The sequence below is a fragment of the Myodes glareolus genome, chromosome 7 (genome assembly GCF_982192425.1).
Source record: "Myodes glareolus chromosome 7, mMyoGla1.1, whole genome shotgun sequence".
NCBI lineage: Eukaryota > Metazoa > Chordata > Mammalia > Rodentia > Cricetidae > Myodes > Myodes glareolus.
Window position 1 is genome coordinate 109,979,177 of NC_142032.1, and position 71,630 is coordinate 110,050,806.

Here is a 71,630-nt window from a genome sequence, read left to right on the forward strand (position 1 = left end):
CTGTTCCAACACTTCAATTCACTGTGCGAAGTGAATGGAGTTTTGCTTCACTTTCTAAATTATGTCTTTTCAGAGAAAATCACTTTCCTTTGAAAGTGCCTTAAGCTACTTGCAAGCATTAGGAAGAAACTCATATGCGTTTCTCTGAAAGAGAAGCAGTCTGTTCCAACACTTCAATTCACTGTGTGAAGTGAATGGAGTGTTGCCTCACTTTCTAAATGCTGTCCTCTCAGAGAAAATCACTTTCCTTTGAAAGTGCCTTAAGCTACTTACAAGCATTCAACAGAAACTCACATGCGTTTCTCTGAAAGTGAAGCAGTCTGTTCCAACACTTCAATTCACTGTGCGAAGTGAATGGAGTGTTGCTTCACTTTCTAAATGCTGTCCTTTCAGAGAAAATCACTTTCCTTTGAAAGTGCCTTAAGCTACTTACAAGCATTCAACAGAAACTCACATGCATTTCTCTGAAAGAGAAGCAGTCTGTTCCAACACTTCAATTCACTGTGCGAAGTGAATGGAGTTTTGCTTCACTTTCTAAATTATGTCCTTTCAGAGAAAATCACTTTCCTTTGAAAGTGCCTTAAGCAACTTGTTAGCATTCACAAGAAACACTAATGCGTTTCTATGAAAGAGAAGCACTCTGTTCCAACACTTCAGTTCACCTCACGAAGTGAATGGAGTGTTGCTTCACTTTCTAAATGCTGTCCTTTCAGAGAAAATCACTTTCCTTTGAAAGTGCCTTAAGCTTCTTACAAGCATTCACCAGAAACTCACATGCGTTTCTCTGAAAGTGAAGCAGTCGGTTCCAACACTTCAATTCACTGTGCGAAGTGAATGGAGTGTTGCTTCACTTTCTAAATGCTGTCCTTTCAGAGAAAATCACTTTCCTTTGAAAGTGCCTTAAGCTACTTACAAGCATTCAACAGAAATTCACATGCATTTCTCTGAAAGAGAAGCAGTCTGTTCCAACACTTCAATTCACTGTGCGAAGTGAATGGAGTGTTGCTTCACTTTCTAAATTATGTCCTTTCAGAGAAAATCACTTTCCTTTGAAAGTGCCTTAAGCAACTTGCAAGCATTCACAAGAAACACTAATGCGTTTCTATGAAAGAGAAGCACTCTGTTCCAACACTTCAATTCACTGCACGAAGGGAATGGAGTGTTGCTTCACTTTCTAAATGCTGTCCTTTCAGAGAAAATCACTTTCCTTTGAAAGTGCATTAAGCTACTTACAAGCATTCACCAGAAACTCACATGCGTTTCTCTGAAAGAGAAGCAGTCTGTTCCAACACTTCAATTCACTGTGCGAAGTGAATGGAGTGTTGCTTCACTTTCTAAATGCTGTCCTTTCAGAGAAAATCACTTTCCTTTGAAAGTGCCTTAAGCTACTTGCAAGCATTAGGAAGAAACTCACATGCGTTTCTCTGAAAGAGAAGCAGTCTGTTCCAACACTACAATTCACTGTGCGAAGTGAATGGAGTGTTGCTTCACTTTCTAAATGCTGTCCTTTCTGAGAAAATCACTTTCCTCTGAAAGTGCCTTAAGCTACTTGCAAGCATTAGGAAGAAACTCACATGTGTTTCTCTGAAAGAGAAGCAGTCTGTTCCAAGACTTCAATTCACTGTGTGAAGTGAATGGAGTGTTGCCTCACTTTCTAAATGCTGTCCTCTCAGAGAAAATCACTTTCCTTTGAAAGTGCCTTAAGCTACTTACAAGCATTCAACAGAAACTCACATGCGTTTTTCTGAAAGTGAAGCAGTCTGTTCCAACACTTCAATTCACTGTGCGAAGTGAATGGAGTGTTGCTTCACTTTCTAAATGCTGTCCTTTCAGAGAAAATCACTTTCCTTTGAAAGTGCCTTAAGCTACTTACAAGCATTCAACAGAAACTCACATGCATTTCTCTGAAAGAGAAGCAGTCTGTTCCAACACTTCAATTCACTGTGCGAAGTGAATGGAGTGTTGCTTCACTTTCTAAATTATGTCCTTTCAGAGAAAATCACTTTCCTTTGAAAGTGCCTTAAGCAACTTGCAAGCATTCACAAGAAACACTAATGCGTTTCTATGAAAGAGAAGCACTCTGTTCCAACACTTCAATTCACTGCACGAAGGGAATGGAGTGTTGCTTACTTTCTAAATGCTGTCCTTTCAGAGAAAATCACTTTCCTTTGAAAGTGCCTTAAGCTACTTACAAGCATTCACCAGAAACTCACATGCGTTTCTCTGAAAGAGAAGCAGTCTGTTCCAACACTTCAATTCACTGTGTGAAGTGAATGGAGTGTTGCTTCACTTTCGAAATGCTGTCCTTTCAGAGAAAATCACTTTCCTTTGAAAGTGCCTTAAGCTACTTGCAAGCATTAGTAAGAAACTCACATGCGTTTCTCTGAAAGAGAAGCAGTCTGTTCCAACACTTCAATTCACTGTGCGAAGTGAATGGAGTTTTGCTTCACTTTCTAAATTATGTCTTTTCAGAGAAAATCACTTTCCTTTGAAAGTGCCTTAAGCTACTTGCAAGCATTAGGAAGAAACTCACATGCGTTTCTCTGAAAGAGAAGCAGTCTGTTCCAACACTTCAATTCACTGTGTGAAGTGAATGGAGTGTTGCCTCACTTTCTAAATGCTGTCCTCTCAGAGAAAATCACTTTCCTTTGAAAGTGCCTTAAGCTACTTACAAGCATTCAACAGAAACTCACATGCGTTTCTCTGAAAGTGAAGCAGTCTGTTCCAACACTTCAATTCACTGTGCGAAGTGAATGGAGTGTTGCTTCACTTTCTAAATGCTGTCCTTTCTGAGAAAATCACTTTCCTTTGAAAGTGCCTTAAGCTACTTACAAGCATTCAACAGAAACTCACATGCATTTCTCTGAAAGAGAAGCAGTCTGTTCCAACACTTCAATTCACTGTGCGAAGTGAATGGAGTTTTGCTTCACTTTCTAAATTATGTCCTTTCAGAGAAAATCACTTTCCTTTGAAAGTGCCTTAAGCAACTTGTTAGCATTCACAAGAAACACTAATGCGTTTCTATGAAAGAGAAGCACTCTGTTCCAACACTTCAGTTCACCTCACGAAGTGAATGGAGTGTTGCTTCACTTTCTAAATGCTGTCCTTTCAGAGAAAATCACTTTCCTTTGAAAGTGCCTTAAGCTTCTTACAAGCATTCACCAGAAACTCACATGCGTTTCTCTGAAAGAGAAGCAGTCGGTTCCAACACTTCAATTCACTGTGCAAAGTGAAGGGAGTGTTGCTTCTCGTTCTAAATGCTGTCCTTTCAGAGAAAATCACTTTCCTTTGAAAGTGCCTTAAGCTACTTGCAAGCATTAGGAAGAAACTCACATGCGTTTCTCAGAAAGAGAAGCAGTCTGTTCCAACACTTCAATTCACTGTGCGAAGTGAATGGAGTGTTGCCTCACTTTCTAAATGCTGTCCTTTCAGAGAAAATCACTTTCCTTTGAAAGTGCCTTAAGCTACTTGCAAGCATTCGGAAGAAACTCACATGCGTTTCTCTGAAAGAGAAGCAGTCTGTTCCAACACTTCAATTCACTGTGTGAAGTGAATGGAGTGCTGCCTCACTTTCTAAATGCTGTCCTTTCAGAGAAAATCACTTTCCTTTGAAAGTGCCTTAAGCTACTTACAAGCATTCAACAGAAACTCACATGCGTTTCTCTGAAAGTGAAGCAGTCTGTTCCAACACTTCAATTCACTCTGCGAAGTGAATGGAGTGTTGCTTCACTTTCTAAATGCTGTCCTTTCAGAGAAAATCACTTTCCTTTGAAAGTGATTTCAGCTACTTACAAGCATTCAACAGAAACTCACATGCATTTCTCTGAAAGAGAAGCAGTCTGTTCCAACACTTCAATTCACTGTGCGAAGTGAATGGAGTGTTGCTTCACTTTCTAAATGCTGTCCTTTCAGAGAAAATCACTTTCCTTTGACAGTGCCTTAAGCAACTTGCAAGCATTCACAAGAAAAACTAATGCGTTTCTATGAAAGAGAAGCACTCTGTTCCAACACTTCAATTCACTGCACGAAGTGAATGGAGTGTTGCTTCACTTTCTAAATGCTGTCCTTTCAGAGAAAATCACGTTCCTTTGAAAGTGCCTTAAGCTACTTGCAAGCATTAGGAAGAAACTCACATGCGTTTCTCTGAAAGAGAAGCAGTCTGTTCCAACACTTCAATTCACTGTGCGAAGTGAATGGAGTGTTGCCTCACTTTCTAAATGCTGTCCTTTCAGAGAAAATCACTTTCCTTTGATAGTTCCTTAAGCTACTTGCAAGCATTAGGAAGAAACTCACATGCGTTTCTCTGAAAGAGAAGCAGTCTGTTCCATCCCTTCAATTCACTGTGTGAAGTGAATAGAGTGTTGCCTCACTTTCTAAATGCTGTCCTTTCAGAGAAAATCACTTTCCTTTGAAAGTGCCTTAAGCTACTTACAAGCATTTAACAGAAACTCACATGCGTTTCTCTGAAAGAGAAGCAGTCTGTTCCAATACTTCAATTCACTCTGCGAAGTAATGGAGTATTGCTTCCCTTTTTAAATGCTGTCCTTTCAGAGAAAATCACTTTTCTTTGAAAGTGCCTTAAGCTACTTACAAGCATTCAACAGAAACTCACATGCATTTCTCTGAAAGAGAAGCAGTCTGTTCCAACACTGCAATTCACTGTTCGAAGTGAAGGGAGTGTTGCCTCACTTTCTAAATGCTGTCCTTTCAGAGAAAATCACTTTCCTTTGAAAGTGCCTTAAGCTACTTACAAGCATTCAACAGAAACTCACATGCATTTCTCTGAAAGAGAAGCAGTCTGTTCCAACACTTCAATTCACTGTGCGAAGTGAATGGAGTGTTGCTTCACTTTCTAAATGCTGTCCTTTCAGAGAAAATCACTTTCCTTTGAAAGTGCCTTAAGCTACTTGCAAGCATTAGGAAGAAACTCACATGCGTTTCTCTGAAAGAGAAGCAGTCTGTTCCAACACTTCAATTCACTGTGTGAAGTGAATGGAGTGCTGCCTCACTTTCTAAATGCTGTCCTTTCAGAGAAAATCACTTTCCTTTGAAAGTGCCTTAAGCTACTTACAAGCATTCACCAGAAACTCACATGCATTTCTCTGAAAGAGAAGCAGTCTGTTCCAACAGTTCAATTCACTGTGCGAAGTGAATGGAGTGTTGCTTCACTTTCTAAATGCTGTCCTTTCAGAGAAAATCACTTTCCTTTGAAAGTGCCTTAAGCAACTTGCAAGCATTCACAAGAAACACTAATGCGTTTCTATGAAAGAGAAGCACTCTGTTCCAACACTTCAATTCACTGCACGAAGTGAATGGAGTGTTGCTTCACTTTCTAAATGCTGTCCTTTCAGAGAAAATCACTTTCCTTTGAAAGTGCCTTAAGCTTCTTACAAGCATTCACCAGAAACTCACATGCGTTTCTCTGAAAGAGAAGCAGTCTGTTCCAACACTTCAATTCAATGTGCGAAGTGAATGGAGTGTTGCTTCAATTTCTAAATGCTGTCCTTTCAGAGAAAATCACTTTCTTTGAATGTGACTTAAGCTACTTGCAAGCATTAGGAAGAAACTCACATGCGTTTCTCTGAAAGAGAAGCAGTCTGTTCCAACACTTCAATTCACTGTGCGAAGTGAATGGAGTGTTGCTTCACTTTCTAAATGCTGTCCTTTCAGAGAAAATCACTTTCCTTTGAAAGTGCCTTAAGCTACTTGCAAGCATTAGGAAGAAACTCACATGCGTTTCTCTGAAAGAAAAGCAGTCTGTTCCAACACTTCAGTTCACTGTGTGAAGTGAATTGAGTGTTGCCTCACTTTCTAAATGCTGTCCTTTCAGAGAAAATCACTTTCCTTTGAAAGTGCCTTAAGCTACTTACAAGCATTCACCAGAAACTCACATGCATTTCTCTGAAAGAGAAGCAGTCTGTTCCAACACTTCAATTCACTGTGCGAAGTGAATGGAGTGTTGCTTCACTTTCTAAATGCTGTCCTTTCAGAGAAAATCACTTTCCTTTGAAAGTGCCTTAAGCTACTTACAAGCATTAGGAAGAAACTCACATGCGTTTCTCTGAAAGAGAAGCAGTCTGTTCCAACACTTCAATTCACTGTGCGAAGTGAATGGAGTGTTGCTTCACTTTCTAAATGCTGTCCTTTCTGAGAAAATCACTTTCCTTTGAAAGTGCCTTAAGCTACTTGCAAGCATTAGGAAGAAACTCACATGCGTTTCTCTGAAAGAGAAGCAGTCTTTTCCAACACTTCAATTCACTGTGTGAAGTGAATGGAGTGTTGCCTCACTTTCTAAATGCTGTCCACTCAGAGAAAATCACTTTCCTTTGAAAGTGCCTTAAGCTACTTGCAAGCATTAGGAAGAAACTCACATGCGTTTCTCTGAAAGAGAAGCAGTCTGTTCCAACACTTCAATTCACTGTGCGAAGTGAATGGAGTGTTGCTTCACTTTCTAAATGCTGTCCTTTCAGAGAAAATCACTTTCCTTTGAAAGTGCCTTAAGCTACTTACAAGCATTCAACAGAAACTCACATGCATTTCTCTGAAAGAGAAGCAGTCTGTTCCAACACTTCAATTCACTGTGCGAAGTGAATGGAGTGTTGCTTCACTTTCTAAATTATGTCCTTTCAGAGAAAATCACTTTCCTTTGAAAGTGCCTTAAGCAACTTGCAAGCATTCACAAGAAACACTAATGCGTTTCTATGAAAGAGAAGCACTCTGTTCCAACACTTCAATTCACTGTGCGAAGTGAATGGAGTGTTGCCTCACTTTCTAAATGCTGTCCTTTCAGAGAAAATCACCTTCCTTTGAAAGTGCCTTAAGCTACTTGCAAGCATTCGGAAGAAACTCACATGCGTTTCTCTGAAAGAGAAGCAGTCTGTTCCAACACTTCAATTCACTGTGTGAAGTGAATGGAGTGCTGCCTCACTTTCTAAATGCTGTCCTTTCAGAAAAAATCACTTTCCTTTGAAAGTGCCTTAAGCTACTTACAAGCATTCAACAGAAACTCACATGCATTTCTCTGAAAGAAAAGCAGTCTGTTCCAACACTTCAATTCACTGTGCGAAGTGAATGGAGTGTTGCTTCACTTTCTAATTGCTGTCCTTTCTGAGAAAATCACTTTCCTTTGAAAGTGCCTTAAGCTACTTGCAAGCATTAGGAAGAAACTCACATGCGTTTCTCTGAAAGAGAAGCAGTCTGTTCCATCACTTCAATTCACTGTGTGAAGTGAATGGAGTGTTGCCTCACTTTCTAAATGCTGTCCTCTCAGAGAAAATCACTTTCCTTTGAAAGTGCCTTAAGCTACTTACAAGCATTCAACAGAAACTCACATGCGTTTCTCTGAAAGTGAAGCAGTCTGTTCCAACACTTCAATTCACTGTGCGAAGTGAATGGAGTGTTGCTTCACTTTCTAAATGCTGTCCTCTCAGAGAAAATCACTTTCTTTTGAAAGTGCCTTAAGCTACTTACAAGCTTTCAACAGACTCACATGCGTTTCTCTGAAAGTGAAGCAGTCTGTTCCAACACTTCAATTCACTCTGCGAGGTGAATGGAGTTTTGCTTCACTTTCTAAATGATGTCCTTTCAGAGAAAATCACTTTCCTTTGAAAGTGCCTTAAGCTTCTTACAAGCATTCAACAGAAAATCACCTGCGTTTCTCTGAATGAGAAGCAGTCTGTGCCAACACTTCAATTCAATGTGCGAAGTGAATGGAGTGTTGCTTCACTTTCTAAATTCTGTCCTTTCAGAGAAAATCACTTTCCTTTGAAAGTGCCTTAAGCTACTTGCAAGCATTAGGAAGAAACTCACATGCGTTTCTCTGAAAGAGAAGCAGTCTGTTCCAACACTTCAATTCACTGTGCGAAGTGAATGGAGTGTTGCTTCACTTTCTAAATGCTGTCCTTTCAGAGAAAATCACTTTCCTTTGAAAGTGCCTTAAGCTACTTGCAAGCATTAGGAAGAAACTCACATGCGTTTCTCTGAAAGAGAAGCAGTCTGTTCCAACACTTCAATTCACTGTGTGAAGTGAATGGAGTGTTGCCTCACTTTCTAAATGCTGTCCTCTCAGAGAAAATCACTTTCCTTTGAAAGTGCCTTAAGATACTTGCAAGCATTAGGAAGAAACTCACATGCGTTTCTCTGAAAGAGAAGCAGTCTGTTCCAACACTTCAATTCACTGTGCGAAGTGAATGGAGTGTTGCTTCACTTTCTAAATGCTGTCCTTTCAGAGAAAATCACTTTCCTTTGAAAGTGCCTTCAGCTACTTACAAGCATTCAACAGAAACTCACATGCATTTCTCTGAAAGAGAAGCAGTCTGTTCCAACACTTCTATTCACTGTGCGAAGTGAATGGAGTGTTGCTTCACTTTCTAAATTATGTCCTTTCAGAGAAAATCACTTTCCTTTGAAAGTGCCTTAAGCAACTTGCAAGCATTCACAAGAAACACTAATGCGTTTCTATGAAAGAGAAGCACTCTGTTCCAACACTTCAATTCACTGTGCGAAGTGAATGGAGTGTTGCCTCACTTTCTAAATGCTGTCCTTTCAGAGAAAATCACTTTCCTTTGAAAGTGCCTTAAGCTACTTGCAAGCATTCGGAAGAAACTCACATGCGTTTCTCTGAAAGAGAAGCAGTCTGTTCCAACACTTCAATTCACTGTGTGAAGTGAATGGAGTGCTGCCTCACTTTCTAAATGCTGTCCTTTCAGAAAAAATCACTTTCCTTTGAAAGTGCCTTAAGCTACTTACAAGCATTCAACAGAAACTCACATGCATTTCTCTGAAAGAAAAGCAGTCTGTTCCAACACTTCAATTCACTGTGCGAAGTGAATGGAGTGTTGCTTCACTTTCTAAATTATGTCCTTTCAGAGAAAATCACTTTCCTTTGAAAGTGCCTTAAGCAACTTGCAAGCATTCACAAGAAACACTAATGCGTTTCTATGAAAGAGAAGCACTCTGTTCCAACACTTCAATTCACTGCACGAAGTGAATGGAGTGTTGGTTCACTTTCTAAATGCTGTCCTTTCAGAGAAAATCACTTTCCTTTGAAAGTGCCTTAAGCTACTTGCAAGCATTAGGAAGAAACTCACATGCGTTTCTCTGAAAGAGAAGCAGTCTGTTCCAACACTTCAGTTCACTGTGCGAAGTGAATGGAGTGTTGCCTCACTTTCTAAATGCTGTCCTTTCAGAGAAAATCACTTTCCTTTGAAAGTGCCTTAAACTACTTTCAAGCATTCACAAAAAACTCACATGCGCTTCTCTGAAAGAGAAGAAGTCTGTTCCAACACTTCAATACACTGTGCGAAGTGAATGGAGTGTTGCTTCACTTTCTAAATGCTGTCCTTTCAGAGAAAATCACTTTCCTTTGAAAGTGCCTTAAGCTACTTGCAAGCATTAGGAAGAAACTCACATGCGTTTCTCTGAAAGAGAAGCAGTCTGTTCCAACACTTCAATTCACTGTGCGAAGTGAATGGAGTGTTGCCTCACTTTCTAAATTATGTCCCTTCAGAGAAAATCACTTTCCTTTGAAAGTGCCTTAAGCAACTTGCAAGCATTCACAAGAAACACTAATGCGTTTCTCTGAAAGAGAAGCACTCTGTTCCAACACTTCAATTCACTGCACGAAGTGAATGGAGTGTTGCTTCACTTTCTAAATGCTGTCCTTTCAGAGAAAATCACTTTCCTTTGAAAGTGCCTTAAGCAACTTGCAAGCATTCACAAGAAACACTAATGCGTTTCTATGAAAGAGAAGCACTCTGTTCCAACACTTCAATTCACTGCACGAAGTGAATGGAGTGTTGCTTCACTTTCTAAATGCTGTCCTTTCAGAGAAAATCACTTTCCTTTGAAAGTGCCTTAAGCTTCTTACAAGCATTCACCAGAAACTCACATGCGTTTCTCTGAAAGAGAAGCAGTCTGTTCCAACACTTCAATTCAATGTGCGAAGTGAATGGAGTGTTGCTTCAATTTCTAAATGCTGTCCTTTCAGAGAAAATCACTTTCTTTGAATGTGCCTTAAGCTACTTGCAAGCATTAGGAAGAAACTCACATGCGTTTCTCTGAAAGAGAAGCAGTCTGTTCCAACACTTCAATTCACTGTGCGAAGTGAATGGAGTGTTGCTTCACTTTCTAAATGCTGTCCTTTCAGAGAAAATCACTTTCCTTTGAAAGTGCCTTAAGCTACTTGCAAGCATTAGGAAAAAACTCACATGCCTTTCTCTGAAAGAAAAGCAGTCTGTTCCAACACTTCAGTTCACTGTGTGAAGTGAATTGAGTGTTGCCTCACTTTCTAAATGCTGTCCTTTCAGAGAAAATCACTTTCCTTTGAAAGTGCCTTAAGCTACTTACAAGCATTCACCAGAAACTCACATGCATTTCTCTGAAAGAGAAGCAGTCTGTTCCAACACTTCAATTCACTGTGCGAAGTGAATGGAGTGTTGCTTCACTTTCTAAATGCTGTCCTTTCAGAGAAAATCACTTTCCTTTGAAAGTGCCTTAAGCTACTTACAAGCATTAGGAAGAAACTCACATGCGTTTCTCTGAAAGAGAAGCAGTCTGTTCCAACACTTCAATTCACTGTGCGAAGTGAATGGAGTGTTGCTTCACTTTCTAAATGCTGTCCTTTCTGAGAAAATCACTTTCCTTTGAAAGTGCCTTAAGCTACTTGCAAGCATTAGGAAGAAACTCACATGCGTTTCTCTGAAAGAGAAGCAGTCTGTTCCAACACTTCAATTCACTGTGTGAAGTGAATGGAGTGTTGCCTCACTTTCTAAATGCTGTCCTCTCAGAGAAAATCACTTTCCTTTGAAAGTGCCTTAAGCTACTTACAAGCATTCAACAGAAACTCACATGCGTTTCTCTGAAAGAGAAGCAGTCTGTTCCAACACTTCAATTCACTGTGCGAAGTGAATGGAGTGTTGCTTCACTTTCTAAATGCTGTCCTTTCAGAGAAAATCACTTTCCTTTGAAAGTGCCTTAAGATACTTACAAGCATTCAACAGAAACTCACATGCATTTCTCTGAAAGAGAAGCAGTCTGTTCCAACACTTCAATTCACTGTGCGAAGTGAATGGAGTGTTGCTTCACTTTCTAAATTATGTCCTTTCAGAGAAAATCACTTTCCTTTGAAAGTGCCTTAAGCAACTTGCAAGCATTCACAAGAAACACTAATGCGTTTCTATGAAAGAGAAGCACTCTGTTCCAACACTTCAATTCACTGCACGAAGGGAATGGAGTGTTGCTTCACTTTCTAAATGCTGTCCTTTCAGAGAAAATCACTTTCCTTTGAAAGTGCTTTAAGCAACTTGCAAGCATTCACAAGAAACACTAATGCGTTTCTATGAAAGAGAAGCACTCTGTTCCAACACTTCAATTCACTGTGTGAAGTGAATGGAGTGTTGCCTCACTTTCTAAATGCTGTCCTTTCAGAGAAAATTACCTTCCTTTGAAAGTGCCTTAAGCTACTTGCAAGCATTCGGAAGAAACTCACATGCGTTTCTCTGAAAGAGAAGCAGTCTGTTCCAACACTTCAATTCACTGTGTGAAGTGAATGGAGTGCTGCCTCACTTTCTAAATGCTGTCCTTTCAGAAAAAATCACTTTCCTTTGAAAGTGCCTTAAGCTACTTACAAGCATTCAACAGAAACTCACATGCATTTCTCTGAAAGAAAAGCAGTCTGTTCCAACACTTCAATTCACTGTGCGAAGTGAATGGAGTGTTGCTTCACTTTCTAAATGCTGTCCTTTCTGAGAAAATCACTTTCCTTTGAAAGTGCCTTAAGCTACTTGCAAGCATTAGGAAGAAACTCACATGTGTTTCTCTGAAAGAGAAGCAGTCTGTTCCATCACTTCAATTCACTGTGTGAAGTGAATGGAGTGTTGCCTCACTTTCTAAATGCTGTCCTCTCAGAGAAAATCACTTTCCTTTGAAAGTGCCTTAAGCTACTTACAAGCATTCAACAGAAACTCACATGCGTTTCTCTGAAAGTGAAGCAGTCTGTTCCAACACTTCAATTCACTGTGCGAAGTGAATGGAGTGTTGCTTCACTTTCTAAATGCTGTCCTCTCAGAGAAAATCACTTTCCTTTGAAAGTGCCTTAAGCTACTTACAAGCTTTCAACAGACTCACATGCGTTTCTCTGAAAGTGAAGCAGTCTGTTCCAACACTTCAATTCACTCTGCGAGGTGAATGGAGTTTTGCTTCACTTTCTAAATGATGTCCTTTCAGAGAAAATCACTTTCCTTTGAAAGTGCCTTAAGCTACTTACAAGCATTCAACAGAAAATCACCTGCGTTTCTCTGAATGAGAAGCAGTCTGTGCCAACACTTCAATTCAATGTGCGAAGTGAATGGAGTGTTGCTTCACTTTCTAAATGCTGTCCTTTCAGAGAAAATCACTTTCCTTTGAAAGTGCCTTAAGCTACTTGCAAGCATTAGGAAGAAACTCACATGCGTTTCTCTGAAAGAGAAGCAGTCTGTTCCAACACTTCAATTCACTGTGCGAAGTGAATGGAGTGTTGCTTCACTTTCTAAATGCTGTCCTTTCAGAGAAAATCACTTTCCTTTGAAAGTGCCTTAAGCTACTTGCAAGCATTAGGAAGAAACTCACATGCGTTTCTCTGAAAGAGAAGCAGTCTGTTCCAACACTTCAATTCACTGTGTGAAGTGAATGGAGTGTTGCCTCACTTTCTAAATGCTGTCCTCTCAGAGAAAATCACTTTCCTTTGAAAGTGCCTTAAGCTACTTGCAAGCATTAGGAAGAAACTCACATGCTTTTCTCTGAAAGAGAAGCAGTCTGTTCCAACACTTCAATTCACTGTGCGAAGTGAATGGAGTGTTGCTTCACTTTCTAAATGCTGTCCTTTCAGAGAAAATCACTTTCCTTTGAAAGTGCCTTAAGCTACTTACAAGCATTCAACAGAAACTCAAATGCATTTCTCTGAAAGAGAAGCAGTCTGTTCCAACACTTCAATTCACTGTGCGAAGTGAATGGAGTGTTGCTTCACTTTCTAAATTATGTCCTTTCAGAGAAAATCACTTTCCTTTGAAAGTGCCTTAAGCAACTTGCAAGCATTCACAAGAAACACTAATGCGTTTCTATGAAAGAGAAGCACTCTGTTCCAACACTTCAATTCACTGTGCGAAGTGAATGGAGTGTTGCCTCACTTTCTAAATGCTGTCCTTTCAGAGAAAATCACTTTCCTTTGAAAGTGCCTTAAGCTACTTGCAAGCATTCGGAAGAAACTCACATGCGTTTCTCTGAAAGAGAAGCAGTCTGTTCCAACACTTCAATTCACTGTGTGAAGTGAATGGAGTGCTGCCTCACTTTCTAAATGCTGTCCTTTCAGAAAAAATCACTTTCCTTTGAAAGTGCCTTAAGCTACTTACAAGCATTCAACAGAAACTCACATGCATTTCTCTGAAAGAAAAGCAGTCTGTTCCAACACTTCAATTCACTGTGCGAAGTGAATGGAGTGTTGCTTCACTTTCTAAATGCTGTCCTTTCAGAGAAAATCACTTTCCTTTGAAAGTGCCTTAAGCAACTTGCAAGCATTCACAAGAAACACTAATGCGTTTCTATGAAAGAGAAGCACTCTGTTCCAACACTTCAATTCACTGCACGAAGTGAATGGAGTGTTGGTTCACTTTCTAAATGCTGTCCTTTCAGAGAAAATCACTTTCCTTTGAAAGTACCTTAAGCTACTTGCAAGCATTAGGAAGAAACTCACATGCGTTTCTCTGAAAGAGAAGCAGTCTGTTCCAACACTTCAGTTCACTGTGCGAAGTGAATGGAGTGTTGCCTCACTTTCTAAATGCTGTCCTTTCAGAGAAAATCACTTTCCTTTGAAAGTGCCTTAAACTACTTTCAAGCATTCACAAAAAACTCACATGCGCTTCTCTGAAAGAGAAGAAGTCTGTTCCAACACTTCAATTCACTGTGCGAAGTGAATGGAGTGTTGCTTCACTTTCTAAATGCTGTCCTTTCAGAGAAAATCACTTACCTTTGAAAGTGCCTTAAGCTACTTGCAAGCATTAGGAAGAAACTCACATGCGTTTCTCTGAAAGAGAAGCAGTCTGTTCCAACACTTCAATTCACTGTGCGAAGTGAATGGAGTGTTGCTTCACTTTCTAAATGCTGTCCTTTCAGAGAAAATCACTTTCCTTTGAAAGTGCCTTAAGCTACTTGCAAGCATTAGGAAGAAACTCACATGCGTTTCTCTGAAAGAGAAGCAGTCTGTTCCAACACTTCAATTCACTGTGTGAAGTGAATGGAGTGTTGCCTCACTTTCTAAATGCTGTCCTCTCAGAGAAAATCACTTTCCTTTGAAAGTGCCTTAAGATACTTGCAAGCATTAGGAAGAAACTCACATGCGTTTCTCTGAAAGAGAAGCAGTCTGTTCCAACACTTCAATTCACTGTGCGAAGTGAATGGAGTGTTGCTTCACTTTCTAAATGCTGTCCTTTCAGAGAAAATCACTTTCCTTTGAAAGTGCCTTCAGCTACTTACAAGCATTCAACAGAAACTCACATGCATTTCTCTGAAAGAGAAGCAGTCTGTTCCAACACTTCTATTCACTGTGCGAAGTGAATGGAGTGTTGCTTCACTTTCTAAATTATGTCCTTTCAGAGAAAATCACTTTCCTTTGAAAGTGCCTTAAGCAACTTGCAAGCATTCACAAGAAACACTAATGCGTTTCTATGAAAGAGAAGCACTCTGTTCCAACACTTCAATTCACTGTGCGAAGTGAATGGAGTGTTGCCTCACTTTCTAAATGCTGTCCTTTCAGAGAAAATCACTTTCCTTTGAAAGTGCCTTAAGCTACTTGCAAGCATTCGGAAGAAACTCACATGCGTTTCTCTGAAAGAGAAGCAGTCTGTTCCAACACTTCAATTCACTGTGTGAAGTGAATGGAGTGCTGCCTCACTTTCTAAATGCTGTCCTTTCAGAAAAAATCACTTTCCTTTGAAAGTGCCTTAAGCTACTTACAAGCATTCAACAGAAACTCACATGCATTTCTCTGAAAGAAAAGCAGTCTGTTCCAACACTTCAATTCACTGTGCGAAGTGAATGGAGTGTTGCTTCACTTTCTAAATTATGTCCTTTCAGAGAAAATCACTTTCCTTTGAAAGTGCCTTAAGCAACTTGCAAGCATTCACAAGAAACACTAATGCGTTTCTATGAAAGAGAAGCACTCTGTTCCAACACTTCAATTCACTGCACGAAGTGAATGGAGTGTTGGTTCACTTTCTAAATGCTGTCCTTTCAGAGAAAATCACTTTCCTTTGAAAGTGCCTTAAGCTACTTGCAAGCATTAGGAAGAAACTCACATGCGTTTCTCTGAAAGAGAAGCAGTCTGTTCCAACACTTCAGTTCACTGTGCGAAGTGAATGGAGTGTTGCCTCACTTTCTAAATGCTGTCCTTTCAGAGAAAATCACTTTCCTTTGAAAGTGCCTTAAACTACTTTCAAGCATTCACAAAAAACTCACATGCGCTTCTCTGAAAGAGAAGAAGTCTGTTCCAACACTTCAATTCACTGTGCGAAGTGAATGGAGTGTTGCTTCACTTTCTAAATGCTGTCCTTTCAGAGAAAATCACTTTCCTTTGAAAGTGCCTTAAGCTACTTGCAAGCATTAGGAAGAAACTCACATGCGTTTCTCTGAAAGAGAAGCAGTCTGTTCCAACACTTCAATTCACTGTGCGAAGTGAATGGAGTGTTGCCTCACTTTCTAAATTATGTCCCTTCAGAGAAAATCACTTTCCTTTGAAAGTGCCTTAAGCAACTTGCAAGCATTCACAAGAAACACTAATGCGTTTCTCTGAAAGAGAAGCACTCTGTTCCAACACTTCAATTCACTGCACGAAGTGAATGGAGTGTTGCTTCACTTTCTAAATGCTGTCCTTTCAGAGAAAATCACTTTCCTTTGAAAGTGCCTTAAGCAACTTGCAAGCATTCACAAGAAACACTAATGCGTTTCTATGAAAGAGAAGCACTCTGTTCCAACACTTCAATTCACTGCACGAAGTGAATGGAGTGTTGCTTCACTTTCTAAATGCTGTCCTTTCAGAGAAAATCACTTTCCTTTGAAAGTGCCTTAAGCTTCTTACAAGCATTCACCAGAAACTCACATGCGTTTCTCTGAAAGAGAAGCAGTCTGTTCCAACACTTCAATTCAATGTGCGAAGTGAATGGAGTGTTGCTTCAATTTCTAAATGCTGTCCTTTCAGAGAAAATCACTTTCTTTGAATGTGCCTTAAGCTACTTGCAAGCATTAGGAAGAAACTCACATGCGTTTCTCTGAAAGAGAAGCAGTCTGTTCCAACACTTCAATTCACTGTGCGAAGTGAATGGAGTGTTGCTTCACTTTCTAAATGCTGTCCTTTCAGAGAAAATCACTTTCCTTTGAAAGTGCCTTAAGCTACTTGCAAGCATTAGGAAAAAACTCACATGCCTTTCTCTGAAAGAAAAGCAGTCTGTTCCAACACTTCAGTTCACTGTGTGAAGTGAATTGAGTGTTGCCTCACTTTCTAAATGCTGTCCTTTCAGAGAAAATCACTTTCCTTTGAAAGTGCCTTAAGCTACTTACAAGCATTCACCAGAAACTCACATGCATTTCTCTGAAAGAGAAGCAGTCTGTTCCAACACTTCAATTCACTGTGCGAAGTGAATGGAGTGTTGCTTCACTTTCTAAATGCTGTCCTTTCAGAGAAAATCACTTTCCTTTGAAAGTGCCTTAAGCTACTTACAAGCATTAGGAAGAAACTCACATGCGTTTCTCTGAAAGAGAAGCAGTCTGTTCCAACACTTCAATTCACTGTGCGAAGTGAATGGAGTGTTGCTTCACTTTCTAAATGCTGTCCTTTCTGAGAAAATCACTTTCCTTTGAAAGTGCCTTAAGCTACTTGCAAGCATTAGGAAGAAACTCACATGCGTTTCTCTGAAAGAGAAGCAGTCTGTTCCAACACTTCAATTCACTGTGTGAAGTGAATGGAGTGTTGCCTCACTTTCTAAATGCTGTCCTCTCAGAGAAAATCACTTTCCTTTGAAAGTGCCTTAAGCTACTTACAAGCATTCAACAGAAACTCACATGCGTTTCTCTGAAAGAGAAGCAGTCTGTTCCAACACTTCAATTCACTGTGCGAAGTGAATGGAGTGTTGCTTCACTTTCTAAATGCTGTCCTTTCAGAGAAAATCACTTTCCTTTGAAAGTGCCTTAAGATACTTACAAGCATTCAACAGAAACTCACATGCATTTCTCTGAAAGAGAAGCAGTCTGTTCCAACACTTCAATTCACTGTGCGAAGTGAATGGAGTGTTGCTTCACTTTCTAAATTATGTCCTTTCAGAGAAAATCACTTTCCTTTGAAAGTGCCTTAAGCAACTTGCAAGCATTCACAAGAAACACTAATGCGTTTCTATGAAAGAGAAGCACTCTGTTCCAACACTTCAATTCACTGCACGAAGGGAATGGAGTGTTGCTTCACTTTCTAAATGCTGTCCTTTCAGAGAAAATCACTTTCCTTTGAAAGTGCTTTAAGCAACTTGCAAGCATTCACAAGAAACACTAATGCGTTTCTATGAAAGAGAAGCACTCTGTTCCAACACTTCAATTCACTGTGTGAAGTGAATGGAGTGTTGCCTCACTTTCTAAATGCTGTCCTTTCAGAGAAAATTACCTTCCTTTGAAAGTGCCTTAAGCTACTTGCAAGCATTCGGAAGAAACTCACATGCGTTTCTCTGAAAGAGAAGCAGTCTGTTCCAACACTTCAATTCACTGTGTGAAGTGAATGGAGTGCTGCCTCACTTTCTAAATGCTGTCCTTTCAGAAAAAATCACTTTCCTTTGAAAGTGCCTTAAGCTACTTACAAGCATTCAACAGAAACTCACATGCATTTCTCTGAAAGAAAAGCAGTCTGTTCCAACACTTCAATTCACTGTGCGAAGTGAATGGAGTGTTGCTTCACTTTCTAAATGCTGTCCTTTCTGAGAAAATCACTTTCCTTTGAAAGTGCCTTAAGCTACTTGCAAGCATTAGGAAGAAACTCACATGTGTTTCTCTGAAAGAGAAGCAGTCTGTTCCATCACTTCAATTCACTGTGTGAAGTGAATGGAGTGTTGCCTCACTTTCTAAATGCTGTCCTCTCAGAGAAAATCACTTTCCTTTGAAAGTGCCTTAAGCTACTTACAAGCATTCAACAGAAACTCACATGCGTTTCTCTGAAAGTGAAGCAGTCTGTTCCAACACTTCAATTCACTGTGCGAAGTGAATGGAGTGTTGCTTCACTTTCTAAATGCTGTCCTCTCAGAGAAAATCACTTTCCTTTGAAAGTGCCTTAAGCTACTTACAAGCTTTCAACAGACTCACATGCGTTTCTCTGAAAGTGAAGCAGTCTGTTCCAACACTTCAATTCACTCTGCGAGGTGAATGGAGTTTTGCTTCACTTTCTAAATGATGTCCTTTCAGAGAAAATCACTTTCCTTTGAAAGTGCCTTAAGCTACTTACAAGCATTCAACAGAAAATCACCTGCGTTTCTCTGAATGAGAAGCAGTCTGTGCCAACACTTCAATTCAATGTGCGAAGTGAATGGAGTGTTGCTTCACTTTCTAAATGCTGTCCTTTCAGAGAAAATCACTTTCCTTTGAAAGTGCCTTAAGCTACTTGCAAGCATTAGGAAGAAACTCACATGCGTTTCTCTGAAAGAGAAGCAGTCTGTTCCAACACTTCAATTCACTGTGCGAAGTGAATGGAGTGTTGCTTCACTTTCTAAATGCTGTCCTTTCAGAGAAAATCACTTTCCTTTGAAAGTGCCTTAAGCTACTTGCAAGCATTAGGAAGAAACTCACATGCGTTTCTCTGAAAGAGAAGCAGTCTGTTCCAACACTTCAATTCACTGTGTGAAGTGAATGGAGTGTTGCCTCACTTTCTAAATGCTGTCCTCTCAGAGAAAATCACTTTCCTTTGAAAGTGCCTTAAGCTACTTGCAAGCATTAGGAAGAAACTCACATGCTTTTCTCTGAAAGAGAAGCAGTCTGTTCCAACACTTCAATTCACTGTGCGAAGTGAATGGAGTGTTGCTTCACTTTCTAAATGCTGTCCTTTCAGAGAAAATCACTTTCCTTTGAAAGTGCCTTAAGCTACTTACAAGCATTCAACAGAAACTCAAATGCATTTCTCTGAAAGAGAAGCAGTCTGTTCCAACACTTCAATTCACTGTGCGAAGTGAATGGAGTGTTGCTTCACTTTCTAAATTATGTCCTTTCAGAGAAAATCACTTTCCTTTGAAAGTGCCTTAAGCAACTTGCAAGCATTCACAAGAAACACTAATGCGTTTCTATGAAAGAGAAGCACTCTGTTCCAACACTTCAATTCACTGTGCGAAGTGAATGGAGTGTTGCCTCACTTTCTAAATGCTGTCCTTTCAGAGAAAATCACTTTCCTTTGAAAGTGCCTTAAGCTACTTGCAAGCATTCGGAAGAAACTCACATGCGTTTCTCTGAAAGAGAAGCAGTCTGTTCCAACACTTCAATTCACTGTGTGAAGTGAATGGAGTGCTGCCTCACTTTCTAAATGCTGTCCTTTCAGAAAAAATCACTTTCCTTTGAAAGTGCCTTAAGCTACTTACAAGCATTCAACAGAAACTCACATGCATTTCTCTGAAAGAAAAGCAGTCTGTTCCAACACTTCAATTCACTGTGCGAAGTGAATGGAGTGTTGCTTCACTTTCTAAATGCTGTCCTTTCAGAGAAAATCACTTTCCTTTGAAAGTGCCTTAAGCAACTTGCAAGCATTCACAAGAAACACTAATGCGTTTCTATGAAAGAGAAGCACTCTGTTCCAACACTTCAATTCACTGCACGAAGTGAATGGAGTGTTGGTTCACTTTCTAAATGCTGTCCTTTCAGAGAAAATCACTTTCCTTTGAAAGTACCTTAAGCTACTTGCAAGCATTAGGAAGAAACTCACATGCGTTTCTCTGAAAGAGAAGCAGTCTGTTCCAACACTTCAGTTCACTGTGCGAAGTGAATGGAGTGTTGCCTCACTTTCTAAATGCTGTCCTTTCAGAGAAAATCACTTTCCTTTGAAAGTGCCTTAAACTACTTTCAAGCATTCACAAAAAACTCACATGCGCTTCTCTGAAAGAGAAGAAGTCTGTTCCAACACTTCAATTCACTGTGCGAAGTGAATGGAGTGTTGCTTCACTTTCTAAATGCTGTCCTTTCAGAGAAAATCACTTACCTTTGAAAGTGCCTTAAGCTACTTGCAAGCATTAGGAAGAAACTCACATGCGTTTCTCTGAAAGAGAAGCAGTCTGTTCCAACACTTCAATTCACTGTGCGAAGTGAATGGAGTGTTGCTTCACTTTCTAAATTATGTCCTTTCAGAGAAAATCACTTTCCTTTGAAAGTGCCTTAAGCAACTTGCAAGCATTCACAAGAAACACTAATGCGTTTCTCTGAAAGAGAAGCACTCTGTTCCAACACTTCAATTCACTGCACGAAGTGAATGGAGTGTTGCTTCACTTTCTAAATGCTGTCCTTTCAGAGAAAATCACTTTCCTTTGAAAGTGCCTTAGGCTTCTTACAAGCATTCAGCAGAAACTCACATGCGTTTCTCTGAAAGAGAAGCAGTCGGTTCCAACACTTCAATTCACTGTGCGAAGTGAACGGAGTGTTGCTTCATTTTCTAAATGCTGTCCTTTCAGAGAAAATCACTTTCCTTTGAAAGTGCCTTAAGCTACTTGCAAGCATTAGGAAGAAACTCACATGTGTTTTTCTGAAAGAGAAGCAGTCTGTTCCAACACTTCAATACACTGTGTGAAGTGAATAGAGTGTTGCCTCACTTTCTAAATGCTGTGCTTTCAGAGAAAATCACTTTCCTTTGAAAGTGCCTTAAGCTACTTACAAGCATTTAACAGAAACTCACATGCGTTTCTCTGAAAGAGAAGCAGTCTGTTCCAATACTTCAATTCACTCTGCGAAGTGAATGGAATGTTGCTTCACTTTCTAAATGCTGTTCTTTCAGAGAAAATCACTTTCCTTTGAAAGTGCCTTAAGCTACTTACAAGCATTCAACAGAAACTCACATGCGTTTCTCTGAAAGAGAAGCAGTCTGTTCCAACACTTCAATTCAATGTGCGAAGTGAATGGAGTGTTGCTTCACTTTCTAAATGCTGTCCTTTCAGAGAAAATCACTTTCCTTTGAAAGTGCCTTAAGCTACTTGCAAGCATTAAGAAGAAACTCACATGCGTTTCTCTGAAAGAGAAGCAGTCTGTTCCAACACTTCAATTCACTGAGCGAAGTGAATGGAGTGTTGCTTCACTTTCTAAATGCTGTCCTTTCAGAGAAAATCACTTTCCTTTGAAAGTGCCTTAAGCTACTTGCAAGCATTAGGAAGAAACTCACATGCGTTTCTCTGAAAGAGAAGCAGTCTGTTCCAACACTTCAGTTCATTGGGTGAAGTGAATTGAGTGTTGCCTCACTTTCTAAATGCTGTCCTTTCAGAGAAAATCACTTTCCTTTGAAAGTGCCTTAAGCTACTTACAAGCATTCAACAGAAACTCACATGCATTTCTCTGAAAGAGAAGCAGTCTGTTCCAACACTTCAATTCACTGTTCGAAGTGAAGGGAGTGTTGCTTCACTTTCTAAATGCTGTCCTTTCAGAGAAAATCACTTTCCTTTGAAAGTGCCTTAAGCTACTTACAAGCATTCACCAGAAACTCACATGCATTTCTCTGAAAGAGAAGCAGTCTGTTCCAACACTTCAATTCACTGTGCGAAGTGAATGGAGTGTTGCTTCACTTTCTAAATGCTGTGCTTTCAGAGAAAATCACTTTCCTTTGAAAGTGCCTTAAGCTACTTGCAAGCATTAGGAAGAAACTCACATGCGTTTCTCTGAAAGAGAAGCAGTCTGTTCCAACACTTCAATTCACTGTGCGAAGTGAATGGAGTGTTGCCTCACTTTCTAAATGCTGTCCTTTCAGAGAAAATCACTTTTCTTTGAAAGTGCCTTAAGCTACTTGCAAGCATTAGGAAGAAACTCACATGCGTTTCTCTGAAAGAGAAGCAGTCTGTTCCAACACTTCTATTCACTGTGTGAAGTGAATGGAGTGTTGCCTCACTTTCTAAATGCTGTCCTCTCAGAGAAAATCACTTTCCTTTGAAAGTGCCTTAAGCTACTTACAAGCATTCAACAGAAACTCACATGCGTTTCTCTGAAAGAGAAGCAGTCTGTTCCAACACTTCAATTCACTGTGCGAAGTGAATGGAGTGTTGCTTCACTTTCTAAATGCTGTCCTTTCAGAGAAAATCACTTTCCTTTGAAAGTGCCTTAAGCTACTTACAAGCATTCAACAGAAACTCACATGCATTTCTCTGAAAGAGAAGCAGTCTGTTCCAACACTTCAATTCACTGTGCGAAGTGAATGGAGTGTTGCTTCACTTTCTAAATGCTGTCCTTTCAGAGAAAATCACTTTCCTTTGAAAGTGCCTTAAGCAACTTGCAAGCATTCACAAGAAACACTAATGTGTTTCTATGAAAGAGAAGCACTCTGTTCCAACACTTCAATTCACTGCACGAAGGGAATGGAGTGTTGCTTCACTTTCTAAATGCTGTCCTTTCAGAGAAAATCACTTTCCTTTGAAAGTGCCTTAAGCTACTTACAAGCATTCAACAGAAACTCACATGCGTTTCTCTGAAAGAGAAGCAGTCTGTTCCAACACTTCAATTCATTGTGCGAAGTGAATGGAGTGTTGCTTCACTTTGTAAATGCTGTCCTTTCAGAGAAAATCACTTTCCTTTGAAAGTGCCTTAAGCTACTTGCAAGCATTAGGAAGAAACTCACATGCGTTTCTCTGAAAGAGAAGCAGTCTGTTCCAACACTTCAATTCACTGTGCGAAGTGAATGGAGTGTTGCTTCACTTTCTAAATGCTGTCCTTTCTGAGAAAATCACTTTCCTTTGAAAGTGCCTTAAGCTACTTGCAAGCATTAGGAAGAAACTCACATGCGTTTCTCTGAAAGAGAAGCAGTCTGTTCCATCACTTCAATTCACTGTGTGAAGTGAATGGAGTGTTGCCTCACTTTCTAAATGCTGTCCTCTCAGAGAAAATCACTTTCCTTTGAAAGTGCCTTAAGCTACTTACAAGCATTCAACAGAAACTCACATGCGTTCCTCTGAAAGAGAAGCAGTCTGTTCCAACACTTCAGTTCATTGGGTGAAGTGAATTGAGTGTTGCCTCACTTTCTAAATGCTGTCCTTTCAGAGAAAATCACTTTCCTTTGAAAGTGCCTTAAGCTACTTACAAGCATTCAACAGAAACTCACATGCATTTCTCTGAAAGAGAAGCAGTCTGTTCCAACACTTCAATTCACTGTTCGAAGTGAAGGGAGTGTTGCTTCACTTTCTAAATGCTGTCCTTTCAGAGAAAATCACTTTCCTTTGAAAGTGCCTTAAGCTACTTACAAGCATTCACCAGAAACTCACATGCATTTCTCTGAAAGAGAAGCAGTCTGTTCCAACACTTCAATTCACTGTGCGAAGTGAATGGAGTGTTGCTTCACTTTCTAAATGCTGTCCTTTCAGAGAAAATCACTTTCCTTTGAAAGTGCCTTAAGCTACTTGCAAGCATTAGGAAGAAACTCACATGCGTTTCTCTGAAAGAGAAGCAGTCTGTTCCAACACTTCAATTCACTGTGCGAAGTGAATGGAGTGTTGCCTCACTTTCTAAATGCTGTCCTTTCAGAGAAAATCACTTTTCTTTGAAAGTGCCTTAAGCTACTTGCAAGCATTAGGAAGAAACTCACATGCGTTTCTCTGAAAGAGAAGCAGTCTGTTCCAACACTTCTATTCACTGTGTGAAGTGAATGGAGTGTTGCCTCACTTTCTAAATGCTGTCCTCTCAGAGAAAATCACTTTCCTTTGAAAGTGCCTTAAGCTACTTACAAGCATTCAACAGAAACTCACATGCGTTTCTCTGAAAGAGAAGCAGTCTGTTCCAACACTTCAATTCACTGTGCGAAGTGAATGGAGTGTTGCTTCACTTTCTAAATGCTGTCCTTTCAGAGAAAATCACTTTCCTTTGAAAGTGCCTTAAGCTACTTACAAGCATTCAACAGAAACTCACATGCATTTCTCTGAAAGAGAAGCAGTCTGTTCCAACACTTCAATTCACTGTGCGAAGTGAATGGAGTGTTGCTTCACTTTCTAAATGCTGTCCTTTCAGAGAAAATCACTTTCCTTTGAAAGTGCCTTAAGCAACTTGCAAGCATTCACAAGAAACACTAATGTGTTTCTATGAAAGAGAAGCACTCTGTTCCAACACTTCAATTCACTGCACGAAGGGAATGGAGTGTTGCTTCACTTTCTAAATGCTGTCCTTTCAGAGAAAATCACTTTCCTTTGAAAGTGCCTTAAGCTACTTACAAGCATTCAACAGAAACTCACATGCGTTTCTCTGAAAGAGAAGCAGTCTGTTCCAACACTTCAATTCATTGTGCGAAGTGAATGGAGTGTTGCTTCACTTTGTAAATGCTGTCCTTTCAGAGAAAATCACTTTCCTTTGAAAGTGCCTTAAGCTACTTGCAAGCATTAGGAAGAAACTCACATGCGTTTCTCTGAAAGAGAAGCAGTCTGTTCCAACACTTCAATTCACTGTGCGAAGTGAATGGAGTGTTGCTTCACTTTCTAAATGCTGTCCTTTCTGAGAAAATCACTTTCCTTTGAAAGTGCCTTAAGCTACTTGCAAGCATTAGGAAGAAACTCACATGCGTTTCTCTGAAAGAGAAGCAGTCTGTTCCATCACTTCAATTCACTGTGTGAAGTGAATGGAGTGTTGCCTCACTTTCTAAATGCTGTCCTCTCAGAGAAAATCACTTTCATTTGAAAGTGCCTTAAGCTACTTACAAGCATTCAACAGTAACTCACATGCGTTCCTCTGAAAGTGAAGCAGTCTGTTTCAACACTTCAATTCACTGTGCGAAGTGAATGGAGTGTTGCTTCACTTTCTAAATGCTGTCCTCTCAGAGAAAATCACTTTCCTTTGAAAGTGCCTTAAGCTACTTACAAGCATTCAACAGAAACTCACATGCATTTCTCTGAAAGAGAAGCAGTCTGTTCCAACACTTCAATTCACTGTGCGAAGTGAATGGAGTGTTGCCTCACTTTCTAAATTATGTCCTTTCAGAGAAAATCACTTTCCTTTGAAAGTGCCTTAAGCAACTTGCAAGCATTCACAAGAAACACTAATGCGTTTCTATGAAAGAGAAGCACTCTGTTCCAACACTTCAATTCACTGCACGAAGTGAATGGAGTGTTGCTTCACTTTCTAAATGCTGTTCTTTCAGAGAAAATCACTTTCCTTTGAAAGTGCTTTAAGCTTCTTACAAGCATTCACCAGAAACTCACATGCGTTTCTCTGAAAGAGAAGCAGTCGGTTCCAACACTTCAATTCACTGTGCGAAGTGAATGGAGTGTTGCTTCACGTTCTAAATGCTGTCCTTTCAGAGAAAATCACTTTCCTTTGAAAGTGCCTTAAGCTACTTGCAAGCATTAGGAAGAAACCCACATGCGTTTCTCTGAAAGAGAAGCAGTCTGTTCCAACACTTCAATTCACTGTGCGAAGTGAATGGAGTGTTGCCTCACTTTCTAAATGCTGTCCTTTCAGAGAAAATCACTTTCCTTTGAAAGTGCCTTAAGCTACTTGCAAGCATTAGGAAGAAACTCACATGCGTTTCTCTGAAAGAGAAGCAGTCTGTTCCAACACTTCAATTCACTGTGTGAAGTGAATGGAGTGCTGCCTCACTTTCTAAATGCTGTCCTTTCAGAGAAAATCACTTTCCTTTGAAAGTGCCTTAAGCTACTTACAAGCATTCACCAGAAACTCACATGCATATCTCTGAAATAAAAGCAGTCTGTTCCAACACTTCAATTCACTGTTCGAAGTGAATGGAGTGTTGCTTCACTTTCTAAATGCTGTCCTTTCAGAGAAAATCACTTTCCTTTGAAAGTGCCTTAAGCGACTTACAAGCATTCACCAGAAACTCACATGCGTTTCTCTGAAAGAGAAGCAGTCTGTTCCAACACTTCAATTCACTGTGCGAAGTGAATGGAGTGTTGCTTCACTTTGTAAATGCTGTCCTTTCAGAGAAAATCACTTTCCTTTGAAAGTGCCTTAAGCTACTTGCAAGCATTCAACAGAAACTCACATGCGTTTCTCTGAAAGAGAAGCTGTCTGTTCCAACACTTCAATTCACTGTACGAAGTGAATGGAGTGTTGCTTCACTTTCTAAATTATGTCCTTTCAGAGAAAATCACTTTCCTTTGAAAGTGCCTTAAGCTACTTGCAAGCATTCACAAGAAACACTAATGCGTTTCTATGAAAGAGAAGCACTCTGTTCCAACACTTCAATTCACTGCACGAAGGGAATGGAGTGTTGCTTCACTTTCTAAATGCTGTCCTTTCAGAGAAAATCACTTTCCTTTGAAAGTGCCTTAAGCTACTTACCAGCATTCACCAGAAACTCACATGCGTTTCTCTGAAAGAGAAGCAGTCTGTTCCAACACTTCAATTCACTGTGCGAAGTGAATGGAGTGTTGCTTCACTTTCTAAATGCTGTCCTTTCAGAGAAAATCACTTTCCTTTGAAAGTGCCTTAAGCTACTTGCAAGCATTAGGAAGAAACTCACATGCGTTTCTCTGAAAGAGAAGCAGTCTGTTCCAACACTTCACTTCACTGAGCGAAGTGAATGGAGTGTTGCTTCACTTTCTAAATGCTGTCCTTTCAGAGAAAATCACTTTCCTTTGAAAGTGCCTTAAGCTACTTGCAAGCATTAGGAAGAAACTCACATGCGTTTCTCTGAAAGAGAAGCAGTCTGTTCCAACACTTCAGTTCATTGGGTGAAGTGAATTGAGTGTTGCCTCACTTTCTAAATGCTGTCCTTTCAGAGAAAATCACTTTCCTTTGAAAGTGCCTTAAGCTACTTACAAGCATTCAACAGAAACTCACATGCATTTCTCTGAAAGAGAAGCAGTCTGTTCCAACACTTCAATTCACTGTTCGAAGTGAAGGGAGTGTTGCTTCACTTTCTAAATGCTGTCCTTTCAGAGAAAATCACTTTCCTTTGAAAGTGCCTTAAGCTACTTACAAGCATTCACCAGAAACTCACATGCATTTCTCTGAAAGAGAAGCAGTCTGTTCCAACACTTCAATTCACTGTGCGAAGTGAATGGAGTGTTGCTTCACTTTCTAAATGCTGTCCTTTCAGAGAAAATCACTTTCCTTTGAAAGTGCCTTAAGCTACTTGCAAGCATTAGGAAGAAACTCACATGCGTTTCTCTGAAAGAGAAGCAGTCTGTTCCAACACTTCAATTCACTGTGCGAAGTGAATGGAGTGTTGCCTCACTTTCTAAATGCTGTCCTTTCAGAGAAAATCACTTTTCTTTGAAAGTGCCTTAAGCTACTTGCAAGCATTAGGAAGAAACTCACATGCGTTTCTCTGAAAGAGAAGCAGTCTGTTCCAACACTTCTATTCACTGTGTGAAGTGAATGGAGTGTTGCCTCACTTTCTAAATGCTGTCCTCTCAGAGAAAATCACTTTCCTTTGAAAGTGCCTTAAGCTACTTACAAGCATTCAACAGAAACTCACATGCGTTTCTCTGAAAGAGAAGCAGTCTGTTCCAACACTTCAATTCACTGTGCAAAGTGAATGGAGTGTTGCTTCACTTTCTAAATGCTGTCCTTTCAGAGAAAATCACTTTCCTTTGAAAGTGCCTTAAGCTACTTACAAGCATTCAACAGAAACTCACATGCATTTCTCTGAAAGAGAAGCAGTCTGTTCCAACACTTCAATTCACTGTGCGAAGTGAATGGAGTGTTGCTTCACTTTCTAAATGCTGTCCTTTCAGAGAAAATCACTTTCCTTTGAAAGTGCCTTAAGCAACTTGCAAGCATTCACAAGAAACACTAATGTGTTTCTATGAAAGAGAAGCACTCTGTTCCAACACTTCAATTCACTGCACGAAGGGAATGGAGTGTTGCTTCACTTTCTAAATGCTGTCCTTTCAGAGAAAATCACTTTCCTTTGAAAGTGCCTTAAGCTACTTACAAGCATTCAACAGAAACTCACATGCGTTTCTCTGAAAGAGAAGCAGTCTGTTCCAACACTTCAATTCATTGTGCGAAGTGAATGGAGTGTTGCTTCACTTTCTAAATGCTGTCCTTTCTGAGAAAATCACTTTCCTTTGAAAGTGCCTTAAGCTACTTGCAAGCATTAGGAAGAAACTCACATGCGTTTCTCTGAAAGAGAAGCAGTCTGTTCCATCACTTCAATTCACTGTGTGAAGTGAATGGAGTGTTGCCTCACTTTCTAAATGCTGTCCTCTCAGAGAAAATCACTTTCCTTTGAAAGTGCCTTAAGCTACTTACAAGCATTCAACAGAAACTCACATGCGTTCCTCTGAAAGTGAAGCAGTCTGTTTCAACACTTCAGTTCATTGGGTGAAGTGAATTGAGTATTGCCTCACTTTCTAAATGCTGTCCTTTCAGAGAAAATCACTTTCCTTTGAAAGTGCCTTAAGCTACTTACAAGCATTCAACAGAAACTCACATGCATTTCTCTGAAAGAGAAGCAGTCTGTTCCAACACTTCAATTCACTGTTCGAAGTGAAGGGAGTGTTGCTTCACTTTCTAAATGCTGTCCTTTCAGAGAAAATCACTTTCCTTTGAAAGTGCCTTAAGCTACTTACAAGCATTCACCAGAAACTCACATGCATTTCTCTGAAAGAGAAGCAGTCTGTTCCAACACTTCAATTCACTGTGCGAAGTGAATGGAGTGTTGCTTCACTTTCTAAATGCTGTCCTTTCAGAGAAAATCACTTTCCTTTGAAAGTGCCTTAAGCTACTTGCAAGCATTAGGAAGAAACTCACATGCGTTTCTCTGAAAGAGAAGCAGTCTGTTCCAACACTTCAATTCACTGTGCGAAGTGAATGGAGTGTTGCCTCACTTTCTAAATGCTGTCCTTTCAGAGAAAATCACTTTTCTTTGAAAGTGCCTTAAGCTACTTGCAAGCATTAGGAAGAAACTCACATGCGTTTCTCTGAAAGAGAAGCAGTCTGTTCCAACACTTCTATTCACTGTGTGAAGTGAATGGAGTGTTGCCTCACTTTCTAAATGCTGTCCTCTCAGAGAAAATCACTTTCCTTTGAAAGTGCCTTAAGCTACTTACAAGCATTCAACAGAAACTCACATGCGTTTCTCTGAAAGAGAAGCAGTCTGTTCCAACACTTCAATTCAATGTGCGAAGTGAATGGAGTGTTGCTTCACTTTCTAAATGCTGTCCTTTCAGAGAAAATCACTTTCCTTTGAAAGTGCCTTAAGCAACTTGCAAGCATTCACAAGAAACACTAATGTGTTTCTATGAAAGAGAAGCACTCTGTTCCAACACTTCAATTCACTGCACGAAGGGAATGGAGTGTTGCTTCACTTTCTAAATGCTGTCCTTTCAGAGAAAATCACTTTCCTTTGAAAGTGCCTTAAGCTACTTACAAGCATTCAACAGAAACTCACATGCGTTTCTCTGAAAGAGAAGCAGTCTGTTCCAACACTTCAATTCATTGTGCGAAGTGAATGGAGTGTTGCTTCACTTTCTAAATGCTGTCCTTTCAGAGAAAATCACTTTCCTTTGAAAGTGCCTTAAGCTACTTGCAAGCATTAGGAAGAAACTCACATGCGTTTCTCTGAAAGAGAAGCAGTCTGTTCAAACACTTCAATTCACTGTGCGAAGTGAATGGAGTGTTGCTTCACTTTCTAAATGCTGTCCTTTCTGAGAAAATCACTTTCCTTTGAAAGTGCCTTAAGCTACTTGCAAGCATTAGGAAGAAACTCACATGCGTTTCTCTGAAAGAGAAGCAGTCTGTTCCATCACTTCAATTCACTGTGTGAAGTGAATGGAGTGTTGCCTCACTTTCTAAATGCTGTCCTCTCAGAGAAAATCACTTTCCTTTGAAAGTGCCTTAAGCTACTTACAAGCATTCAACAGAAACTCACATGCGTTCCTCTGAAAGTGAAGCAGTCTGTTTCAACACTTCAATTCACTGTGCGAAGTGAATGGAGTGTTGCTTCACTTTCTAAATGCTGTCCTCTCAGAGAAAATCACTTTCCTTTGAAAGTGCCTTAAGCTACTTACAAGCATTCAACAGAAACTCACATGCATTTCTCTGAAAGAGAAGCAGTCTGTTCCAACACTTCAATTCACTGTGCGAAGTGAATGGAGTGTTGCCTCACTTTCTAAATTATGTCCTTTCAGAGAAAATCACTTTCCTTTGAAAGTGCCTTAAGCAACTTGCAAGCATTCACAAGAAACACTAATGCGTTTCTATGAAAGAGAAGCACTCTGTTCCAACACTTCAATTCACTGCACGAAGTGAATGGAGTGTTGCTTCACTTTCTAAATGCTGTCCTTTCAGAGAAAATCACTTTCCTTTGAAAGTGCTTTAAGCTTCTTACAAGCATTCACCAGAAACTCACATGCGTTTCTCTGAAAGAGAAGCAGTCGGTTCCAACACTTCAATTCAGAGTGCGAAGTGAATGGAGTGTTGCTTCACGTTCTAAATGCTGTCCTTTCAGAGAAAATCACTTTCCTTTGAAAGTGCCTTAAGCTACTTGCAAGCATTAGGAAGAAACTCACATGCGTTTCTCTGAAAGAGAAGCAGTCTGTTCCAACACTTCAATTCACTGTGCGAAGTGAATGGAGTGTTGCCTCACTTTCTAAATGCTGTCCTTTCAGAGAAAATCACTTTCCTTTGAAAGTGCCTTAAGCTACTTGCAAGCATTAGGAAGAACTCACATGCGTTTCTCTGAAAGAGAAGCAGTCTGTTCCAACACTTCAATTCACTGTGTGAAGTGAATGGAGTGCTGCCTCACTTTCTAAATGCTGTCCTTTCAGAGAAAATCACTTTCCTTTGAAAGTGCCTTAAGCTACTTACAAGCATTCACCAGAAACTCACATGCATATCTCTGAAATAAAAGCAGTCTGTTCCAACACTTCAATTCACTGTTCGAAGTGAATGGAGTGTTGCTTCACTTTCTAAATGCTGTCCTTTCAGAGAAAATCACTTTCCTTTGAAAGTGCCTTAAGCGACTTACAAGCATTCACCAGAAACTCACATGCGTTTCTCTGAAAGAGAAGCAGTCTGTTCCAACACTTCAATTCACTGTGCGAAGTGAATGGAGTGTTGCTTCACTTTGTAAATGCTGTCCTTTCAGAGAAATTCACTTTCCTTTGAAAGTGCCTTAAGCTACTTGCAAGCATTCAACAGAAACTCACATGCGTTTCTCTGAAAGAGAAGCTGTCTGTTCCAACACTTCAATTCACTGTACGAAGTGAATGGAGTGTTGCTTCACTTTCTAAATTATGTCCTTTCAGAGAAAATCACTTTCCTTTGAAAGTGCCTTAAGCTACTTGCAAGCATTCACAAGAAACACTAATGCGTTTCTATGAAAGAGAAGCACTCTGTTGCAACACTTCAATTCACTGCACGAAGGGAATGGAGTGTTGCTTCACTTTCTAAATGCTGTCCTTTCAGAGAAAATCACTTTCCTTTGAAAGTGCCTTAAGCTACTTACAAGCATTCAACAGAAATTCACATGCATTTCTCTGAAAGAGAAGCAGTCTGTTCCAACACTTCAATTCACTGTGCGAAGTGAATGGAGTGTTGCTTCACTTTCTAAATTATGTCCTTTCAGAGAAAATCACTTTCCTTTGAAAGTGCCTTAAGCAACTTGCAAGCATTCACAAGAAACACTAATGTGTTTCTATGAAAGAGAAGCACTCTGTTCCAACACTTCAATTCACTGCACGAAGGGAATGGAGTGTTGCTTCACTTTCTAAATGCTGTCCTTTCAGAGAAAATCACTTTCCTTTGAAAGTGCCTTAAGCTACTTACAAGCATTCAACAGAAACTCACATGCGTTTCTCTGAAAGAGAAGCAGTCTGTTCCAACACTTCAATTCATTGTGCGAAGTGAATGGAGTGTTGCTTCACTTTCTAAATGCTGTCCTTTCAGCGAAAATCACTTTCCTTTGAAAGTGCCTTAAGCTACTTGCAAGCATTAGGAAGAAACTCACATGCGTTTCTCTGAAAGAGAAGCAGTTTGTTCCAACACTTCAATTCACTGTGCGAAGTGAATGGAGTGTTGCTTCACTTTCTAAATGCTGTCCTTTCTGAGAAAATCACTTTCCTTTGAAAGTGCCTTAAGCTACTTGCAAGCATTAGGAAGAAACTCACATGCGTTTCTCTGAAAGAGAAGCAGTCTGTTCCATCACTTCAATTCACTGTGTGAAGTGAATGGAGTGTTGCCTCACTTTCTAAATGCTGTCCTCTCAGAGAAAATCACTTTCCTTTGAAAGTGCCTTAAGCTACTTACAAGCATTCAACAGTAACTCACATGCGTTCCTCTGAAAGTGAAGCAGTCTGTTTCAACACTTCAATTCACTGTGCGAAGTGAATGGAGTGTTGCTTCACTTTCTAAATGCTGTCCTCTCAGAGAAAATCACTTTCCTTTGAAAGTGCCTTAAGCTACTTACAAGCATTCAACAGAAACTCACATGCATTTCTCTGAAAGAGAAGCAGTCTGTTCCAACACTTCAATTCACTGTGCGAAGTGAATGGAGTGTTGCCTCACTTTCTAAATTATGTCCTTTCAGAGAAAATCACTTTCCTTTGAAAGTGCCTTAAGCAACTTGCAAGCATTCACAAGAAACACTAATGCGTTTCTATGAAAGAGAAGCACTCTGTTCCAACACTTCAATTCACTGCACGAAGTGAATGGAGTGTTGCTTCACTTTCTAAATGCTGTTCTTTCAGAGAAAATCACTTTCCTTTGAAAGTGCTTTAAGCTTCTTACAAGCATTCACCAGAAACTCACATGCGTTTCTCTGAAAGAGAAGCAGTCGGTTCCAACACTTCAATTCACTGTGCGAAGTGAATGGAGTGTTGCCTCACTTTCTAAATGCTGTCCTCTCAGAGAAAATCACTTTCCTTTGAAAGTGCCTTAAGCTACTTACAAGCATTCAACAGAAACTCACATGCGTTCCTCTGAAAGTGAAGCAGTCTGTTTCAACACTTCAATTCACTGTGCGAAGTGAATGGAGTGTTGCTTCACTTTCTAAATGCTGTCCTCTCAGAGAAAATCACTTTCCTTTGAAAGTGCCTTAAGCTACTTACAAGCATTCAACAGAAACTCACATGCATTTCTCTGAAAGAGAAGCAGTCTGTTCCAACACTTCAATTCACTGTGCGAAGTGAATGGAGTGTTGCCTCACTTTCTAAATTATGTCCTTTCAGAGAAAATCACTTTCCTTTGAAAGTGCCTTAAGCAACTTGCAAGCATTCACAAGAAACACTAATGCGTTTCTATGAAAGAGAAGCACTCTGTTCCAACACTTCAATTCACTGCACGAAGTGAATGGAGTGTTGCTTCACTTTCTAAATGCTGTTCTTTCAGAGAAAATCACTTTCCTTTGAAAGTGCTTTAAGCTTCTTACAAGCATTCACCAGAAACTCACATGCGTTTCTCTGAAAGAGAAGCAGTCGGTTCCAACACTTCAATTCACTGTGCGAAGTGAATGGAGTGTTGCTTCACGTTCTAAATGCTGTCCTTTCAGAGAAAATCACTTTCCTTTGAAAGTGCCTTAAGCTACTTGCAAGCATTAGGAAGAAACTCACATGCGTTTCTCTGAAAGAGAAGCAGTCTGTTCCAACACTTCAATTCACTGTGCGAAGTGAATGGAGTGTTGCCTCACTTTCTAAATGCTGTCCTTTCAGAGAAAATCACTTTCCTTTGAAAGTGCCTTAACCTACTTGCAAGCATTAGGAAGAAACTCACATGCGTTTCTCTGAAAGAGAAGCAGTCTGTTCCAACACTTCAATTCACTGTGTGAAGTGAATGGAGTGCTGCCTCACTTTCTAAATGCTGTCCTTTCAGAGAAAATCACTTTCCTTTGAAAGTGCCTTAAGCTACTTACAAGCATTCACCAGAAACTCACATGCATATCTCTGAAATAAAAGCAGTCTGTTCCAACACTTCAATTCACTGTTCGAAGTGAATGGAGTGTTGCTTCACTTTCTAAATGCTGTCCTTTCAGAGAAAATCACTTTCCTTTGAAAGTGCCTTAAGCGACTTACAAGCATTCACCAGAAACTCACATGCGTTTCTCTGAAAGAGAAGCAGTCTGTTCCAACACTTCAATTCACTGTGCGAAGTGAATGGAGTGTTGCTTCACTTTTTAAATGCTGTCCTTTCAGAGAAAATCACTTTCCTTTGAAAGTGCCTTAAGCTACTTGCAAGCATTCAACAGAAACTCACATGCGTTTCTCTGAAAGAGAAGCTGTCTGTTCCAACACTTCAATTCACTGTACGAAGTGAATGGAGTGTTGCTTCACTTTCTAAATGCTGTCCTTTCAGAGAAAATCACTTTCCTTTGAAAGTGCCTTAAGCTACTTGCAAGCATTCACAAGAAACACTAATGCGTTTCTATGAAAGAGAAGCACTCTGTTGCAACACTTCAATTCACTGCACGAAGGGAATGGAGTGTTGCTTCACTTTCTAAATGCTGTCCTTTCAGAGAAAATCACTTTCCTTTGAAAGTGCCTTAAGCTACTTACCAGCATTCACCAGAAACTCACATGCGTTTCTCTGAAAGAGAAGCAGTCTGTTCCAACACTTCAATTCACTGTGCGAAGTGAATGGAGTGTTGCTTCACTTTCTAAATGCTGTCCTTTCTGAGAAAATCACTTTTCTTTGAAAGTGCCTTAAGCTACTTGCAAGCATTAGGAAGAAACTCACATGCGTTTCTCTGAAAGAGAAGCAGTCTGTTCCAACACTTCAATTCACTGTGTGAAGTGAATGGAGTGCTGCCTCACTTTCTAAATGCTGTCCTTTCAGAGAAAATCACTTTCCTTTGAAAGTGCCTTAAGCTACTTACAAGCATTCACCAGAAACTCACATGCATATCTCTGAAATAGAAGCAGTCTGTTCCAACACTTCAATTCACTGTTCGAAGTGAATGGAGTGTTGCTTCACTTTCTAAATGCTGTCCTTTCAGAGAAAATCACTTTCCTTTGAAAGTGCCTTAAGCTACTTACAAGCATTCACCAGAAACTCACATGCGTTTTTTCTGAAAGAGAAGCAGTCTGTTCCAACACTTCAATTCAATGTGCGAAGTGAACGGAGTGTTGCTTCACTTTGTAAATGCTGTCCTTTCAGAGAAAATCACTTTCGTTTGAAAGTGCCGTAAGCTACTTACAAGCATTCAACAGAAACTCACATGCGTTTCTCTGAAAGAGAAGCAGTCGGTTCCAACACTTCAATTCACTGTGCGAAGTGAATGGAGTGTTGCTTCACTTTCTAAATACTGTCCTTTCAGAGAAAATCACTTTCCTTTGAAAGTGCCTTAAGCTACTTGCAAGCATTAGGAAGAAACTCACATGCGTTTCTCTGAAAGAGAAGCAGTCTGTTCCAACACTTCAATTCACTGTGCGAAGTGAATGGAGTGTTGCTTCACTTTCTAAATGCTGTCCTTTCAGAGAAAATCACTTTCCTTTGAAAGTGCCTTAAGCTACTTGCAAGCATTAGGAAGAAACTCACATGCGTTTCTCTGAAAGAGAAGCAGTCTGTTCCAAACTTCAGCTCACTGTGTGAAGTGAATGGAGTGTTGCCTCACTTTCTAAATGCTGTCCTTTCAGAGAAAATCACTTTCCTTTGAAAGTGCCTTAAGCTACTTGCAAGCATTCAACAGAAACTCACATGCATTTCTCTGAAAGAGAAGCAGTCTGTTCCAACACTTCAATTCACTGCTCGAAGTGAAGGGAGTGTTGCTTCACTTTCTAAATGCTGTCCTTTCAGAGAAAATCACTTTCCTTTGAAAGTGCCTTAAGCTACTTACAAGCATTCACCAGAAACTCACATGCGTTTCTCTGAAAGAGAAGCAGTCTGTTCCAACACTTCAATTCACTGTGCGAAGTGAATGGAGTGTTGCTTCACTTTCTAAATGCTGTCCTTTCAGAGAAAATCACTTTCCTTTGAAAGTGCCTTAAGCTACTTACAAGCATTCACCAGAAACTCACATGCGTTTCTCTGAAAGAGAAGCAGTCTGTTCCAACACTTCAATTCACTGTGCGAAGTGAATGGAGTGTTGCTTCACTTTCTAAATGCTGTCCTTTCTGAGAAAATCACTTTCCTTTGAAAGTGCCTTAAGCTAATTGCAAGCATTAGGAAGAAACTCACATGCGTTTCTCTGAAAGAGAAGCAGTCTGTTCCAACACTTCAATTCACTGTGTGAAGTGAATGTGGTGTTGCCTCACTTTCTAATTGCTGTCCTCTCAGAGAAAATCACTTTCCATTGAAAGTGCCTTTAGCTACTTACAAGCATTCAACAGAAACTCACATGCGTTTCTCTGAAAGTGAAGCAGTCTGTTCCAACACTTCAGTTCACTGTGCGAAGTGAATGTAGTGTTGCTTCACTTTCTAAATGCTGTCCTTTCAGAGAAAATCACTTTCCTTTGAAAGTGCCTTAAGCTACTTACAAGCATTAGGAAGAAACTCACATGCATTTCTCTGAAAGAGAAGCAGTCTGTTCCAACACTTCAATTCACTGTGCGAAGTGAATGGAGTGTTGCTTCACTTTCTAAATTATGTCCTTTCAGAGAAAATCACTTTCCTTTGAAAGTGCCTTAAGCAACTTGCAAGCATTCACAAGAAACACTAATGCGTTTCTATGAAAGAGAAGCACTCTGTTCCAACACTTCAATTCACTGCACGAAGGGAATGGAGTGTTGCTTCACTTTCTAAATGCTGTCCTTTCAGAGAAAATCACTTTCCTTTGAAAGTGCCTTAAGCTACTTACAAGCATTCACCAGAAACTCACATGCGTTTCTCTGAAAGAGAAGCAGTCTGTTCCAACACTTCAATTTACTGTGCGAAGTGAATGGAGTGTTGCTTCACTTTCTAAATGCTGTCCTTTCAGAGAAAATCACTTTCCTTTGAAAGTGCCTTAAGCTACTTGCAAGCATTAGGAAGAAACTCACATGCGTTTCTCTGAAAGAGAAGCAGTCTGTTCCAACACTTCAATTCACTGTGCGAAGTGAATGGAGTGTTGCTTCACTTTCTAAATGCTGTCCTTTCAGAGAAAATCACTTTCCTTTGAAAGTGCCTTAAGCTACTTACAAGCATTCACCAGAAACTCACATGCGTTTTTTCTGAAAGAGAAGCAGTCTGTTCCAACACTTCAATTCAATGTGCGAAGTGAACGGAGTGTTGCTTCACTTTGTAAATGCTGTCCTTTCAGAGAAAATCACTTTCGTTTGAAAGTGCCGTAAGCTACTTACAAGCATTCAACAGAAACTCACATGCGTTTCTCTGAAAGAGAAGCAGTCGGTTCCAACACTTCAATTCACTGTGCGAAGTGAATGGAGTGTTGCTTCACTTTCTAAATACTGTCCTTTCAGAGAAAATCACTTTCCTTTGAAAGTGCCTTAAGCTACTTGCAAGCATTAGGAAGAAACTCACATGCGTTTCTCTGAAAGAGAAGCAGTCTGTTCCAACACTTCAATTCACTGTGCGAAGTGAATGGAGTGTTGCTTCACTTTCTAAATGCTGTCCTTTCAGAGAAAATCACTTTCCTTTGAAAGTGCCTTAAGCTACTTGCAAGCATTAGGAAGAAACTCACATGCGTTTCTCTGAAAGAGAAGCAGTCTGTTCCAAACTTCAGCTCACTGTGTGAAGTGAATGGAGTGTTGCCTCACTTTCTAAATGCTGTCCTTTCAGAGAAAATCACTTTCCTTTGAAAGTGCCTTAAGCTACTTGCAAGCATTCAACAGAAACTCACATGCATTTCTCTGAAAGAGAAGCAGTCTGTTCCAACACTTCAATTCACTGCTCGAAGTGAAGGGAGTGTTGCTTCACTTTCTAAATGCTGTCCTTTCAGAGAAAATCACTTTCCTTTGAAAGTGCCTTAAGCTACTTACAAGCATTCACCAGAAACTCACATGCGTTTCTCTGAAAGAGAAGCAGTCTGTTCCAACACTTCAATTCACTGTGCGAAGTGAATGGAGTGTTGCTTCACTTTCTAAATGCTGTCCTTTCAGAGAAAATCACTTTCCTTTGAAAGTGCCTTAAGCTACTTACAAGCATTCACCAGAAACTCACATGCGTTTCTCTGAAAGAGAAGCAGTCTGTTCCAACACTTCAATTCACTGTGCGAAGTGAATGGAGTGTTGCTTCACTTTCTAAATGCTGTCCTTTCTGAGAAAATCACTTTCCTTTGAAAGTGCCTTAAGCTAATTGCAAGCATTAGGAAGAAACTCACATGCGTTTCTCTGAAAGAGAAGCAGTCTGTTCCAACACTTCAATTCACTGTGTGAAGTGAATGTGGTGTTGCCTCACTTTCTAATTGCTGTCCTCTCAGAGAAAATCACTTTCCATTGAAAGTGCCTTTAGCTACTTACAAGCATTCAACAGAAACTCACATGCGTTTCTCTGAAAGTGAAGCAGTCTGTTCCAACACTTCAGTTCACTGTGCGAAGTGAATGTAGTGTTGCTTCACTTTCTAAATGCTGTCCTTTCAGAGAAAATCACTTTCCTTTGAAAGTGCCTTAAGCTACTTACAAGCATTCAACAGAAACTCACATGCATTTCTCTGAAAGAGAAGCAGTCTGTTCCAACACTTCAATTCACTGTGCGAAGTGAATGGAGTGTTGCTTCACTTTCTAAATTATGTCCTTTCAGAGAAAATCACTTTCCTTTGAAAGTGCCTTAAGCAACTTGCAAGCATTCACAAGAAACACTAATGCGTTTCTATGAAAGAGAAGCACTCTGTTCCAACACTTCAATTCACTGCACGAAGGGAATGGAGTGTTGCTTCACTTTCTAAATGCTGTCCTTTCAGAGAAAATCACTTTCCTTTGAAAGTGCCTTAAGCTACTTACAAGCATTCACCAGAAACTCACATGCGTTTCTCTGAAAGAGAAGCAGTCTGTTCCAACACTTCAATTTACTGTGCGAAGTGAATGGAGTGTTGCTTCACTTTCTAAATGCTGTCCTTTCAGAGAAAATCACTTTCCTTTGAAAGTGCCTTAAGCTACTTGCAAGCATTAGGAAGAAACTCACATGCGTTTCTCTGAAAGAGAAGCAGTCTGTTCCAACACTTCAATTCACTGTGCGAAGTGAATGGAGTGTTGCTTCACTTTCTAAATGCTGTCCTTTCAGAGAAAATCACTTTCCTTTGAAAGTGCCTTAAGCTACTTGCAAGCATTAGGAAGAAACTCACATGCGTTTCTCTGAAAGAGAAGCAGTCTGTTCCAACACTTCAATTCAATGTGCGAAGTGAATGGAGTGTTGCCTCACTTTCTAAATGCTGTCCTTTCAGAGAAAATCACTTTCCTTTGAAAGTGCCTTAAGCTACTTGCAAGCATTAGGAAGAAACTCACATGCGTTTCTCTGAAAGAGAAGCAGTCTGTTCCAACACTTCAATTCACTGTGCGAAGTGAATGGAGTGCTGCCTCACTTTCTAAATGCTGTCCTTTCAGAGAAAATCACTTTCCTTTGAAAGTGCCTTAAGCTACTTACAAGCATTCAACAGAAACTCACATGCGTTTCTCTGAAAGTGAAGCAGTCTGTTCCAACACTTCAATTCACTCTGCGAAGTGAATGGAGTGTTGCTTCACTTTCTAAATTATGTCCTTTCAGAGGAAATCAATTTCCTTTGAAAGTGCCTTAAGCAACTTGCAAGCATTCACAAGAAACACTAATGTGTTTCTATGAAAGAGAAGCACTCTGTTCCAACACTTCAATGCACTGCACGAAGTGAATGGAGTGTTGCTTCACTTTCTAAATGCTGTCCTTTCAGAGAAAATCACTTTCCTTTGAAAGTGCCTTAAGCTACTTGCAAGCATTAGGAAGAAACTCACATGCGTTTCTCTGAAAGAGAATCAGTCTGTTCCAACACTACAATTCACTGTGCGAAATGAATGGAGTGTTGCCTCACTTTCTAAATGCTGTCCTTTCAGAGAAAATCACTTTCCTTTGAAAGTGCCTTAAACTACATTCAAGCATTCACAAAAAACTCACATGCGCTTCTCTGAAAGAGAAGCAGTCTGTTCCAACACTTCAATTCACTGTGTGAAGTGAATGGAGTGTAGCCTCACTTTCTAAATGCTGTCCTTTCAGAGAAAATCACTTTCCTTTGAAAGTGCCTTAAGCTACTTACAAGCATTCAACAGAAACTCACATGCATTTCTCTGAAAGAGAAGCAGTCTGTTCCAACACTTCAATTCACTGTTCGAAGTGAAGGGAGTGTTGCTTCACTTTCTAAATGCTGTCCTTTCAGAGAAAATCACTTTCCTTTGAAAGTGCCTTAAGCTACTTACAAGCATTCACCAGAAACTTACATGCGTTTCTCTGAAAGAGAAGCAGTCTGTTCCAACACTTCAATTCACTGTGCGAAGTGAATGGAGTGTTGCTTCACTTTATAAATTATGTCCTTTCAGAGAAAATCACTTTCCTTTGAAAGTGCCTTAAGCTACTTGCAAGCATTAGGAAGAAACTCACATGCGTTTCTCTGAAAGCGAAGCAGTCTGTTCCAACACTTCAATTCACTGTTTGAAGTGAATGGAGTGTTGCCTCACTTTCTAAATGCTGTCCTCTCAGAGAAAATCACTTTCCTTTGAAAGTGCCTTAAGCTACTTACAAGCATTCAACAGAAACTCACATGCGTTTCTCTGAAAGTGAAGCAGTCTGTTCCAACACTTCAATTCACTGTGCGAAGTGAATGGAGTGTTGCTTCACTTTCTAAATGCTGTCCTTTCAGAGAAAATCACTTTCCTTTGAAAGAGCCTTAAGCTACTTGCAAGCATTAGGAAGAAACTCACATGCGTTTCTCTGAAAGACAAGCAGTCTGTTCCAACACTTCAATTCACTGTGCGAAGTGAATGGAGTGTTGCTTCACTTTCTAAATGCTGTCCTTTCTGAGAAAATCGCTTTCCTTTGAAAGTGCCTTAAGCTACTTGCAAGCATTAGGAAGAAACTCACATGCGTTTCTCTGAAAGAGAAGCAGTCTGTTCCAACACTTCAATTCACTGTGTGAAGTGAATGGAGTGGTGCCTCACTTTCTAAATGCTGTCCTCTCAGAGAAAATCACTTTCCTTTGAAAGTGCCTTAAGCTACTTACAAGCATTCAACAGAAACTCACATGCGTTTCTCTGAAAGTGAAGCAGTCTGTTCCAACACTTCAATTCACTGTGCGAAGTGAATGTAGTGTTGCTTCACTTTCTAAATGCTGTCCTTTCAGAGAAAATCACTTTCCTTTGAAAGTGCCTTAAGCTACTTACAAGCATTCAACAGAAACTCACATGCATTTCTCTGAAAGAGAAGCAGTGTGTTCCAACACTTCAATTCACTGTGCGAAGTGAATGGAGTGTTGCTTCACTTTCTAAATTATGTCCTTTCAGAGAAAATCACTTTCCTTTGAAAGTGCCTTAAGCAACTTGCAAGCATTCACAAGAAACACTAATGTGTTTCTATGAAAGAGAAGCACTCTGTTCCAACACTTCAATTCACTGCACGAAGTGAATGGAGTGTTGCTTCACTTTCTAAATGCTGTCCTTTCAGAGAAAATCACTTTCCTTTGAAAGTGCCTTAAGCAACTTGCAAGCATTAGGAAGAAACTCACATGCGTTTCTCTGAAAGAGAAGCAGTCTGTTCCAACACTTCAATTCACTGTGCGAAGTGAATGGAGTGTTGCCTCACTTTCTAAATGCTGTCCTTTCAGAGAAAATCACTTTCCTTTGAAAGTGCCTTAAGCTACTTGCAAGCGTTAGGGAGAAACTCACATGCGTTTCTCTGAAAGAGAAGCAGTCTGTTCCAACATTTCAATTCACTGTGTGAAGTGAATGGAGTGCTGCCTCACTTTCTAAATGCTGTCCTTTCAGAGAAAATCACTTTCCTTTGAAAGTGCCTTAAGCTACTTACAAGCATTCACCAGAAACTCACATGCGTTTCTGTGAAAGAGAAGCAGTCTGTTCCAACACTTCAATTCACTGTGCGAAGTGAATGGAGTGTTGCTTTACTTTCTAAATGCTGTCCTTTCAGAGAAAATCACTTTCCTTTGAAAGTGCCTTAAGCAACTTGCAAGCATTCACAAGAAACACTAATGCGTTTCTATGAAAGAGAAGCAGTCTGTTCCAACACTTCAATTCACTGCACGAAGTGAATGGAGTGTTGCTTCACTTTCTAAATGATGTCCTTTCAGAGAAAATCACTTTCCTTTGAAAGTGCCTTAAGCTTCTTACAAGCATTCACCAGAAACTCACATGCGTTTCTCTGAAAGAGAAGCAGTCGGTTCCAACACTTCAATTCACTGTGCGAAGTGAATGGAGTGTTGCTTCATTTTCTAAATGCTGTCCTTTCGGAGAAAATCACTTTCCTTTGAAAGTGCCTTAAGCTACTTGCAAGCATTAGGAAGAAACTCACATGCGATTCTCTGAAAGAGAAGCAGTCTGTTCCAACACTTCAATTCACTGTGCGAAGTGAGTGGAGTGTTGCCTCACTTTCTAAATGCTGTCCTTTCAGAGAAAATCACTTTCCTTTGAAAGTGCCTTAAGCTACTTGCAAGCATTCACAAGAAACACTAATGCGTTTCTCTGAAAGAGAAGCAGTCTGTTCCAACACTTCAATTCATTGCGCGAAGGGAATGGAGTGTTGCTTTACTTTCTAAATGCTGTCCTTTCAGAGAAAATCACTTTCGTTTGAAAGTGCCTTAAGCTACTTACAAGCATTCAACAGAAACTCACATGCGTTTCTCTGAAAGAGAAGCAGTCTGTTCCAACACTTCAATTCATTGCGCGAAGGGAATGGAGTGTTGCTTTACTTTCTAAATGCTGTCCTTTCAGAGAAAATCACTTTCCTTTGAAAGTGCCTTAAGCTTCTTACAAGCATTCACCAGAAACTCACATGCGTTTCTCTGAAAGAGAAGCAGTCTGTTCCAACACTTCAATTCACTGTGCGAAGTGAATGGAGTGTTGCTTCACTTTCTAAATGCTGTCCTTTCAGAGAAAATCACTTTCCTTTGAAAGTGCCTTAAGCTACTTGCAAGCATTAGGAAGAAACTCACATGTGTTTCTCTGAAAGAGAAGCAGTCTGTTCCAAACTTCAGTTCACTGTGTGAAGTGAATGGAGTGTTGCCTCACTTTCTAAATGCTGTCCTTTCAGAGAAAATCACTTTCCTTTGAAAGTGCCTTAAGCTACTTGCAAGCATTCAACAGAAACTCACATGCATTTCTCTGAAAGAGAAGCAGTCTGTTCCAACACTTCAATTCACTGCTCGAAGTGAAGGGAGTGTTGCTTCACTTTCTAAATGCTGTCCTTTCAGAGAAAATCAATTTCCTTTGAAAGTGCCTTAAGCTACTTACAAGCATTCACCAGAAACTCACATGCGTTTCTCTGAAAGAGAAGCAGTCTGTTCCAACACTTCAATTCACTGTGCGAAGTGAATGGAGTGTTGCTTCACTTTCTAAATGCTGTCCTTTCAGAGAAAATCACTTTCCTTTGAAAGTGCCTTAAGCTACTTGCAAGCATTAGGAAGAAACACACATGCGTTTCTCTGAAAGAGAAGCAGTCTGTTCCAACACTTCAATTCACTGTGCGAAGTGAATGGAGTGTTGCTTCACTTTCTAAATGCTGTCCTTTCTGAGAAAATCACTTTCCTTTGAAAGTGCCTTAAGCTACTTGCAAGCATTAGGAAGAAACTCACATGCGTTTCTCTGAAAGAGAAGCAGTCTGTTCCAACACTTCAATTCACTGTGCGAAGTGAATGGAGTGTTGCTTCACTTTCTAAATGCTGTCCTTTCAGAGAAAATCACTTTCCTTTGAAAGTGCCTTAAGCTACTTGCAAGCATTAGGAAGAAACTCACATGCGTTTCTCTGAAAGAGAAGCAGTCTGTTCCAACACTTCAATTCAATGTGCGAAGTGAATGGAGTGTTGCCTCACTTTCTAAATGCTGTCCTTTCAGAGAAAATCACTTTCCTTTGAAAGTGCCTTAAGCTACTTGCAAGCATTAGGAAGAAACTCACATGCGTTTCTCTGAAAGAGAAGCAGTCTGTTCCAACACTTCAATTCACTGTGCGAAGTGAATGGAGTGCTGCCTCACTTTCTAAATGCTGTCCTTTCAGAGAAAATCACTTTCCTTTGAAAGTGCCTTAAGCTACTTACAAGCATTCAACAGAAACTCACATGCGTTTCTCTGAAAGTGAAGCAGTCTGTTCCAACACTTCAATTCACTCTGCGAAGTGAATGGAGTGTTGCTTCACTTTCTAAATTATGTCCTTTCAGAGGAAATCAATTTCCTTTGAAAGTGCCTTAAGCAACTTGCAAGCATTCACAAGAAACACTAATGTGTTTCTATGAAAGAGAAGCACTCTGTTCCAACACTTCAATGCACTGCACGAAGTGAATGGAGTGTTGCTTCACTTTCTAAATGCTGTCCTTTCAGAGAAAATCACTTTCCTTTGAAAGTGCCTTAAGCTACTTGCAAGCATTAGGAAGAAACTCACATGCGTTTCTCTGAAAGAGAATCAGTCTGTTCCAACACTACAATTCACTGTGCGAAATGAATGGAGTGTTGCCTCACTTTCTAAATGCTGTCCTTTCAGAGAAAATCACTTTCCTTTGAAAGTGCCTTAAACTACATTCAAGCATTCACAAAAAACTCACATGCGCTTCTCTGAAAGAGAAGCAGTCTGTTCCAACACTTCAATTCACTGTGTGAAGTGAATGGAGTGTAGCCTCACTTTCTAAATGCTGTCCTTTCAGAGAAAATCACTTTCCTTTGAAAGTGCCTTAAGCTACTTACAAGCATTCAACAGAAACTCACATGCATTTCTCTGAAAGAGAAGCAGTCTGTTCCAACACTTCAATTCACTGTTCGAAGTGAAGGGAGTGTTGCTTCACTTTCTAAATGCTGTCCTTTCAGAGAAAATCACTTTCCTTTGAAAGTGCCTTAAGCTACTTACAAGCATTCACCAGAAACTCACATGCGTTTCTCTGAAAGAGAAGCAGTCTGTTCCAACACTTCAATTCACTGTGCGAAGTGAATGGAGTGTTGCTTCACTTTATAAATTATGTCCTTTCAGAGAAAATCACTTTCCTTTGAAAGTGCCTTAAGCTACTTGCAAGCATTAGGAAGAAACTCACATGCGTTTCTCTGAAAGAGAAGCAGTCTGTTCCAACACTTCAATTCACTGTTTGAAGTGAATGGAGTGTTGCCTCACTTTCTAAATGCTGTCCTCTCAGAGAAAATCACTTTCCTTTGAAAGTGCCTTAAGCTACTTACAAGCATTCAACAGAAACTCACATGCGTTTCTCTGAAAGTGAAGCAGTCTGTTCCAACACTTCAATTCACTGTGCGAAGTGAATGGAGTGTTGCTTCACTTTCTAAATGCTGTCCTTTCAGAGAAAATCACTTTCCTTTGAAAGAGCCTTAAGCTACTTGCAAGCATTAGGAAGAAACTCACATGCGTTTCTCTGAAAGAGAAGCAGTCTGTTCCAACACTTCAATTCACTGTGCGAAGTGAATGGAGTGTTGCTTCACTTTCTAAATGCTGTCCTTTCTGAGAAAATCGCTTTCCTTTGAAAGTGCCTTAAGCTACTTGCAAGCATTAGGAAGAAACTCACATGCGTTTCTCTGAAAGAGAAGCAGTCTGTTCCAACACTTCAATTCACTGTGTGAAGTGAATGGAGTGGTGCCTCACTTTCTAAATGCTGTCCTCTCAGAGAAAATCACTTTCCTTTGAAAGTGCCTTAAGCTACTTACAAGCATTCAACAGAAACTCACATGCGTTTCTCTGAAAGTGAAGCAGTCTGTTCCAACACTTCAATTCACTGTGCGAAGTGAATGTAGTGTTGCTTCACTTTCTAAATGCTGTCCTTTCAGAGAAAATCACTTTCCTTTGAAAGTGCCTTAAGCTACTTACAAGCATTCAACAGAAACTCACATGCATTTCTCTGAAAGAGAAGCAGTGTGTTCCAACACTTCAATTCACTGTGCGAAGTGAATGGAGTGTTGCTTCACTTTCTAAATTATGTCCTTTCAGAGAAAATCACTTTCCTTTGAAAGTGCCTTAAGCAACTTGCAAGCATTCACAAGAAACACTAATGTGTTTCTATGAAAGAGAAGCACTCTGTTCCAACACTTCAATTCACTGCACGAAGTGAATGGAGTGTTGCTTCACTTTCTAAATGCTGTCCTTTCAGAGAAAATCACTTTCCTTTGAAAGTGCCTTAAGCTACTTGCAAGCATTAGGGAGAAACTCACATGCGTTTCTCTGAAAGAGAAGCAGTCTGTTCCAACATTTCAATTCAATGTGTGAAGTGAATGGAGTGCTGCCTCACTTTCTAAATGCTGTCCTTTCAGAGAAAATCACTTTCCTTTGAAAGTGCCTTAAGCTACTTACAAGCATTCACCAGAAACTCACATGCGTTTCTGTGAAAGAGAAGCAGTCTGTTCCAACACTTCAATTCACTGTGCGAAGTGAATGGAGTGTTGCTTCACTTTCTAAATGCTGTCCTTTCAGAGAAAATCACTTTCCTTTGAAAGTGCCTTAAGCAACTTGCAAGCATTCACAAGAAACACTAATGCGTTTCTATGAAAGAGAAGCAGTCTGTTCCAACACTTCAATTCACTGCACGAAGTGAATGGAGTGTTGCTTCACTTTCTAAATGATGTCCTTTCAGAGAAAATCACTTTCCTTTGAAAGTGCCTTAAGCTTCTTTCAAGCATTCACCAGAAACTCACATGCGTTTCTCTGAAAGAGAAGCAGTCGGTTCCAACACTTCAATTCACTGTGCGAAGTGAATGGAGTGTTGCTTCATTTTCTAAATGCTGTCCTTTCGGAGAAAATCACTTTCCTTTGAAAGTGCCTTAAGCTACATGCAAGCATTAGGAAGAAACTCACATGCGTTTCTCTGAAAGAGAAGCAGTCTGTTCCAACACTTCAATTCACTGTGCGAAGTGAGTGGAGTGTTGCCTCACTTTCTAAATGCTGTCCTTTCAGAGAAAATCACTTTCCTTTGAAAGTGCCTTAAGCTACTTGCAAGCATTCACAAGAAACACTAATGCGTTTCTCTGAAAGAGAAGCAGTCTGTTCCAACACTTCAATTCATTGCGCGAAGGGAATGGAGTGTTGCTTTACTTTCTAAATGCTGTCCTTTCAGAGAAAATCACTTTCGTTTGAAAGTGCCTTAAGCTACTTACAAGCATTCAACAGAAACTCACATGCGTTTCTCTGAAAGAGAAGCAGTCTGTTCCAACACTTCAATTCATTGCGCGAAGGGAATGGAGTGTTGCTTTACTTTCTAAATGCTGTCCTTTCAGAGAAAATCACTTTCCTTTGAAAGTGCCTTAAGCTTCTTACAAGCATTCACCAGAAACTCACATGCGTTTCTCTGAAAGAGAAGCAGTCTGTTCCAACACTTCAATTTACTGTGCGAAGTGAATGGAGTGTTGCTTCACTTTCTAAATGCTGTCCTTTCAGAGAAAATCACTTTCCTTTGAAAGTGCCTTAAACTACTTTCAAGCATTCACAAAAAACTCACATGCGCTTCTCTGAAAGAGAAGCAGTCTGTTCCAACACTTCAATTCACTGTGTGAAGTGAATGGAGTGTAGCCTCACTTTCTAAATGCTGTCCTCTCAGAGAAAATCACTTTCCTTTGAAAGTGCCTTAAGCTACTTGCAAGCATTAGGAAGAAACTCACATGCGTTTCTCTGAAAGAGAAGCAGTCTGTTCCAACACTTCAATTCACTGTGTGAAGTGAATGGAGTGTTGCCTCACTTTCTAAATGCAGTCCTCTCAGAGAAAATCACTTTCCTTAGAAAGTGCCTTAAGCTACTTACAAGCATTCAACAGAAACTCACATGCGTTTCTCTGAAAGAGAAGCAGTCTGTTCCAACACTTCAATTCACTGTGCGAAGTGAATATAGTGTTGCTTCACTTTCTAAATGCTGTCCTTTCAGAGAAAATCACTTTCCTTTGAAAGTGCCTTAAGCTACTTGCAAGCATTAGGAAGAAACTCACATGCGTTTCTCTGAAAGAGAAGCAGTCTGTTCCAACACTTCAATTCACTGTGTGAAGTAAATGGAGTGTTGCCTCACTTTCTAAATGCTGTCCTTTCAGAGAAAATCACTTTCCTTTGAAAGTGCCTTAAGCTACTTACAAGCATTCAACAGAAACTCACATGCATTTCTCTGAAAGAGAAGCAGTCTGTTCCAACACTTCAATTCACTGTGCGAAGTGAATGGAGTGTTGCTTCACTTTCTAAATGCTGTCCTTTCAGAGAAAATCACTTTCCTTTGAAAGTGCCTTAAGCTGCTTACAAGCATTCACCAGAAACTCACATGCGTTTCTCTGAAAGAGAAGCAGTCTGTTCCAACACTTCAGTTCACTGTGCGAAGTGAATGGTGTGTTGCTTCACTTTCTAAATGCTGTCCTTTCAGAGAAAATCACTTTCCTTTCAAAGTGCCTTAAGCTACTTGCAAGCATTAGGAAGAAACTCACATGCGTTTCTCTGAAAGAGAAGCAGTCTGTTCCAACACTTCAATTCACTGTGCGAAGTGAATGGAGTGTTGCTTCACTTTCTAAATGCTGTCCTTTCTGAGAAAATCACTTTCCTTTGAAAGTGCCTTAAGCTACTTGCAAGCATTAGGAAGAAACTCACATGCGTTTCTCTGAAAGAGAAGCAGTCTGTTCCAACCCTTCAATTCACTGTGTGAAGTGAATGGAGTGTTGCCTCACTTTCTAAATGCTGTCCTCTCAGAGAAAATCACTTTCCTTTGAAAGTGCCTTAAGCTACTTACAAGCATTCAACAGAAACTCACATGCGTTTCTCTGAAAGTGAAGCAGTCTGTTCCAACACTTCAATTCACTGTGCGAAGTGAATGGAGTGTTTCTTCACTTTCTAAATGCTGTCCTTTCAGAGAAAATCACTTTCCTTTGAAAGTGCCTTAAGCTACTTACAAGCATTCAACAGAAACTCACATGCATTTCTCTGAAAGAGAAGCAGTCTGTTCCAACACTTCAATTCACTGTGCGAAGTGAATGGAGTGTTGCTTCACTTTCTAAATCATGTCCTTTCAGAGAAAATCACCCTCCTTTGAAAGTGCCTTAAGCAACATGCAAGCATTCACAAGAAACACTAATGCGTTTCTAGGAAAAAGAAGCACTCTGTTCCAACACTTCAATTCACTGCACGAAGTGAATGGAGTGTTGCTTCACTTTCTAAATGCTGTACTTTCAGAGAAAATCACTTTCCTTTGAAAGTGCCTTAAGCTTCTTACAAGCATTAGGAAGAAACTCACATGCGTTTCTCTGAAAGAGAAGCAGTCGGTTCCAACACTTCAATTCACTGTGCGAAGTGAATGGAGTGTTGCTTCACTTTCTAAATGCTGTCCTTTCAGAGAAAATCACTTTCCTTTGAAAGTGCCTTAAGCTACTTGCAAGCATTCACCAGAAACATGCGTTTCTCTGAAAGAGAAGCAGTCTGTTCCAACACTTCAATTCACTGTGCGAAGTGAATGGAGTGTTGCCTTACTTTCTAAATGCTGTCCTTTCAGAGAAAATCACTTTCCTTTGAAAGTGCCTTAAGCTACTTGCAAGCATTAGGAAGAAACTCACATGCGTTTCTCTGAAAGAGAAGCAGTCTGTTCCAACACTTCAATTCACTGTGTGAAGTGAATGGAGTGCTGCCTCACTTTCTAAATGCTGTCCTTTCAGAGAAAGTCACTTTCCTTTGAAAGTGCCTTAAGCTACTTACAAGCATTCAACAGAAACTCACATGCATTTCTCTGAAAGAGAAGCAGTCTGTTCCAACACTTCAATTCACTGTTCGAAGTGAATGGAGTGTTGCTTCACTTTCTAAATGCTGTCTTTTCAGAGAAAATCACTTTCCTTTGAAAGTGCCTTAAGCTACTTACAAGCATTCACCAGAAACTCACATGCGTTTCTCTGAAAGAGAAGCAGTCTGTTCCAACACTTCAATTCATTGCGCGAAGGGAATGGAGTGTTGCTTTACTTTCTAAATGCTGTCCTTTCAGAGAAAATCACTTTCCTTTGAAAGTGCCTTAAGCTTCTTACAAGCATTCACCAGAAACTCACATGCGTTTCTCTGAAAGAGAAGCAGTCTGTTCCAACACTTCAATTTACTGTGCGAAGTGAATGGAGTGTTGCTTCACTTTCTAAATGCTGTCCTTTCAGAGAAAATCACTTTCCTTTGAAAGTGCCTTAAACTACTTTCAAGCATTCACAAAAAACTCACATGCGCTTCTCTGAAAGAGAAGCAGTCTGTTCCAACACTTCAATTCACTGTGTGAAGTGAATGGAGTGTAGCCTCACTTTCTAAATGCTGTCCTCTCAGAGAAAATCACTTTCCTTTGAAAGTGCCTTAAGCTACTTGCAAGCATTAGGAAGAAACTCACATGCGTTTCTCTGAAAGAGAAGCAGTCTGTTCCAACACTTCAATTCACTGTGTGAAGTGAATGGAGTGTTGCCTCACTTTCTAAATGCTGTCCTTTCAGAGAAAATCACTTTCCTTTGAAAGTGCCTTAAGCTGCTTACAAGCATTCACCAGAAACTCACATGCGTTTCTCTGAAAGAGAAGCAGTCTGTTCCAACACTTCAGTTCACTGTGCGAAGTGAATGGTGTGTTGCTTCACTTTCTAAATGCTGTCCTTTCAGAGAAAATCACTTTCCTTTCAAAGTGCCTTAAGCTACTTGCAAGCATTAGGAAGAAACTCACATGCGTTTCTCTGAAAGAGAAGCAGTCTGTTCCAACACTTCAATTCACTGTGCGAAGTGAATGGAGTGTTGCTTCACTTTCTAAATGCTGTCCTTTCTGAGAAAATCACTTTCCTTTGAAAGTGCCTTAAGCTACTTGCAAGCATTAGGAAGAAACTCACATGCGTTTCTCTGAAAGAGAAGCAGTCTGTTCCAACCCTTCAATTCACTGTGTGAAGTGAATGGAGTGTTGCCTCACTTCCTAAATGCTGTCCTCTCAGAGAAAATCACTTTCCTTTGAAAGTGCCTTAAGCTACTTACAAGCATTCAACAGAAACTCACATGCGTTTCTCTGAAAGTGAAGCAGTCTGTTCCAACACTTCAATTCACTGTGCGAAGTGAATGGAGTGTTTCTTCACTTTCTAAATGCTGTCCTTTCAGAGAAAATCACTTTCCTTTGAAAGTGCCTTAAGCTACTTACAAGCATTCAACAGAAACTCACATGCATTTCTATGAAAGAGAAGCAGTCTGTTCCAACACTTCAATTCACTGTGCGAAGTGAATGGAGTGTTGCTTCACTTTCTAAATCATGTCCTTTCAGAGAAAATCACCCTCCTTTGAAAGTGCCTTAAGCAACATGCAAGCATTCACAAGAAACACTAATGCGTTTCTAGGAAAAAGAAGCACTCTGTTCCAACACTTCAATTCACTGCACGAAGTGAATGGAGTGTTGCTTCACTTTCTAAATGCTGTACTTTCAGAGAAAATCACTTTCCTTTGAAAGTGCCTTAAGCTTCTTACAAGCATTAGGAAGAAACTCACATGCGTTTCTCTGAAAGAGAAGCAGTCGGTTCCAACACTTCAATTCACTGTTCGAAGTGAATGGAGTGTTGCTTCACTTTCTAAATGCTGTCCTTTCAGAGAAAATCACTTTCCTTTGAAAGTGCCTTAAGCTACTTGCAAGCATTCACCAGAAACATGCGTTTCTCTGAAAGAGAAGCAGTCTGTTCCAACACTTCAATTCACTGTGCGAAGTGAATGGAGTGTTGCCTCACTTTCTAAATGCTGTCCTTTCAGAGAAAATCACTTTCCTTTGAAAGTGCCTTAAGCTACTTGCAAGCATTAGGAAGAAACTCACATGCGTTTCTCTGAAAGAGAAGCAGTCTGTTCCAACACTTCAATTCACTGTGTGAAGTGAATGGAGTGCTGCCTCACTTTCTAAATGCTGTCCTTTCAGAGAAAATCACTTTCCTTTGAAAGTGCCTTAAGCTACTTACAAGCATTCAACAGAAACTCACATGCATTTCTCTGAAAGAGAAGCAGTCTGTTCCAACACTTCAATTCACTGTTCGAAGTGAATGGAGTGTTGCTTCACTTTCTAAATGCTGTCCTTTCAGAGAAAATCACTTTCCTTTGAAAGTGCCTTAAGCTACTTACAAGCATTCACCAGAAACTCACATGCGTTTCTCTGAAAGAGAAGCAGTCTGTTCCAACACTTCAATTCACTGTGCGAATTGAATGGAGTGTTGCTTCACTTTCTAAATGCTGTCCTTTCAGAGAAAATCACTTTCCTTTGAAAGTGCCTTAAGCTACTTGCAAGCATTAGGAAGAAACTCACATGCGTTTCTATCAAAGAGAAGCAGTCTGTTCCAACACTTCAATTCACTGTGCGAAGTGAATGGAGTGTTGCTTCACTTTCTAAATGCTGTCCTTTCTGAGAAAATCACTTTCCTTTGAAAGTGCCTTAAGCTATTTGCAAGCATTAGGAAGAAACTCACATGCGTTTCTCTGAAAGAGAGGCAGTCTGTTCCAACACTTCAATTCACTGTGTGAAGTGAATGGAGTGTTGCCTCACTTTCTAAATGCTGTCATCTCAGAGAAAATCACTTTCCTTTGAAAGTGCCTTAAGCTACTTACAAGCATTCAACAGAAACTCACATGCGTTTCTCTGAAAGTGAAGCAGTCTGTTCCAACACTTCAATTCACTGTGCGAAGTCAATGGAGTGTTGCTTCACTTTCTAAATGCTGTCCTTTCAGAGAAAATCACTTTCCTTTGAAAGTGCCTTAAGCTACTTACAAGCATTTAACAGAAACTCACATGCGTTTCTCTGAAAGAGAAGCAGTCTGTTCCAACACTTCAATTCACTGTGCGAAGTGAATGGAGTGTTGCTTCACTTTCTAAATGCTGTTCTTTCAGAGAAAATCACTTTCCTTTGAAAGTGCCTTAAGCTACTTGCAAGCATTAGGAAGAAACTTACATGCGTTTCTCTGAAAGAGAAGCAGTCCGTTCCAACACTTCAATTCACTCTGCGAAGTGAATGGAGTGTTGCTTCATTTTCTAAATGCTGTCCTTTCACAGAAAATCACTTTCCTTTGAAAGTGCCTTAAGCTACTTGCAAGCATTATTAAGAAACTCACATGCGTTTCTCTGAAAGAGAAGCAGTCTGTTCCAACACTTCAATTCACTGTGCGAAGTGAATGGAGTGTTGCCTCACTTTCTAAATGCTGTCCTTTCAGAGAAAATCACTTTCCATTGAAAGTGCCTTAAGCTACTTGCAAGCATTAGGAAGAAACTCACATGCGTTTCTCTGAAAGAGAAGCAGTCTGTTCCAACACTTCAATTCACTGTGTGAAGAGAATGAAGTGTTGCCTCACTTTCTAAATGCTGTCCTCTCAGAGAAAATCACTTTCCTTTGAAAGTGCCTTAAACTACTTACAAGCATTCAACAGAAACTCAAATGCGTTTCTCTGAAAGTGAAGCAGTCTGTTCCAACACTTCAATTCACTGTGCGAAATGAATGGAGTGTTGCTTCACTTTCTAAATGCTGTCCTTTCAGAGAAAATCACTTTCCTTTGAAAGTGCCTTAAGCTACTTACAAGCATGCAACAGAAACTCACATGCATTTCTCTGAAAGAGAAGCAGTCTGTTCCAACACTTCAATTCAATGTGCGAAGTGAATGGAGTGTTGCTTCACTTTCTAAATTATGTCCTTTCAGAGAAAATCACTTTCCTTTGAAAGTGCCTTGAGCAACTTGCAAGCATTCACAAGAAACACTAATGCGTTTCTATGAAAGAGAAGCACTTTGTTCCAACACTTCAATTCACTGCACGAAGTGAATGGAGTGTTGCTTCACTTTCTAAATGCTGTCCTTTCAGAGAAAATCACTTTCCTTTGAAAGTGCCTTAAGCTACTTACAAGCATTCACCAGAAACTCACATGCATTTCTCTGAAAGAGAAGCAGTCTGTTCCAACACTTCAATTCACTGTTCGAAGTGAATGGAGTGTTGCTTCACTTTCTCAATGCTGTCCTTTCAGAGAAAATCACTTTCCTTTGAAAGTGCCTTAAGCTACTTGCAAGCATTAGGAAGAAACTCACATGCGTTTCTCTGAAAGAGAAGCAGTCTGTTCCAACACTTCAATTCACTGTGTGAAGTGAATGGAGTGCTGCCTCACTTTCTAAATGCTGTCCTTTCAGAGAAAATCACTTTCCTTTGAAAGTGCCTTAAGCTACTTACAAGCATTCACCAGAAACTCACATGCATTTCTCTGAAAGAGAAGCAGTCTGTTCCAACACTTCAATTCACTGTTCGAAGTGAATGGAGTGTTGCTTCACTTTCTCAATGCTGTCCTTTCAGAGAAAATCACTTTCCTTTGAAAGTGCCTTAAGCTACTTACAAGCATTCAACAGAAACTCACATGCGTTTCTCTGAAAGAGAAGCAGTCTGTTCCAATACTTCAATTCACTGTGCGAAGTGAATGGACTGTTGCTTCACTTTCTAAATGCTGTCCTTTCAGAGAAAATCACTTTCCTTTGAAAGTGCCTTAAGCTACTTACAAGCATTCACCAGAAACTCACATGCATTTCTCTGAAAGAGAAGCAGTCTGTTCCAACACTTCAATTCACTGTGCGAAGTGAATGGAGTGTTGCTTCACTTTCTAAATTATGTCCTTTCAGAGAAAATCACTTTCCTTTGAAAGTGCCTTAAGCAACTTGCAAGCATTCACAAGAAACACTAATGCGTTTCTATGCAAGATAAGCACTCTGTTCCAACACTTCAATTCACTGCGCGAAGTGAATGGAGTGTTGCTTCACTTTCTAAATGCTGTCCTTTCAGAGAAAATCACTTTCCTTTGAAAGTGCCTTAAGCTTCTTACAAGCATTCACCAGAAACTTACATGCGTTTCTCTGAAAGAGAAGCAGTCTGTTCCAACACTTCAATTCACTGTGCGAAGTGAATGGAGTGTTGCCTCACTTTCTAAATGCTGTCCTTTCAGAGAAAATCACTTTCCTTTGAAAGTGCCTTAAGCTACTTGCAAGCATTAGGAAGAAACTCACATGCGTTTCTCTGAAAGAGAAGCAGTCTGTTCCAACACTTCAATTCACTGTTTGAAGTGAATGGAGTGCTGCCTCACATTCTAAATGCTGTCCTTTCAGAGAAAATCACTTTACTTTGAAAGTGCCTTAAGCTACTTACAAGCATTCACCAGCAACTCACATGCATTTCTCTGAAAGTGAAGCAGTCTGTTCCAACACTTCAATTCACTGTGCGAAGTGAATGGAGTGTTGCTTCACTTTCTAAATGCTGTCCTTTCAGAGAAAATCACTTTCCTTTTAAAGTGCCTTAAGCTACTTACAAGCATTTAACAGAAACTCACATGCATTTCTCTGAAAGAGAAGCAGTCTTTTCCAACACTTCAATTCACTGTGCGAAGTGAATGGAGTGTTGCTTCACTTTCTAAATTATGTCCTTTCAGAGAAAATTACTTTCCTTTGAAAGGGCCTTAAGCAACTTGCAAGCATTCACAAGAAACACTAATGCGTTTCTATGAAAGAGAAGCACTCTGTTCCAACACTTCAATTCACTGCACGAAGTGAATGGAGTGTTGCTTCACTTTCTAAATGCTGTCCTTTCAGAGAAAATCACTTTCCTTTGAAAGTGCCTTAAGCTTCTTACAAGCATTCACCAGAAACTCACATGCGTTTCTCTGAAAGAGAAGCAGTCTGTTCCAACACTTCAATTCACTGTGCGAAGTGAATGGAGTGTTGCCTCACTTTCTAAATGCTGTCCTTTCAGAGAAAATCACTTTCCTTTGAAAGTGCCTTAAGCTACTTGCAAGCATTAGGAAGAAACTCACATGCGTTTCTCTGAAAGAGAAGCAGTCTGTTCCAACACTTCAATTCACTGTGTGAAGTGAATGGAGTGCTGCCTCACTTTCTAAATGCTGTCCTTTCAGAGAAAATCACTTTACTTTGAAAGTGCCTTAAGCTACTTACAAGCATTCACCAGAAACTCACATGCATTTCTCTGAAAGAGAAGCAGTCTGTTCCAACACTTCAATTCACTGTGCGAAGTGAATGGAGTGTTGCTTCACTTTCTAAATGCTGTCCTTTCAGAGAAAATCACTTTCCTTTGAAAGTGCCTTAAGCTACTTACAAGCATTCACCAGAAACTCACATGCATTTCTCTGAAAGGGAAGCAGTCTGTTCCAACACTTCAATTCACTGTGCGAAGTGAATGGAGTGTTGCTTCACTTTCTAAATGCTGTCCTTTCAGAGAAAATCACTTTCCTTTGAAAGTGCCTTAAGCTACTTGAAAGCATTAGGAAGAAACACACATGTGTTTCTCTGAAAGAGAAGCTGTCTGTTCCAACAATTCAATTCACGGTGCGAAGAGAATGAAGTGTTGCCTCACTTTCTAAATGCTGTCCTCTCAGAGAAAATCACTTTCCTTTGAAAGTGCCTTAAGCTACTTACAAGCATTCAACAGAAACTCACATGCGTTTCTCTGAAAGTGAAGCAGTCTGTTCCAACACTTCAATTCACTGTGCGAAGTGAATGGAGTGTTTCTTCACTTTCTAAATGCTGTCCTTTCAGAGAAAATCACTTTCCTTTGAAAGTGCCTTAAGCTACTTACAAGCATTCAACAGAAACTCACATGCGTTTCTCTGAAAGAGAAGCAGTCTGTTCCAACACTTCAATTCACTGTGCGAAGTGAAGGGAGTGTTGCTTCACTTTCTAAATTATGTCCTTTCAGAGAAAATCACTTTCCTTTGATAGTGCCTTAAGCAACTTGCAAGCATTCACAAGAAACACTAATGCGTTTCTATGAAAGAGAAGCACTCTGTTCCAACACTTCAATTCACTGCACGAAGTGAATGGAGTGTTGCTTCACTTTCTAAATGCTGTCCTTTCAGAGAAAATCCCTTTCCTTTGAAAGTGCCTTAAGCTTCTTACAAGCATTCACCAGAAACTCACATGCGTTTCTCTGAAAGAGAAGCAGTCGGTTCCAACACTTCAATTCACTGTGCGAAGTGAATGGAGTGTTGCTTCACTTTCTAAATGCTGTCCTTTCAGAGAAAATCACTTTCCTTTGAAAGTGCCTTAAGCTACTTGCAAGCATTCACCAGAAACTCACATGCGTTTCTCTGAAAGAGAAGCAGTCTGTTCCAACACTTCAATTCACTGTGCGAAGTGAATGGAGTGTTGCCTCACTTTCTAAATGCTGTCCTTTCAGAGAAAATCACTTTCCTTTGAAAGTGCCTTAAGCTACTTGCAAGCATTAGGAAGAAACTCACATGCGTTTCTCTGAAAGAGAAGCAGTCTGTTCCAACACTTCAATTCACTGTGTGAAGTGAATGGAGTGTTGCCTCACTTTCTAAATGCTGTCCTTTCAGAGAAAATCACTTTCCTTTGAAAGTGCCTTAAGCTACTTACAAGCATTCAACAGAAACTCACATGCGTTTCTCTGAAAGTGAAGCAGTCTGTTCCAACACTTCAATTCACTTTGCGAAGTCAATGGAGTGTTTCTTCACTTTCTAAATGCTGTCCTTTCAGAGAAAATCACTTTCCTTTGAAAGTGCCTTAAGCTACTTACAAGCATTTAACAGAAACTCACATGCGTTTCTCTGAAAGAGAAGCAGTCTGTTCCAACACTTCAATTCACTGTGCGAAGTGAATGGAGTGTTGCTTCACTTACTAAATGCTGTTCTTTCAGAGAAAATCACTTTCCTTTGAAAGTGCCTTAAGCTACTTGCAAGCATTAGGAAGAAACTTACATGCGTTTCTCTGAAAGAGAAGCAGTCCGTTCCAACACTTCAATTCACTGTGCGAAGTGAATGGAGTGTTGCTTCATTTTCTAAATGCTGTCCTTTCAGAGAAAATCACTTTCCTTTGAAAGTGCCTTAAGCTACTTGCAAGCATTAGGAAGAAACTCACATGCGTTTCTCTGAAAGAGAAGCTGTCTGTTCCAACACTTCAATTCACTGTGTGAAGAGAATGAAGTGTTGCCTCACTTTCTAAATGCTGTCCTCTCAGAGAAAATCACTTTCCTTTGAAAGTGCCTTAAGCTACTTACAAGCATTCAACAGAAACTCAAATGCGTTTCTCTGAAAGTGAAGCAGTCTGTTCCAACACTTCAATTCACTGTGCGAAGTGAATGGAGTGTTGCTTCACTTTCTAAATGCTGTCCTTTCAGAGAAAATCACTTTCCTTTGATAGTGCCTTAAGCTACTTGCAAGCATTCAACAGAAACTCACATGCATTTCTCTGAAAGAGAAGCAGTCTGTTCCAACACTTCAATTCACTGTGCGAAGTGAATGGAGTGTTGCTTCACTTTCTAAATTATGTCCTGTCAGAGAAAATCACTTTCCTTTGAAAGTGCCTTAAGCAACTTGCAAGCATTCACAAGAAACACTAATGCGTTTCTATGAAACAGAAGCACTCTGTTCCAACACTTCAATTCACTGCAAGAAGTGAATGGAGTGTTGCTTCACTTTCTAAATGCTGTCCTTTCAGAGAAAATCACTTTCCTTTGAAAGTGCCTTAAGCTACTTGCAAGCATTCACCAGAAACTCACATGCGTTTCTCTGAAAGAGAAGCAGTCTGTTCCAACACTTCAATTCACTGTGCGAAGTGAATGGAGTGTTGCCTCACTTTCTAAATGCTGTCCTTTCAGAGAAAATCACTTTCCTTTGAAAGTGCCTTAAGCTACTTGCAAGCATTAGGAAGAAACTCACATGCGTTTCTCTGAAAGAGAAGCAGTCTGTTCCAACACTTCAATTCACTGTGTGAAGTGAATGGAGTGTTGCCTCACTTTCTAAATGCTGTCCTTTCAGAGAAAATCACTTTCCTTTGAAAGTGCCTTAAGCTACTTACAAGCATTCAACAGAAACTCACATGCGTTTCTCTGAAAGTGAACTAGTCTGTTCCAACACTTCAATTCACTTTGCGAAGTCAATGGAGTGTTGCTTCACTTACTAAATGCTGTTGTTTCAGAGAAAATCACTTTCCTTTGAAAGTGCCTTAAGCTACTTGCAAGCATTAGGAAGAAACTTACATGCATTTCTCTGAAAGAGAAGCAGTCCGTTCCAACACTTCAATTCACTGTGCGAAGTGAATGGAGTGTTGCTTCATTTTCTAAATGCTGTCCTTTCAGAGAAAATCACTTTCCTTTGAAAGTGCCTTAAGCTACTTGCAAGCATTAGGAAGAAACTCACATGCGTTTCTCTGAAAGAGAAGCTGTCTGTTCCAACACTTCAATTCACTGTGTGAAGAGAATGAAGTGTTGCCTCACTTTCTAAATGCTGTCCTCTCAGAGAAAATCACTTTCCTTTGAAAGTGCCTTAAGCTACTTACAAGCATTCAACAGAAACTCAAATGCGTTTCTCTGAAAGTGAAGCAGTCTGTTCCAACACTTCAATTCACTGTGCGAAGTGAATGGAGTGTTGCTTCACTTTCTAAATGCTGTCCTTTCAGAGAAAATCACTTTCCTTTGATAGTGCCTTAAGCTACTTGCAAGCATTCAACAGAAACTCACATGCATTTCTCTGAAAGAGAAGCAGTCTGTTCCAACACTTCAATTCACTGTGCGAAGTGAATGGAGTGTTGCTTCACTTTCTAAATTATGTCCTGTCAGAGAAAATCACTTTCCTTTGAAAGTGCCTTAAGCAACTTGCAAGCATTCACAAGAAACACTAATGCGTTTCTATGAAACAGAAGCACTCTGTTCCAACACTTCAATTCACTGCAAGAAGTGAATGGAGTGTTGCTTCACTTTCTAAATGCTGTCCTTTCAGAGAAAATCACTTTCCTTTGAAAGTGCCTTAAGCTACTTGCAAGCATTAGGAAGAAACTCACATGCGTTTCTCTGAAAGAGAAGCAGTCTGTTCCAACACTTCAATTCACTGTGTGAAGTGAATGGAGTGCTGCCTCACTTTCTAAATGTTGTCCTTTCAGAGAAAATCACTTTCCTTTGAAAGATCCTTAAGCTACTTACAAGCATTTAACAGAAACTCACATGCGTTTCTCTGAAAGAGAAGCAGTCTGTTCCAACATTTCAATTCACTGTGTGAAGTGAATGGAGTGCTGCCTCACTTTCTAAATGTTGTCCTTTCAGAGAAAATCACTTTCCTTTGAAAGATCCTTAAGCTACTTACAAGCATTTAACAGAAACTCACATGGGTTTCTCTGAAAGTGAAGCAGTCTGTTCCAACACTTCAATTCACTGTGCGAAGTGAATGGAGTGTTGCTTCACTTTCTAAATGCTGTCCTTTCAGAGAAAATCACTTTCCTTTGAAAGTGCCTTTAGCTACTTACAAGCATTCAACAGAAACTCACATGCATTTCTCTGAAAGAGAAGCAGTCTGTTCCAACACTTCAATTCACTGTGCGAAGTGAATGGAGTGTTGCTTCACTTTCTAAATTATGTCCTTTCAGAGAAAATCACTTTCCTTTGAAAGTGCCTTAAGCAACTTGCAAGCATTCACAAGAAACACTAATGCGTTTCTATGAAAGAGAAGCACTCTGTTCCAACACTTCAATTCACTGCACGAAGTGAATGGAGTGTTGCTTCACTTTCTAAATGCTGTCCTTTCAGAGAAAATCACTTTCCTTTGAAAGTGCCTTAAGCTTCTTACAAGCATTCACCAGAAACTCACATGCGTTTCTCTGAAAGAGAAGCAGTCTGTTCCAACACTTCAATTCACTGTGCGAAGTGAATGGAGTGTTGCCTCACTTTCTAAATGCTGTCCTTTCAGAGAAAATCACTTTCCTTTGAAAGTGCCTTAAGCTACTTGCAAGCATTAGGAAGAAACTCACATGCGTTTCTCTGAAAGAGAAGCAGTCTGTTCCAACACTTCAATTCACTGTGTGAAGTGAATGGAGTGCTGCCTCACTTTCTAAATGCTGTCCTTTCAGAGAAAATCACTTTACTTTGAAAGTGCCTTAAGCTACTTACAAGCATTCAACAGAAACTCACATGCATTTCTCTGAAAGTGAAGCTGTCTGTTCCAACACTTCAATTCACTGTGCGAAGTGAATGGAGTGTTGCTTCACTTTCTAAATGCTGTCCTTTCAGAGAAAATCACTTTCCTTTGAAAGTGCCTTAAGCTACTTACAAGCATTCAACAGAAACTCACATGCATTTCTCTGAAAGAGAAGCAGTCTGTTCCAACACTTCAATTCACTGTGCGAAGTGAATGGAGTGTTGCTTCACTTTCTAAATTATGTCCTTTCAGAGAAAATCACTTTCCTTTGAAAGTGCCTTAAGCAACTTGCAAGCATTCACAAGAAAAACTAATGCGTTTCTATGAAAGAGAAGCACTCTGTTCCAACACTTCAATTCACTGCACGAAGTGAATGGAGTGTTGCTTCACTTTCTAAATGCTGTCCTTTCTGAGAAAATCACTTTCCTTTGAAAGTGCCTTAAGCTTCTTACAAGCATTCACCAGAAACTCACATGCGTTTCTCTGAAAGAGATGCAGTCTGTTCCAACACTTCAATTCACTGTGCGAAGTGAATGGAGTGTTGCCTCACTTTCTAAATGCTGTCCTTTCAGAGAAAATCACTTTCCTTTGAAAGTGCCTTAAGCTACTTGCAAGCATTAGGAAGAAACTCACATGCATTTCTCTGAAAGAGAAGCAGTCTGTTCCAACACTTCAATTCACTGTGTGAAGTGAATGGAGTGCTGCCTCACTTTCTAAATGCTGTCCTTTCAGAGAAAATCACTTGATTTTGAAAGTGCCTTAAGCTACTTACAAGCATTCACCAGCAACTCACATGCATTTCTCTGAAAGAGAAGCAGTCTGTTCCAACACTTCAATTCACTGTGTGAAGTGAATGGAGTGTTGCCTCACTTTCTAAATGCTGTCCTTTCAGAGAAAATCACTTTCCTTTGAAAGTGCCTTAAGCTACTTACAAGCATTGAACAGAAACTCACATGCATTTCTCTGAAAGAGAACCAGTCTGTTCCAACACTCAATTCACTGTTCGAAGTGACGGGAGTGTTGCTTCACTTTCTAAATGCTGTCCTTTCAGAGAAAATCACTTTCTTTTGAAAGTGCCTTAAGCAACTTGCAAGCATTCACAAGAAACACTAATGCGTTTCTATGAAAGAGAAGCACTCTGTTCCAACACTTCAATTCTCTGCACGAAGTGAATGGAGTGTTGCTTCACTTTCTGAATGCTGTCCTTTCAGAGAAAATCACTTTCCTTTGAAAGTGCCTTAAGCTTCTTACAAGCATTCACCAGAAACTCACATGCGTTTCTCTGAAAGAGATGCAGTCGGTTCCAACACATCAATTCACTGTGCGAAGTGAATGGAGTGTTGCTTCACTTTCTAAATGCTGTCCTTTCAGAGAAAATCACTTTCCTTTGAAAGTGCCTTAAGCTACTTACAAGCATTATTAAGAAACTCACATGCGTTTCTCTGAAAGAGAAGCAGTCTGTTCCAACACTTCAATTCACTGTGCGAAGTGAATGGAGTGTTGCCTCACTTTCTAAATGCTGTCCTTTCAGAGAAAATCACTTTCCTTTGAAAGTGCATTAAGCTACTTGCAAGCATTAGGAAGAAACTCACATGCGTTTCTCTGAAAGAGAAGCAGTCTGTTCCAACACTTCAATTCACTGTACAAAGTGAATGGAGTGTTGCGTCACTTTCTAAATGCTGTCCTTTCAGAGAAAATCACTTTCCTTTGAAAGTGCCTTAAGCAACTTGCAAGCATTGACAAGAAACACTAATGCGTTTCTATGAAAGAGAAGCACTCTGTTCCAACACTTCAATTCACTGCACGAAGGGAATTGTGTGTTGCTTCACTTTCTAAATGCTGTCCTTTCAGAGAAAATCACTTTCCTTTGAAAGTGCCTTAAGCTACTTACAAGCATTCAACAGAAACTCACATGCATTTCTCTGAAAGAGAAGCAGTCTGTTCCAACACTTCAATTCACTGTGCGAAGTGAATGGAGTGTTGCTTCACTTTCTAAATGCTGTCCTTTCAGAGAAAATCACTTTCCTTTGAAAGTGCCTTAAGCTACTTACAAGCATTCAACAGAAACTCACATGCGTTTCTCTGAAAGAGAAGCAGTCTGTTCCAACACTTCAATTCACTGTGCGAAGTGAAGGGAGTGTTGCTTCACTTTCTAAATTATGTCCTTTCAGAGAAAATCACTTTCCTTTGATAGTGCCTTAAGCAACTTGCAAGCATTCACAAGAAACACTAATGCGTTTCTATGAAAGAGAAGCACTCTGTTCCAACACTTCAATTCACTGCACGAAGTGAATGGAGTGTTGCTTCACTTTCTAAATGCTGTCCTTTCAGAGAAAATCCCTTTCCTTTGAAAGTGCCTTAAGCTTCTTACAAGCATTCACCAGAAACTCACATGCGTTTCTCTGAAAGAGAAGCAGTCGGTTCCAACACTTCAATTCACTGTGCGAAGTGAATGGAGTGTTGCTTCACTTTCTAAATGCTGTCCTTTCAGAGAAAATCACTTTCCTTTGAAAGTGCCTTAAGCTACTTGCAAGCATTCACCAGAAACTCACATGCGTTTCTCTGAAAGAGAAGCAGTCTGTTCCAACACTTCAATTCACTGTGCGAAGTGAATGGAGTGTTGCCTCACTTTCTAAATGCTGTCCTTTCAGAGAAAATCACTTTCCTTTGAAAGTGCCTTAAGCTACTTGCAAGCATTAGGAAGAAACTCACATGCGTTTCTCTGAAAGAGAAGCAGTCTGTTCCAACACTTCAATTCACTGTGTGAAGTGAATGGAGTGTTGCCTCACTTTCTAAATGCTGTCCTTTCAGAGAAAATCACTTTCCTTTGAAAGTGCCTTAAGCTACTTACAAGCATTCAACAGAAACTCACATGCGTTTCTCTGAAAGTGAAGCAGTCTGTTCCAACACTTCAATTCACTTTGCGAAGTCAATGGAGTGTTTCTTCACTTTCTAAATGCTGTCCTTTCAGAGAAAATCACTTTCCTTTGAAAGTGCCTTAAGCTACTTACAAGCATTTAACAGAAACTCACATGCGTTTCTCTGAAAGAGAAGCAGTCTGTTCCAACACTTCAATTCACTGTGCGAAGTGAATGGAGTGTTGCTTCACTTACTAAATGCTGTTCTTTCAGAGAAAATCACTTTCCTTTGAAAGTGCCTTAAGCTACTTGCAAGCATTAGGAAGAAACTTACATGCGTTTCTCTGAAAGAGAAGCAGTCCGTTCCAACACTTCAATTCACTGTGCGAAGTGAATGGAGTGTTGCTTCATTTTCTAAATGCTGTCCTTTCAGAGAAAATCACTTTCCTTTGAAAGTGCCTTAAGCTACTTGCAAGCATTAGGAAGAAACTCACATGCGTTTCTCTGAAAGAGAAGCTGTCTGTTCCAACACTTCAATTCACTGTGTGAAGAGAATGAAGTGTTGCCTCACTTTCTAAATGCTGTCCTCTCAGAGAAAATCACTTTCCTTTGAAAGTGCCTTAAGCTACTTACAAGCATTCAACAGAAACTCAAATGCGTTTCTCTGAAAGTGAAGCAGTCTGTTCCAACACTTCAATTCACTGTGCGAAGTGAATGGAGTGTTGCTTCACTTTCTAAATGCTGTCCTTTCAGAGAAAATCACTTTCCTTTGATAGTGCCTTAAGCTACTTGCAAGCATTCAACAGAAACTCACATGCATTTCTCTGAAAGAGAAGCAGTCTGTTCCAACACTTCAATTCACTGTGCGAAGTGAATGGAGTGTTGCTTCACTTTCTAAATTATGTCCTGTCAGAGAAAATCACTTTCCTTTGAAAGTGCCTTAAGCAACTTGCAAGCATTCACAAGAAACACTAATGCGTTTCTATGAAACAGAAGCACTCTGTTCCAACACTTCAATTCACTGCAAGAAGTGAATGGAGTGTTGCTTCACTTTCTAAATGCTGTCCTTTCAGAGAAAATCACTTTCCTTTGAAAGTGCCTTAAGCTACTTGCAAGCATTCACCAGAAACTCACATGCGTTTCTCTGAAAGAGAAGCAGTCTGTTCCAACACTTCAATTCACTGTGCGAAGTGAATGGAGTGTTGCCTCACTTTCTAAATGCTGTCCTTTCAGAGAAAATCACTTTCCTTTGAAAGTGCCTTAAGCTACTTGCAAGCATTAGGAAGAAACTCACATGCGTTTCTCTGAAAGAGAAGCAGTCTGTTCCAACACTTCAATTCACTGTGTGAAGTGAATGGAGTGTTGCCTCACTTTCTAAATGCTGTCCTTTCAGAGAAAATCACTTTCCTTTGAAAGTGCCTTAAGCTACTTACAAGCATTCAACAGAAACTCACATGCGTTTCTCTGAAAGTGAAGCAGTCTGTTCCAACACTTCAATTCACTTTGCGAAGTCAATGGAGTGTTGCTTCACTTACTAAATGCTGTTCTTTCAGAGAAAATCACTTTCCTTTGAAAGTGCCTTAAGCTACTTGCAAGCATTAGGAAGAAACTTACATGCGTTTCTCTGAAAGAGAAGCAGTCCGTTCCAACACTTCAATTCACTGTGCGAAGTGAATGGAGTGTTGCTTCATTTTCTAAATGCTGTCCTTTCAGAGAAAATCACTTTCCTTTGAAAGTGCCTTAAGCTACTTGCAAGCATTAGGAAGAAACTCACATGCGTTTCTCTGAAAGAGAAGCTGTCTGTTCCAACACTTCAATTCACTGTGTGAAGAGAATGAAGTGTTGCCTCACTTTCTAAATGCTGTCCTCTCAGAGAAAATCACTTTCCTTTGAAAGTGCCTTAAGCTACTTACAAGCATTCAACAGAAACTCAAATGCGTTTCTCTGAAAGTGAAGCAGTCTGTTCCAACACTTCAATTCACTGTGCGAAGTGAATGGAGTGTTGCTTCACTTTCTAAATGCTGTCCTTTCAGAGAAAATCACTTTCCTTTGATAGTGCCTTAAGCTACTTGCAAGCATTCAACAGAAACTCACATGCATTTCTCTGAAAGAGAAGCAGTCTGTTCCAACACTTCAATTCACTGTGCGAAGTGAATGGAGTGTTGCTTCACTTTCTAAATTATGTCCTGTCAGAGAAAATCACTTTCCTTTGAAAGTGCCTTAAGCAACTTGCAAGCATTCACAAGAAACACTAATGCGTTTCTATGAAACAGAAGCACTCTGTTCCAACACTTCAATTCACTGTGCGAAGTGAATGGAGTGTTGCTTCACTTTCTAAATGCTGTCCTTTCAGAGAAAATCACTTTCCTTTGAAAGTGCCTTAAGCTACTTGCAAGCATTAGGAAGAAACTCACATGCGTTTCTCTGAAAGAGAAGCAGTCTGTTCCAACACTTCAATTCACTGTGTGAAGTGAATGGAGTGCTGCCTCACTTTCTAAATGTTGTTTTTTCAGAGAAAATCACTTTCCTTTGAAAGATCCTTAAGCTACTTACAAGCATTTAACAGAAACTCACATGCGTTTCTCTGAAAGAGAAGCAGTCTGTTCCAACATTTCAATTCACTGTGTGAAGTGAATGGAGTGCTGCCTCACTTTCTAAATGTTGTCCTTTCAGAGAAAATCACTTTCCTTTGAAAGATCCTTAAGCTACTTACAAGCATTTAACAGAAACTCACATGGGTTTCTCTGAAAGTGAAGCAGTCTGTTCCAACACTTCAATTCACTGTGCGAAGTGAATGGAGTGTTGCTTCACTTTCTAAATGCTGTCCTTTCAGAGAAAATCACTTTCCTTTGAAAGTGCCTTTAGCTACTTACAAGCATTCAACAGAAACTCACATGCATTTCTCTGAAAGAGAAGCAGTCTGTTCCAACACTTCAATTCACTGTGCGAAGTGAATGGAGTGTTGCTTCACTTTCTAAATGCTGTCCTTTCAGAGAAAATCACTTTCCTTTGAAAGTGCCTTAAGCAACTTGCAAGCATTCACAAGAAACACTAATGCGTTTCTATGAAAGAGAAGCACTCTGTTCCAACACTTCAATTCACTGCACGAAGTGAATGGAGTGTTGCTTCACTTTCTAAATGCTGTCCTTTCAGAGAAAATCACTTTCCTTTGAAAGTGCCTTAAGCTTCTTACAAGCATTCACCAGAAACTCACATGCGTTTCTCTGAAAGAGAAGCAGTCTGTTCCAACACTTCAATTCACTGTGCGAAGTGAATGGAGTGTTGCCTCACTTTCTAAATGCTGTCCTTTCAGAGAAAATCACTTTCCTTTGAAAGTGCCTTAAGCTACTTGCAAGCATTAGGAAGAAACTCACATGCGTTTCTCTGAAAGAGAAGCAGTCTGTTCCAACACTTCAATTCACTGTGTGAAGTGAATGGAGTGCTGCCTCACTTTCTAAATGCTGTCCTTTCAGAGAAAATCACTTTACTTTGAAAGTGCCTTAAGCTACTTACAAGCATTCAACAGAAACTCACATGCATTTCTCTGAAAGTGAAGCTGTCTGTTCCAACACTTCAATTCACTGTGCGAAGTGAATGGAGTGTTGCTTCACTTTCTAAATGCTGTCCTTTCAGAGAAAATCACTTTCCTTTGAAAGTGCCTTAAGCTACTTACAAGCATTCAACAGAAACTCACATGCATTTCTCTGAAAGAGAAGCAGTCTGTTCCAACACTTCAATTCACTGTGCGAAGTGAATGGAGTGTTGCTTCACTTTCTAAATTATGTCCTTTCAGAGAAAATCACTTTCCTTTGAAAGTGCCTTAAGCAACTTGCAAGCATTCACAAGAAAAACTAATGCGTTTCTATGAAAGAGAAGCACTCTGTTCCAACACTTCAATTCACTGCACGAAGTGAATGGAGTGTTGCTTCACTTTCTAAATGCTGTCCTTTCTGAGAAAATCACTTTCCTTTGAAAGTGCCTTAAGCTTCTTACAAGCATTCACCAGAAACTCACATGCGTTTCTCTGAAAGAGATGCAGTCTGTTCCAACACTTCAATTCACTGTGCGAAGTGAATGGAGTGTTGCCTCACTTTCTAAATGCTGTCCTTTCAGAGAAAATCACTTTCCTTTGAAAGTGCCTTAAGCTACTTGCAAGCATTAGGAAGAAACTCACATGCATTTCTCTGAAAGAGAAGCAGTCTGTTCCAACACTTCAATTCACTGTGTGAAGTGAATGGAGTGCTGCCTCACTTTCTAAATGCTGTCCTTTCAGAGAAAATCACTTGATTTTGAAAGTGCCTTAAGCTACTTACAAGCATTCACCAGCAACTCACATGCATTTCTCTGAAAGAGAAGCAGTCTGTTCCAACACTTCAATTCACTGTGTGAAGTGAATGGAGTGTTGCCTCACTTTCTAAATGCTGTCCTTTCAGAGAAAATCACTTTCCTTTGAAAGTGCCTTAAGCTACTTACAAGCATTGAACAGAAACTCACATGCATTTCTCTGAAAGAGAACCAGTCTGTTCCAACACTCAATTCACTGTTCGAAGTGACGGGAGTGTTGCTTCACTTTCTAAATGCTGTCCTTTCAGAGAAAATCACTTTCTTTTGAAAGTGCCTTAAGCAACTTGCAAGCATTCACAAGAAACACTAATGCGTTTCTATGAAAGAGAAGCACTCTGTTCCAACACTTCAATTCTCTGCACGAAGTGAATGGAGTGTTGCTTCACTTTCTGAATGCTGTCCTTTCAGAGAAAATCACTTTCCTTTGAAAGTGCCTTAAGCTTCTTACAAGCATTCACCAGAAACTCACATGCGTTTCTCTGAAAGAGATGCAGTCGGTTCCAACACTTCAATTCACTGTGCGAAGTGAATGGAGTGTTGCTTCACTTTCTAAATGCTGTCCTTTCAGAGAAAATCACTTTCCTTTGAAAGTGCCTTAAGCTACTTACAAGCATTATTAAGAAACTCACATGCGTTTCTCTGAAAGAGAAGCAGTCTGTTCCAACACTTCAATTCACTGTGCGAAGTGAATGGAGTGTTGCCTCACTTTCTAAATGCTGTCCTTTCAGAGAAAATCACTTTCCTTTGAAAGTGCATTAAGCTACTTGCAAGCATTAGGAAGAAACTCACATGCGTTTCTCTGAAAGAGAAGCAGTCTGTTCCAACACTTCAATTCACTGTACAAAGTGAATGGAGTGTTGCGTCACTTTCTAAATGCTGTCCTTTCAGAGAAAATCACTTTCCTTTGAAAGTGCCTTAAGCAACTTGCAAGCATTCACAAGAAACACTAATGCGTTTCTATGAAAGAGAAGCACTCTGTTCCAACACTTCAATTCACTGCACGAAGGGAATTGTGTGTTGCTTCACTTTCTAAATGCTGTCCTTTCAGAGAAAATCACTTTCCTTTGAAAGTGCCTTAAGCTACTTACAAGCATTCAACAGAAACTCACATGCATTTCTCTGAAAGAGAAGCAGTCTGTTCCAACACTTCAATTCACTGTGCGAAGTGAATGGAGTGTTGCTTCACTTTCTAAATGCTGTCCTTTCAGAGAAAATCACTTTCCTTTGAAAGTGCCTTAAGCTACTTACAAGCATTCACCAGAAACTCACATGCGTTTCTCTGAAAGGGAAGCAGTCTGTTCCAACACTTCAATTCACTGTGCGAAGTGAATGGAGTGTTGCTTCACTTTGTAAATGCTGTCCTTTCAGAGAAAATCACTTTACTTTGAAAGTGCCTTAAGCTACTTACAAGCATTCAACAGAAACTCACATGCATTTCTATGAAAGTGAAGCTGTCTGTTCCAACACTTCAATTCACTGTGCGAAGTGAATGGAGTGTTGCTTCACTTTCTAAATGCTGTCCTTTCAGAGAAAATCACTTTCCTTTGAAAGTGCCTTAAGCTACTTACAAGCATTCAACAGAAACTCACATGCATTTCTCTGAAAGAGAAGCAGTCTGTTCCAACACTTCAATTCACTGTGCGAAGTGAATGGAGTGTTGCTTCACTTTCTAAATTATGTCCTTTCAGAGAAAATCACTTTCCTTTGAAAGTGCCTTAAGCAACTTGCAAGCATTCACAAGAAACACTAATGCGTTTCTATGAAAGAGAAGCACTCTGTTCCAACACTTCAATTCACTGCACGAAGTGAATGGAGTGTTGCTTCACTTTCTAAATGCTGTCCTTTCAGAGAAAATCACTTTCCTTTGAAAGTGCCTTAAGCTTCTTACAAGCATTCACCAGAAACTCACATGCGTTTCTCTGAAAGAGAAGCAGTCTGTTCCAACACTTCAATTCACTGTGCGAAGTGAATGGAGTGTTGCCTCACTTTCTAAATGCTGTCCTTTCAGAGAAAATCACTTTCCTTTGAAAGTGCCTTAAGCTACTTGCAAGCATTAGGAAGAAACTCACATGCGTTTCTCTGAAAGAGAAGCAGTCTGTTCCAAAACTTCAATTCACTGTGTGAAGTGAATGGAGTGCTGCCTCACTTTCTAAATGCTGTCCTTTCAGAGAAAATCACTTTACTTTGAAAGTGCCTTAAGCTACTTACAAGCATTCAACAGAAACTCACATGCATTTCTCTGAAAGTGAAGCTGTCTGTTCCAACACTTCAATTCACTGTGCGAAGTGAATGGAGTGTTGCTTCACTTTCTAAATGCTGTCCTTTCAGAGAAAATCACTTTCCTTTGAAAGTGCCTTAAGCTACTTACAAGCATTCAACAGAAACTCACATGCATTTCTCTGAAAGAGAAGCAGTCTGTTCCAACACTTCAATTCACTGTGCGAAGTGAATGGAGTGTTGCTTCACTTTCTAAATTATGTCCTTTCAGAGAAAATCACTTTCCTTTGAAAGTGCCTTAAGCAACTTGCAAGCATTCACAAGAAAAACTAATGCGTTTCTATGAAAGAGAAGCACTCTGTTCCAACACTTCAATTCACTGCACGAAGTGAATGGAGTGTTGCTTCACTTTCTAAATGCTGTCCTTTCTGAGAAAATCACTTTCCTTTGAAAGTGCCTTAAGCTTCTTACAAGCATTCACCAGAAACTCACATGCGTTTCTCTGAAAGAGATGCAGTCTGTTCCAACACTTCAATTCACTGTGCGAAGTGAATGGAGTGTTGCCTCACTTTCTAAATGCTGTCCTTTCAGAGAAAATCACTTTCCTTTGAAAGTGCCTTAAGCTACTTGCAAGCATTAGGAAGAAACTCACATGCATTTCTCTGAAAGAGAAGCAGTCTGTTCCAACACTTCAATTCACTGTGTGAAGTGAATGGAGTGCTGCCTCACTTTCTAAATGCTGTCCTTTCAGAGAAAATCACTTGATTTTGAAAGTGCCTTAAGCTACTTACAAGCATTCACCAGCAACTCACATGCATTTCTCTGAAAGAGAAGCAGTCTGTTCCAACACTTCAATTCACTGTGTGAAGTGAATGGAGTGTTGCCTCACTTTCTAAATGCTGTCCTTTCAGAGAAAATCACTTTCCTTTGAAAGTGCCTTAAGCTACTTACAAGCATTGAACAGAAACTCACATGCATTTCTCTGAAAGAGAACCAGTCTGTTCCAACACTCAATTCACTGTTCGAAGTGACGGGAGTGTTGCTTCACTTTCTAAATGCTGTCCTTTCAGAGAAAATCACTTTCTTTTGAAAGTGCCTTAAGCAACTTGCAAGCATTCACAAGAAACACTA